The sequence below is a fragment of the Pelobates fuscus genome, chromosome 4 (assembly GCF_036172605.1).
Source record: "Pelobates fuscus isolate aPelFus1 chromosome 4, aPelFus1.pri, whole genome shotgun sequence".
Classification (NCBI taxonomy): Eukaryota; Metazoa; Chordata; class Amphibia; order Anura; family Pelobatidae; genus Pelobates; species Pelobates fuscus.
This window is the reverse complement of record NC_086320.1, coordinates 78,131,798-78,203,886: the sequence shown is the minus strand read 5'-3', so window position 1 is coordinate 78,203,886 and position 72,089 is coordinate 78,131,798. Positions and strand designations below refer to the sequence as shown.

The 72,089-nt window shown below is 44.9% G+C and overlaps 2 protein-coding genes across 2 annotated transcripts; both read left to right on the top strand.

Moving 5' to 3' along the window:
* Positions 1 to 14,452: 14,452 nt before the first annotated feature.
* Positions 14,453 to 15,722, top strand: PDCD2 (programmed cell death 2). Its single transcript, XM_063450380.1, has one exon. The coding sequence runs from the start codon at positions 14,569 to 14,571 to the stop codon at positions 15,649 to 15,651; it is 1,083 nt and encodes a 360-aa protein (XP_063306450.1). The 5' UTR covers positions 14,453 to 14,568; the 3' UTR covers positions 15,652 to 15,722.
* Positions 15,723 to 38,718: 22,996 nt separating this feature from the next.
* Positions 38,719 to 71,087, top strand: LOC134608481 (lymphocyte antigen 96-like). The gene is made up of 5 exons (XM_063451315.1): positions 38,719 to 38,853; positions 41,228 to 41,314; positions 43,666 to 43,794; positions 55,158 to 55,210; positions 70,992 to 71,087. The coding sequence occupies exons 1-5, from the start codon at positions 38,742 to 38,744 to the stop codon at positions 71,085 to 71,087; spliced, it is 477 nt and encodes a 158-aa protein (XP_063307385.1). The 5' UTR covers positions 38,719 to 38,741.
* The last annotated feature ends 1,002 nt before the right edge of the window (positions 71,088 to 72,089 follow it).

Sequence of the window (72,089 nt, the reverse complement as noted above, 5' to 3'; positions counted from 1 at the left end):
GAAGTCTCCCGAGTAGAACAGTACCCCCTATGTACAGGTTTTATGGTGTCTTGGATAGTTACAGGGTCAAATATAGTGCTTGCGAATTAAATTCTCTGCACTTTCTCCCTGTGTTGTCAGGCATGTCAATCAAATTTTAATTAATCAAATGACATAATTATGTTAAAAAATTACTTAAATATATACGTAGAATTTTGATATATATGCATTTATAGGTATTTAAATTCTACGTGTATACTAATGTAATCTTTTATGTAATTATATGTATTTATCTCTATATATATTTGCGGTTATTTGTATTTTATATATAGATAGATATATATATAGAATGTCATTCTAAGTGTATTATGTTACCAATATATATATATTAATAGCAAAATACAGTTAGAATGAAATTACATATGCATATATAATTTATTTTAAATTTTGTTTCAATATTTTATTTATTTATTTTATTATTTTATGTATTTATTATTGTAATTAGATGTATTTATATATAATATATGTGTATATATCTATTATATATATATATATATATATATAATATATATACATATTACCGTATATACTCGAGTATAAGCCGAGTTTTTCAGCACATTTTTTGTGCTGAAAAACCGGAACTCGGCTTATACTCGAGTCAATAGTCTGTATTATGGCAATTTGCATTGCCATAATACAGACTGGGGGAGAGGGGGCTGGCAGAGATCTTACTTACCCGTCCTGCAGCTCCTGTCAGCTCTCTCCTCCTCCGCGCCGTCCGTTCAGCACCTCGGTCAGCTCCCAGTGTAAATCTCGCGAGAGCCGCGGCTCTCGAGAGATTTACACTGTGAGCTGACAGAAGAACTGACCGGACGCCGCGGAGGAGGAGAGAGCTGACAGGAGCTGCAGGACGGGTAAGTAAGATCTCTGCCAGCCCCCTCTCCCCCCCACTGAACTGCCAATGCTGGACCACCAGGGAAGGAGCCCCCCTCCCTGCCATGTATCAAGCAGGGAGGGGGGACGAAAATAAAAATAATAATTAAATAAAAAATAAGAAATAATAATGAAAAAAAATTAAAATAAAATAATAAAATTGCCCACCCCCCCACCACTGCAACACACACACACACACACACACTGCACACATACACACACACTGCACATGCACACACACACACTGCACTCATACACATACACACACACTGCACTCATACACACACACTACATTCATACACACACACACTGCACACACACACTGCACTCATACACACACTGCACACACACACGCTGCACTCATACACACGCTGCACTCATACACACGCTGCATTCATACACACACACTGCATTCATTATACACACACTGCATTCATTATACACACACTGTAAATAAATATTCAATTAATATATTTTTTTTAGGATCTAATTTTATTTAGAAATTTACCAGTAGCTGCTGCATTTCCCACCCTAGTCTTATACTCGAGTCAATAAGTTTTCCCAGTTTTTTTGGGTAAAATTAGGGGCCTCGGCTTATATTCGGGTCGGCTTATACTCGAGTATATACGGTATATATGTAACGTCATTCTAAGTGTATTTTAATATTAATATATACTAATATTAATATTAAAATACACTTTGTATGATGTTACATATATATTATATATATATATAATATATACATATTATATATATGTATAATATATATACATATTATATATATATATATATATATATATATACACTTTTAATTTAATTTTACACATGTTTAATACTTTTTTTTTATTCTTCCTACCAGCAGGGGGACTGTCTGATATTTCAAACAGTCTCCCTGCTGGCAGATCCACAGCCAGCTATAGGGCGCCATGTGATCGCTCTTTGAGAACGATCACATGGCCCTCGGGGGCCTCATTTGCCATGGGGGGGCTGCCTGGGCTGTCAGGCAGCCCCCCAGAAGAGGATCGCGGCGGAGGTGAGTAGCTGCGATCTTCTGGGGGCTTAAGCCGTTACGGCGTTCTATGCCGCCGCAACGGCTTTAAAGCCCTTTAAAGCCGCGACGGCATAGAACGCTGTAACGGCGTTAAGGGGTTAAGATTGCCTTTCTGCTCACCACTAATATGCTACCTTCGCAATTTCTGTGCATGCGCGGAAAGTGCATTTCACCCGCCCCATATTAAATCATTGCTGTAATGCTTTCCTATGGGGAAATAGCTGATGTCCATCATCAGGAGACCAAAAGTTGTCTGTCATGCAGGAAGTGCCTCTAGTGTCTGACAGCCAAGACAAGAGGAAGTCTTTGTCCTGCAAGGTAATTTTAGCAGTTTCTTAAAAATTGCAATGATTACAATTGCAGGACTAAGTAGGACTAGGACACTGCACACAGACCACTTCAATAAACTGAACCACTTCAATAAACCTGTTGTGTTCTATATCAGTGTTTCCCAAACCAGTCCTCAAGACAAAGCAACAGTCCAGGTATTGTCAGTATCTCTATAGTAATAATACAGGGAAATGCATAACTCCTGGACAGTTGGTGGGCAATGAGGACTGGGTTGGGAATCACTGCTGTAGACACATAAAGCACTTTAGCTTGCTTACGTGCTCTATGTGTCTGGAGTCTGTAATATTTGTGACAGTTTATAGAAATGTTGACTCAAATAGTATTTGGCACTTTTGTAACTGGGGCAGAAACACCTACCCGGCTCTCAAACAACCAGGGAGGTTTTCTTCACAAAGCTAATGAAAGCGGTCAGTACACAACACTAATACATGCCTGCCTTCTCTCCTCAGGGACACACTTCTACTTTTCGGTCTACTTAATTACTGAAAGGGACTCTCCATTGCCAGGAAAGCAATCCATTTTCTTGGCACTGCAGGTCCCCTCTCCCTCCCACCTCTCATCCCCGGTTGATCAGTCACCCCATCGGTGACTTACCAGAGGCAACAACGCTGTCCCACGTCGCTGCTTCTTCTTCCGCTCACACTCCTCCCTTTCATCACATCAGCCGGCGGGGGAGACTGATCACGCCCGCCGGTGGGGGAGACCTAATGCGCATGCGTGGCAATGCCGCGCAGGCGCATTAGACCTCTACATAGGAAAGCATTGAGGACATCCGTGAGGACGTCCAGCGACGCTATAGCACAGTAAACCTGTAGACAGCCACTAGAGGAGGAGTTAACCCTGCAAGGTAATTATTGCAGTTTATAAAAACTGCAATAATTACACTTGCAGGGTTAAGGGTAGTGGGAGTTGGCACCCAGACCACTCCAATGGGCAGAAGTAGTCTGGGTGCCTGGAGTGTCCCTTTAAAGGACCACTATAGTGTCAGGAAAACAAACCTTTTTTCCTGGCACTATATAGTCCTTAGGTTCCCTCCCCCCCCACCCTCAGGGCTCCCATCCCGCTGGGCTGAAGGGGTTAAAAACCCTTAAGCCACTTACCTTAATCCAGCGCCAGGCTCCCTCGGTGCTCGTGACCTCTCCTCCCCCTCCGACGCCAAACCGTCCATAGGAAAGCATTACTTAATGCTTTCCTATGGACGTTCTGCGTGCTCAATGCGATTTTTGCATTGAGCATCGCGGAAGCGCCTTTTGCGGCTGTCAGGAAGACAGCCACTAGAGGCTGGATTAACCCTTCAATGTAAACATAGCAGTTTCTCTGAAACTGCTATGTTTACAGCTGCAGGGTTAAAACCTGGGGGACCTGGCACCCCGACCACTTAATTGAGCTGAGGTCTGGGTGACTATAGTGGTCCTTTAATAGTGATTTAAAAAAAAAAAGTGGTGGGGGAAATGGCGTGTTCCTTTTACGTTTCTTGCAGCGTCACATACCAGAAGATGCGGTCTGTAGCAGATGCTGTAGCCCCCTATTTGCCCTAACTCGAGCCATCTCTGCCCTCACTGTGTCCGGTACCAGCCCTGAGCGTTAGTTCACTATTATTATTATGATATTTATTTAGCGCCATCAAATTCCGCAGCGCTTTACAATGAGTGGACGAACAGACATGTAGTTGTAACCAGACAAGTTGCCTCTTTTTCTGTCTCTTCCTCTTTTAGGGCCACTTCAGTGTGAATCTCTGTTATGCACATCATATGCACCAACAATCTGGAGCTCCCATCAAAGGGAAATATTAGTAGAGTAAAGAGGGATGGGAGAAGTATGTACACCTGCAAGGTATTGTGATGTAATTCCAGTAAAATACAAGTTTAGCAGGCTAAGATTGCCACAAGGCATATGTATGTATATGTGTTTGTAGTATCAGTTAGTTAATTACACGTAGCTAAGATACTGTTATCACTGTACTGACCAGGTGCAGGAATGTAAGAACTGGAATTACGCGTCCCTCTCCTTTGTATCAGATGAGCCACGTGGTTAGACCGGATGGATGAGTTTAGACTCTATTTATTAAATAGGTTAAGGGTATGTGTGGGTGTAGTTAATTGTGGGAGGAGCTACAGTGCTATATAAGGAATGTACTCTATGTATTCAGTACTCAGACTTTGCTGTATTTTGGTGACGCTAGTCCCTCTGAGTCCCGATCGGTGATCCAATAAAGAATCTCTTCCTTCCTGAAGAAACCTGTGTCCATCTCTCTGTGCTTGGCTTCCGTCAGTTTCTCCGGTATCATTTGGTGCATTGGCCGGGAAGCTCATCGTTCAACGGTAGCTGAGAGGCAGAGGCGTGAGACGGTCTATCTTTGCCCACGTTCTCTACGGCTGCACCCCTGAACTTCTGCGTGGACCTCCCTTCGTCTCGGCGCCACTGGTCTGTTGTCCAGGAGATCATCGGCCTCTACGTGAGAAGTGCTGGGGTGTCCCCGTCGATGAGTGTGAACTCAGGTTCAGGAACGAGGAGGTAAGACAACTGCTGTTTTAGACGGCAGGACCCACTAGGGGTATACCGATTGTGCGGTAGGCCCAAAGGGGTTTTGAATCTGTGTATCTGCCCCCTCTGTCGGAGGGAAGGAGCGAAGGCGCACCGCTCGATCGAACGCTCTTTAGTCAGACCGTTTGATTTGGTTAGTCAGGCGGGGTCCTGGTGTAAATAGCCCTAGCCGGACACCGGTGTCTTGTCTAGACTAGCGTTCTAGGGTGTATATTACGTTCGCTAGGTCGGAGGGACCGGGAGACTAAGCGGCGCCTGTGTAAATTCGGTTCGCTAGTTCTCATCCTATCTGGGCTAAGTGGGAAGGCGTGTAAATTTGGAACCCACTAGACTTTTGATAGTGCGACTAAGAGGCGCCTGTGTAAATTCGGTTCTCTAGCTCGCTATATATGTGGTGATTGGGCAGTGTGGCTAACCAAAACGGGTGTATATAGTTTTAGGTAGTCCATTCAAGGTACTGGCCAATAGTTTAGTTGGGAATTGTAAATGTGTTAACGATTGTTTTAGTAAAGTGTATATCTTGTTAGATAGCGCGAGCTCAGCCGTCTAGCGAGAGTGTTAATAGTGTGTTGCTGTATTATAGTGCACGGTACCATAACCCTGTATATTTACTGACATTATATAATAAGTACTAATCATTGTCGTCCATTGCATGTTTAACACCATAACCACTAATAATTGTATTGTGACCTTAACTTGTGCTTTGACCTATGCTAACCGTACTGTAACCGCTATTTGTAAAAGACGATGTTACTGGGGTGTGTTATAGACGGGTAATTCGTATATAGAGAATTATAGCGTGGGTGACTGTATAGTTACGCCAAAGGGCATAATATTGATTATATAGTGACTGGTGTAACAGCTGTGTGTGTACGGGAATTCCCTGAGTGTTTATTGTTATTGTGTACGTTTCACTTGGTAACCGTACCACGTGGTGCTGTTGCCAGAGGAAACGGGTGTGACTGTTGAATAGTACGCGTGTATAGTATTCGTTGTCGACGACGTTCCATTGTTAAGTATGGGTGCGTCGCAGTCAACGATTCCGGATCCCTTAGGATGTATGGTTAAGAATTTTAAAAAGGGATTCAAAGTTTGTGATTTTGGGGTAAAGATGTCTCCTGTACGTTTGGTCACTTTGTGTACTAGGGAGTGGCCTACTTTGGTTGCGGCATGGCCGCCACGTGGCAGTTTGGATCCAACTCTGGTACAGCGCTTACACGTGGCTGTATCGGGTAGGCCTGAACTTTACGGCCAGTTTCCTTATATTGACTGTTGGAGACAGGCCGTAAATGACTCGCCAAAATGGCTCCAGACATGCCACGAGGAGCAGTGTCGCCTCATGGTAGCTAGGACTTGCTCGTCCACTAGGACTGGTGTTAGGCCCATTTTGGACACGCCCCCTGAGTCCGAGATCCCTTTGCCGCCCCCTTACTTTCCGTTAAGAAGAAGTGACGCAAACGCAGGAAGTCCTGCACCCCTCCCCTCATTACCCTCATCCACTTCCGCTTCCTCCTCCAGTACAGGATCCACCCCCCCTCGTACTAAATCTCCCCTTCCGGAACCAGAATCCACCCCCATTAGAAACGAATATCCTGATTTGGCGCCACTTCAGACTTCCGGTCAAGCTTCATCTAGCTCGGCTCGAAGTGTTTTATTTACGACCTTTTCCCAAAACCGACCTCCCACATCCCCATACCCTATCTCTCCCCGACCGGAACCCATGACTGACGCCTCTCTACGTAGCCCCATCCAAACCCGACAGTTGACTGGTGCCCAACAATTAAAGCACTATCAGATGCCTCTTCGTCTGAATCCCGGGTCAGCTTATATCGATGCCGCAGGTCAAATGGCACACGCTGACCCAGTCTTCGTATATGTCCCATTTACCACAACCGATCTTTTAAACTGGAAGACCCATAATTCCTCGTATACTGAGAAACCACAAGCTATGACTGATCTGTTCACCTCAATAGTACAGACGCATAATCCGACATGGGCTGATTGCCAGCAGTTACTAATGACTTTATTTAACAATGAGGAAAGGACAAGAATAAATCAAGCAGCCATTAAAGCATTAGAGGATAGAGCCCGTGCTTTGAACCAAGCCAATCCAGCAGCATGGGCCGCGACACACTATCCCAACACCGATCCCGATTGGAACGTAAATGGTGCTGATATGGTTCAACTCAGAGCCTATAGAGACGCTATAATTGCTGGCATGAAAGCCGGAGGAAAGAAAGCCATTAACATGTCGAAGACAGTTGAGGTGATCCAGAAAAGCGATGAAGCGCCCAGTGTCTTTTATGACCGATTATTGGAGGCATACCGCTTGTATACCCCCTTTAATCCGGAAGACGCAGACAATTCCCGAATGGTTAACTCCGCCTTTGTCAGCCAAGCATACGGAGATATTAAGCGCAAGCTACAAAAGTTAGAAGGGTTTGCAGGTATGTCCATCACCCAACTAATGGAGGTAGCAAATAAGGTCTATATGAACAGGGATACAGAAAGTAAGAAAGAGGAAGAGCGCAAGATGCGTAAAAAGGCTGATATGCTAGCGGTAGCGATCGCAGGCGTAGATAAACGGGGCCCAGATAGAGGCAATAATAGATGGAGTAGGGAGCCTTTGAGTAGGGATCAATGCGCGTATTGCAAGGAAGAAGGGCATTGGAGGAACGAATGTCCGCAAAGAGAGCAGTACGAGAGAGACCAACCCAGGGCAGGCTACGGAAACTTTAGAGGTAGAGCGAGAGGTAGAGGAGGCCCCGGAGGGAGTAATGGTTATAGAGGGAGTAATGGGAACAGAGGAAGTGTTAGGGAAGACAGGTATATTCCAGCAGCGCAAAGGTCCCGCGATAGAGAAGGTAGGGACTTTGTAGGATTGGCTGACACTGTCATGGAGGACTATTGATACCGACCGGGCTCCATCCCCCTTGGTCGAGCGGAGCCTATGGTCGATGTATCAATAGGGGGGAAAAGGAGTGCGTTCATGATCGACACTGGTGCTGAACATTCAGTGGTGACTAATCTAGTTGCTCCTCCATCTGGAAGGACTATTACTGTGATAGGAGCAACTGGAAGAAGTGCTGAAAAACCGGTTCTTAAAAGTCGACTCTGTACATTGGGAGGCCACGTAGTAAAACACCAATTCCTTTATATGCCTGAATGTCCAGTCCAATTGCTGGGACGTGATATGCTATCAAAATTACAAGCGCAGATTACGTTCCTACCAAATGGAACAACATCCTTAAAGTTTAATGGACCTTCAGGTATTATGACTTTATCCGTACCAAAGGAAGAAGAGTGGCGACTTTATACAGTGTTGACTAGCCAAAACCCTAGGAGTGATGAGACATTGTTTAACATACCAGGAGTTTGGGCAGAGAACAACCCACCAGGACTGGCCCGCAATATTCCACCAATAAAAATTGAACTGAAACATGGGGTTTATCCAGTGAGCCTAAGACAATATCACATTCCGCAGAAGGCTAAGAAGAACATCCAATCCTATCTGGATAAGTTCATACGGTATGGTATCCTAAAATTCTGTACTTCCCCCTGGAACACCCCATTGCTGCCTGTTCAAAAGCCCGGTACAGATGAGTATCGACCTGTACAGGACTTAAGAGCAGTCAATGATGCGGTTGTTAGCATACATCCAGTTGTACCCAATCCATATAACCTGCTTGCTTTAATTCCGGGCGGGGCTACTTACTTCACAGTCTTAGATCTCAAAGATGCCTTCTTTTGCCTCCGAATTGCCGCAGAAAGCCAATGTATTTTCGCTTTCCAATGGGAGAACGCTGTAACGGGCTCAAAACGCCAAATGACTTGGACAAGACTGCCCCAAGGGTTTAAAAATTCACCTACCCTATTTGGTTCAGCTCTAAGTCAAGATCTACTGGATTTCGAGTCTATCCCAGGAGAATGTGTATTGTTACAATATGTAGATGACTTGTTGATAGCAGCAGTTACAAAAGAAAAATGTCAGCAAGCAACGCACGATCTACTACATATTCTCTGGAAGGCAGGATACAAGGTGTCCAGGAAGAAGGCTCAGTTGTGTTTGCCAACTGTCAAGTATCTGGGATTCCATATCTCTGAAGGTCAAAGGATTATGGGGCCAGAGAGAAAAGAAGCTGTCTGCCAAATACCAATACCCAAGAATAGAAGACAAGTGCGAGAATTCTTGGGGGCAGCAGGCTTCTGTAGGATATGGATTCCCAGCTATGCGATACTGGCAAAACCTCTGTACGCAGCCATCAAAGGTACAGAGCACGACCCCTTCTTATGGACCCAAGAACAGCAAACGGCATTTGAAGATGTGAAGAAGGCTTTGATGAGTGCCCCAGCATTAGGTCTACCTGATCACACACGACCATTCTACTTATATGTACACGAGCAAAGAAGAATGGCTGTGGGAGTATTGACACAGTACTTGGGATCATGGCAAAGACCTGTTGCCTACATGTCTAAGCAACTGGATGCAGTGGCCAGCGGACTTCCACCTTGTCTAAGAGCCGTAGCTGCAGCCGCCCTGCTAGTAGCTGAAGCCGATAAACTCACTCTGGGTCAAGAACTTTATGTACGAGTCCCACATGCAGTACAGACGTTGTTGGATTACAAAGGAAATCATTGGTTTAGTAACAGCCGTATGACCAAGTATCAAGCAATGTTGTGTGAAAACCCAAGAGTGCATTTAGAGACTGTAAACACCTTAAATCCAGCTACCCTTTTGCCGCAACCTACTGAAAGTCAACATGATTGTTTGGAAGTAATGGATGAAGTATTTTCAAGTAGACCAGATCTTCGTGATTTTCCCATCCAGAACCCCGATGTTCAATATTACACCGACGGCAGTAGTTATGTGAAAGAAGGGATCCGCTATGCAGGATATGCAGTGACAACAATAGACAAGGTGATAGAAGCTCGGCCACTGGCGAAAGGAACATCAGCACAAAAGGCAGAATTAATAGCACTAACACGAGCGTTACAATTGGCTGAAGGTTTAAGAGTAAATATCTATACGGACTCTAAGTATGCGTTTTTAACCACTCATGCCCACGGAGCTTTGTATAAAGAAAGAGGACTACTGAATTCAGAAGGCAAAGAAATCAAGTACGCAGCTGAAATCCTACAACTATTGGAAGCAGTGTGGGAGCCGAAAGAAGTCGGTATCATACATTGTCGAGCGCATCTGAGAGGAGATGGTGATGTAACCAAGGGAAATCGGATGGCAGATAGTGCAGCTAAGCGTGCTGCTGAATCAGGAAGACAGGAGTATGTGGGGCATATAGCTGCTCTTATACCAACTCCACTGTCCCAATGGACTCCAGTTTATACAGCTCAAGAAGAGGAGTGGTTAAAGACTGAACCGGGAAAGTATTTGGAGAACAAGTGGTATCAGCTAGAAGATGGAAGAATAGTCATACCAGCATCACTAGCGGTAGAAATTGTCCAAAATTATCACAACGGGACACATTCTGGGAGAGACAGTACTGAAGAATCTCTCAGGAAACATTTCTACATACCAAGATTGTCCAACTTGACTCAGGCCATTGTACGCAGATGTGTAACGTGTGCTAAGAATAATGCAAGACAAGGACCAGTAAAGCCACCAGGAGTCCAGTTTATGGGGGGACTCCCCATGTCCGATCTACAAATAGACTTTACAGTAATGCCTAAATCGGGTGGACATCGTTACCTGTTGGTAATTGTGTGCACCTATTCAGGCTGGGTAGAAGCATGTCCTACTCGTACAGAGAAAGCAGGAGAAGTTGTAAGATTCCTGCTACGAGAAATAATACCCCGATATGGACTACCCTGTTCTATAGGATCGGACAATGGTCCAGCTTTTGTTCATCAGTGCCTACAACAACTGACTCATATGCTTGGTATAAAGTGGAGGCTTCATACTGCATATAGACCCCAGAGTTCTGGTAAGGTAGAGAGAATGAATAGAACTATAAAGAACCAGTTGGCTAAAATGTGTCAGGAAACCCAACTTAAGTGGAACGTTCTCTTACCCATAGCTTTATTGCGAATCCGCAGTACCCCTACCAGAAGGATGGGCCTCTCTCCTTTTGAAATCATGTATGGGCGACCACCTCCCGTACTTGGTAACTTAAGGGGGGACTTGAGTCAGTTGGGAGAAGGAATTACCCGGCAGCAGGTTGTAGAGTTGGGTAAGACTATGGAGGAGGTACAGAAATGGGTACAAGATAGATTACCTGTGAATATTTATCCCCCTGTTCATAGTTATCATCCAGGAGACCAAGTGTGGATTAAAGAGTGGAATAATGTACCGTTAGGGCCCAAGTGGAGAGGTCCTTATGTTGTTCTTTTGTCTACCCCTACAGCGATAAAAGTAGCCGAAGTAACTCCGTGGATACATCACTCCAGGGTTAAACCAGCAGCAGTCGATTCTTGGCAAATTACAGCAGATCCAGAGAATCCCTGCAAGATCCGGTTGAAACGCACTACTCAGTCGGAGTAACGAGGAATTATTGTGGATTACAAATTTTATTGTTACAGGTGTGAGTGAGAAGGCCATAATAAAGCCTGTCCGCTTACCAACACATAGTGTATAAGCCAGGAAAGTCTCGAAGGGACACCTGTGAAGACGAGCAGAACTCCATTCCCTGCAGCCCTCACATCCTGGAAGCTGAGGTTCCATCGCACGGACGAAGACTGAGGATGACGGCGAAAGATGTGCTTTTGATTGTGTTTATTTATATGTGTTTTTATATTCAGGAAGGTAGAGGTACCGACACTCCTAGCTGTGAGGTATGCATTAAGACTACGAGAACAGGTAACCATATTTCCCAAACCCTAATTTGGCATTCACAATACGAATGTAAAGGAGAGGTATCAAGATGTAGATACCTAAATATAGACTATAGTGTGTGCCATTTAGGAGTAGGAGAACCTAAGTGCTTCAGTCCAGAGTATCAACCTCGTACAATTTGGTTGACTCTCAGGAATGGAGATCCTCAGGGGACCCTAATTAATAAGACGGTGTTAGAATCCGTACATTCTTCGGGTGTTCTGCTATTTGATGCATGTAAGGCGATATCAAGTGGTAGAAAACCGTGGAATGTATGTGGGGATCTTAGATGGGAGAGGACGTATGGGTCTAATGATAAATATATTTGTCCCAGTAGTAAAAATAAATATGTGAGTCCTAGATGCCCAAATAAAGACTATAACTTTTGTCCATATTGGTCTTGTGTGGGGTGGGCGACTTGGGGACAGACAGTAGATAAAGACATGATAGTGACTAAGTTGCCGACTAGCCCTTATTGTAAGTCTATGGAATGCAACCCAGTCCATATACTTATTAATAACCCCGACAAGTTCCTAGATAAGTATGGAAATTTATTTGGGTTTCAGATATACGGGACGGGTTTAGATCCTGGGACATTATTGTTTATAGGAATAGAGACTGATACGGTATCCTCCCAGACTCATCAAGTATACCATTCCTTTTATGAAGAGATGAGTATAGATAATAAGATCCCCCATAACGCTAAAAACCTGTTCATTGACCTAGCTGAAAGTATTGCCGGTAGTCTTAATGTTACCAACTGCTATGTGTGTGGAGGTACTAACATGGGAGACCAATGGCCTTGGGAAGCAAAGGAGGTAATGTCCGGTTCTGAGGCAGTTGACCAACTAATATCTACACAAGCCGATTATCATTTGAGTGTTAGAGGTAAATCTGAGTGGAGATTAAAGACCTCCATCATAGGTTATGTTTGCATAGCAAGGAAAGGAATAATGTATAATACTTCTGTAGGAGAATTAACTTGTCTAGGGCAAAAAGCTTATGATGATGATACTAAAAATACAACTTGGTGGTCGGCTTCAAATGTCTCAGAACCATCTAACCCGTTTGCTAGATATGCCAGTTTAAAGGATGTGTGGTTTGATTTATCCATCACATCTACCTGGAGAGCCCCAGCAAATTTGTACTGGATCTGTGGTAAGAAAGCCTATTCGGAGTTGCCACAGGACTGGGAAGGGGCATGTGTGTTGGGTATGCTCAAACCATCCTTCTTCTTGTTACCGATTGAAACAGGTGAGACTTTAGGTGTTAAAGTGTATGATGTGAATCATAGGAAGAAAAGGGGACCCTTAGAGATAGGCACCTGGGAAGATAATGAATGGCCTCCCCAGCGTATCATAGATTATTATGGGCCAGCCACGTGGGCAGAAGATGGTACCTTTGGTTATAGAACCCCAATTTATATGCTCAACCGTATTATAAGATTACAGGCGGTGGTTGAGATTATTACTAATGAGACCTCACAAGCACTCAATCTTCTAGCGAAGCATAATACCAGGATGAGGACAGCAGTGTACCAAAATAGATTAGCCTTGGATTACCTTTTGGCAGTAGAGGGAGGTGTATGTGGGAAGTTTAACCTGAGCAATTGCTGTCTTCAAATAGATGACGAAGGGCAAGCAATAGCTGAGCTTACTAGCCATATGGTTAAACTAGTGCATGTGCCTACTCAGGTATGGAAAGGGTACAATCCAAGTAGTTGGTTTGGTAGCTGGTATGAGTGGTTTGGAGGGCTTAAGGCAGTGGTAGGTGGAGTCCTACTGATTTTACTGTTGTGTCTACTCCTACCGTGTCTTATACCCTTAGTAGTTAGGTCTGTGCAAAGCCTGATAGGAAGTATAGCAGAGAGGAAGGCTGCTGCACAGATAATGGCGATATATAAGTATAAGGCTCTAGATCAAGGAGAACCAATGCAGGAAGATGAGTGTTAAAAGATTCACATCATAAGATAAGTCTGGTCTGGTTCATGGTAACCTGAGGTATATGCAAACCAAGGTTAAGTGATGCCTCAAGTAATTGTGAAATATCAGAGGCATCAAAGGGGGGAATGTGATGTAATTCCAGTAAAATACAAGTTTAGCAGGCTAAGATTGCCACAAGGCATATGTATGTATATGTGTTTGTAGTATCAGTTAGTTAATTACACGTAGCTAAGATACTGTTATCACTGTACTGACCAGGTGCAGGAATGTAAGAACTGGAATTACGCGTCCCTCTCCTTTGTATCAGATGAGCCACGTGGTTAGACCGGATGGATGAGTTTAGACTCTATTTATTAAATAGGTTAAGGGTATGTGTGGGTGTAGTTAATTGTGGGAGGAGCTACAGTGCTATATAAGGAATGTACTCTATGTATTCAGTACTCAGACTTTGCTGTATTTTGGTGACGCTAGTCCCTCTGAGTCCCGATCGGTGATCCAATAAAGAATCTCTTCCTTCCTGAAGAAACCTGTGTCCATCTCTCTGTGCTTGGCTTCCGTCAGTTTCTCCGGTATCAGTATGACTTTAGCAATTGTCACCCCACCCTATTTATTTTAGGAAATCAAGAAAACTATGTTTATTATAACTTGTAAGACATAAAGTAATGCACAGTCAAAGTATAACAAGAATGATGATCACAGGAAAGTTGGGAGTGGAGCTTTCACAAACTCAGTGTGAGTTTTTCTACATAAATACACATGCATGATGAAACATGTTAAGAACACACCCTCCCATGTTTTAATGGTTTTCAAAACAGCCAACTGCCCATAACAAACATGGCGCTGGTTTTTCTAGGGACGTCACACTCTTGCGACACGCGCCCAGCTTTCCTCTGTGCATGTGTCAGGACAGCCCAGGCTACACACACGTGTGAACCGAGTCCATGGCGGCTCCTCCAGTGGTGGAGCTGGGTTTTGTCCAGGAGGCTGAATCCCTGCGGCTCCTCAGTCCCCATTTCCCCAGTAAGGCTGGTGGGCGCCCTGCCTGGCTGGGAGAGGTGGGAGTGCCTGGCCCTGAATCCCTCCAGTGTGGCCTTTGCCAGAAGCCCCTGGCCTTCCTGCTGCAGGTATACGCGCCGTGCCCGGGGAGCTTTCACCGCACCGTGTTTCTGTTTTGCTGTCGGAGCCCCCAGTGTCACAGAGTGGGAGAGACGGGCTGTTTTAAGGTTTTCCGGAACCAGCTCCCTCGAAAGAATGACACCTACTCCTACGACCCTCCTCCAGAAGTGCTCCCTTCTGAGGGCTCAGGCAGCCCAAGCTTTAGACTGAAATGTGGGCTTGGACTCTGCAGGGTCTGCGGCTGTCTGGGGCCCAAGCAGTGCTCAAAATGCCACAAGGTTAGCTATTGCAGCAAGGAGCATCAGCTGTTGGACTGGAAAGCCCAGCATAAAAAGCTCTGCAGTGAGCAGCTGGACCTGTCCAATGCAGCTCTTCCAGATCACAACTTTTTATTCCCTGAATATGAGATTGTTACTGAACCTGAAGAACTGGAGTCTGACTCTGAAAATGATGATGATGAGGAGCAGCCAGGGTTAGATAAGGCTGCAGATGGCATTATGTCTGGTGAAGCCTCCCTGAGTGACAACCTAACATCCGATGACAAAGATCTAGAGGCCATGGCTAGGCATGAGAGCACAGATGATGTGGTATTCAATCTTTTCAAAAAGCGCATTGCTGCAGAGCCAGACCAGGTTCTGAGATACTGCAGAGGAGGTGAACCATTGTGGATGTCAGCCCAAAATGTCCCAGCAGCTAATGATATTCCAGACTGCCAGTGTGGAGCAAAGAGGGTGTTTGAATTTCAGGTTATGCCACAGCTACTGAATCACCTTAAAGTGGACAGCCTTGGAGAAAGTATTGACTGGGGTATTTTGGCAGTGTTTACATGTATCAATAATTGTAACGCAGAAAAGGATTACTTAGTGGAATTCTTATGGAAACAGGATGTGGTGGACAGTGCCCTATAAAATACTTTATTTTTGCATTATTACAGGAGCACTTCATGTTTTGCTAATTTATACAGACATTTTTGGAGATGGCCGCTAACTAAATTTGTCTGATTGTACATATTGTGTGTGTTTTATTTCCTTCTTTCCTCTTCATAAATCATTTAAATTTTAACACAACTTATTCGAGTGTTTTATAAATAGAGGACATGTATTTGTTTTGTTGAAGAGGCACTCTTAGCACTTAATCTTACTGAAGTGCCAGGAACATATATCCGTTTTTTCCTGGCACTGCAGTGCCCTCCTCCCACCCTCGTTCCCATATTGCTGAAGGGGTTAAAACCCTTTCAGCGACTTAGCTGAATCCAGTGCCGCTGTCTCTCAGCGCTGGGTCAGGCTCTGCCCATGCTCCTTCCCCGCCATCAGGAGCGGAAATTCTGGCGATGCTGGAGGTCCTCATGCATAGCATGTGGACGTCCAGCGTAGTTTAAAACACTTTTTGAGTTCTAAGAACACGGAAGTCCCTCTAGTGGCTGTCTAGAGGAGGACTTAACCCTGCAAGGTAATTTTATTAAAATGGAATTAATTACACTTGCAGGGTAATGGTGGGAGTGGTCTGGGTGCCTGGAGTGTCCCTTTAATGTTCAAAAATATTTTCTTCTTGAGATAAAATATTTTTTTCTCCCCTTTTTGTAGGCAGGAATTCTACCTTCCATGCTAGCAATATCTGTTTTGTGCACCATTTGCTGGTAGAGGGACAATGTCACCAAAACAACTTTAGTTTGTTTTGATGTATAGATCAGCCCCCTGCAGTCTCGCTGCTCAATACTCTGTCATTTAGGAGTTAGTCACTTTGTTTATACAACTGTAGTCACAGTGGCCTGCATGTGATTTACACAGCCTTCTTATACACTTCCTGTAAAGAGATCTACAGTTTAATCTTCCTTTATTGCACAATCTGTTTAAAATATAATTTCTTATCTCGTGCTCTGTTAATAGCCTTCTAGACCCTGCAGGATTCTTCTGTGTGAGATTAAAGGGACACTTTAGGCATCCAGGCCACTTCAGCTTATTGAAGTGGTCTGGGTGCTGTGTCCCAGTCCTACTTTGTCACACAATGGTAATAATTGCAGTTTTTAAGAAATCAAGGAGACAGCCACTAGAGGCACTTCCTGCTTGTTATGCCACTTTTGGTTGCCTAACTGATGCTGAACATCCACACGCTCTGCATAAGGACATCCAGCGTCCAATATTTCTTCATAGGAAAGCATAGCAACAATGCTTTCGTAAGGGGAGAGCCTAATGCACCCAGGTGACATCAGAGGAGGCAGAGTGCTGTGAGAGGTCGGTGCTGGAATTGGGTATAATAAGGTATGATGGACCGCCTGGAACCCCGACCGGGTACCTCAGTTAATCGCTGCTTCCTAGTACTTGTGAGCAACATAAGCACTGCACTGGAACACCATAACCACCGTAAACCCCCAAAATTGCCGCAGCTTGGATGGGGTCTCGCTGTCCTCCATCCACCCTGGACCCAAAATCAGGATCCAGCTTCTAGTGGGTAGACCTCTCCTAGTCCAGAGAGCGAAGCAGGTTGCTCTCACAAGAGCAAGTGTTGTGATCCAAGGGAGTATAGTGATTATAACAATCCCCAGAGTGGATATAGCTCTCCAATTCCCCAAACATCAGCCTAGACTTCATGAAGGCTAAAACAAATCTCTTTAACCCATTAAGGACCAAACTTCTGGAATAAAAGGGAATCATGACATGTCATACATGTCATGTGTCCTTAAGGGGTTAATGGCAGCCACAACTGGCCTTATATGCAGGTCCCTATGCAAGAGGCACTCCACCCTGGACCTGAGAGTAGACTACAGTAAAAACATATACACGATTACATTGGCTCTCAGTTCCAGGACACGCTCATATAAAATAGGTCAAACCGTCCCCAATTCCTGGGAGATAATTGAGTCAAGCACTGTATTAAACGCAATTAGCTCCAGGCACAAAAAACACATTCTTGCAACCCCCCCCCCCTTAAAACACACAAAATCCCCACAAAAGTTACATCCTCTAATAGCCCTGATCTGGGTGACCAACATATACAAAAATCACCCAGATCAGTTCAGGGGTTCAGGACTTTCCTGGAAGTCACAATTTGACCAACCGCTTGCATGGTCACGTGCCCAAAACATTTCCAGAGAATCAGGACTTGCGTTCGTTCTAGTTCGGTAGTTTTAAAAAACAAAAAAACTACCGAACAGAGTCAATAGTCTTACCCTGGATTTTGATCCCCTTGTTTGTGGGAACGTGTCCACCGAACAGCGCCTTTCATGTGTTGTAGAACCGAACACAGGCGATGCTGGAAGTCCAGCGGTGTTCGGGAGTTTCTGTGTCCTTTTTCAGAGATTCATGCCCAAACACTGCTGCCTGCGTTTGCGGGAACAAGATGGCCGCCACCTTGTGGTCGTCTATAGGAATTGCGGCCACCCAGACAAACATAGTCTTTTGGTAAGAGGCTGGCCAGCAGGCCCTCAAAGAACATGTGACGAGGCTCAGTTCGTCGCATAAGGTTTAGTGAACAAAGACCTAATGAGGGAAGTATCCTATCTAGAAAAGAAGTATTGAAAAAAAGAGATACAGATAACAGGGGTATAGAGAGGGATTAGATATATTTATTTAAGGATGCACAGAGCCAATATAAAATGTGATTATAACTGGTGAGTGAACAAGGGCTATTTTAAGCTGCCATTAAATAGCCAAGTAAGAGTTGGACAAAAGTGTGCCTGTTGTTATTGTAAAATTATTGTGCAAATAAAACATTCACCAAAGGAACATACACATCCCTTGTTAGGTAGTGGATGGTAGATCTTTCATAGAAGCATATTATAGAACTAATAGCCTAGCCAACCACAATTATGGCGCCTTTCACTTAGCAGGGAAGCGCCACTCTGTGGAGTTGTCCCAATGTGGTTAAAGAGAGAATATTAAGCCACTTATTAGAACCCTATCCAATCACACCCTATGAGGTAATAGCTACAATTAGTTATTAGTTAGAAAGCGCTGACAGACAAATCCTTGAGTTAACTATATTAATAGTTAGACTAATAAGATTGACTCCAAAATCGCATCTACCTTATGTATAAAAGGCATCAAAGCGGGCACAAAGAAATGGTATACAATATAAGGAAAGGGGATACAGCTGAAAGAGAGTTGTCACTTCAGTGTAAGGACAAAATCATCCCCTATTCTATCTAAAACTCGCCCAGCCTGCTGCTTCGAGGCAGCCCCCTAGTCCAAACTTTTTACTAATGTCTCAATAAATATCATATGTAAAAGGATTCACCTTAGACCAAATTTCCCTATTCTAGGCAGTGACAATAAAATCAAATAGAGTGCATCAGCATAGAGATTCTATAGAAACATAGAGTGCCATTTTAAATAGGGGGGCTAATAGTAATGTGAAGAGAGATTCCATGAACCCACAGGTTCGAAATAGTCAATGAGTTGGCACAAAGCAACAGAGCACAGTGGGAGTACACACCTTTGATAAGAATAAAACGATCCTCATACATACATTATTATGGATGTGCATGGATTAAAAATGTTAATTTTCAAATATTGGTTTGTCTGAAATAAGGAAAATATCAGTTTCGGATGAACCGTAAATTCTGAAATTTGAAAAGGTATTTTTGCTCTTCTATTTCATTGGTTTAGTAGATAGCTCCCTAATTTTGTATCCTTACGTTGACTGCCATTAACATCTGGAAACACCTCTATGGCCACTAGAGGTGTTACTTACTAGTCAGTAAGGTAAACACTTACTTTTCTCTGAAAAGGCAGTATTTACATTAAGAAGCCTGCAAGGACGGGCAGTAGACACCAGAACTACTACATTAAGTTGTAGTTGTTCTGGTGATTATAGTGTCCCTTATGTCTAATAAAAGTGGCTGTGGGTAACACGAAAGAGAAAGGAAAGACATTAGAAAAGTCACAATGGATGACCTAGTATCATATCTCCAGATCCCCCCCCCCCCCCACGATGAAGAAGCCAGACACCAAATGTATCGCCTTGATAAAGAGGAGGTGCTAAAATCCTAACCCAACCCTAACCCTACTCTTAACCCTACTCTTACTCCTAACCCTACTCCTAACCCAACCCTACCCTAACCCTACTCTTAACCCCAACCCTACTCCTAATCCAACCCTAACCCACCCTAACCCTATTCCTAACCCTGACCCTACTCCTAACCCAACCCTAACCCTACTCCTAACCCTGAACCTACTCCTAACCCAACACTAACCCTACTCTTAACCCTACTCATAACTCATCCCTAACCATACTCTTAACCCTATCCCTACTCCTAACCCATCCCCAACCCTACTCCTAACCCAACCCTACTCCTAAGCTACTCCTACTCCTAAGCCAACCCTAACCCTACTCCTAACCAAACTCTAACCCTACTCCTAACTCAACCCTACCCCTACTCCTAACCCAACACTACTCCTAACCCTACTCCTAAACCAACCCTACTCCTAAGCCAACCCTTAACCCTACTCCCTACCCATACCCCTAACCCTACACTTACCCTAAGTCCTGAAGTGCCAAATTCCCGAATTTCAGAAGTGCCGAACCGAAGTCCCGAATTTCGGAATGCTGAACCAAATTTTTTGCCCATGCACATCCCTAAATTCTAATGATCCCAGCCAAGGAGGTGGGTCTGGGGGCAAAGCCAAACACGGCCCTGGCCAATCCGCATCTCCTCATTGAGATACATTGAATTGCATTGCTATGTCAGGGGTTTCGTCTGGAAGGGGTGCTGAGCAGTGCAGCAACCTCTATAGGGTGGAACCCAGAATGCAAAGAAACCAATATACACACAAATTAAGGCAAAAAATAAGTGTATTGATATTTAAGTAAGGCAGTTAAATAAAATACAAAAACAACAGATAACTGAGTGTAGCAGGAGGGCCTCTGGAAACAGGATAGGCAGGGTAGGCCTCTCTGGAAACAGGGCAGGCCTCTGGATACAGGACAACCAGCTCAGGAACACAGGGGGACAGCCAGCTCAGCAACACATGTGGACAGCCAGCTCAGGAACACGGGGACAGCCAGCCCAGGAACACATGTGGACAGCCAGACAGCACAGGAAATCAGGAAAAAAGGACCAGACCACCAATAAACATTAATAAACTGGTAAACAATAAAGGGTGAGGCTCAACTAAAAAGGGAGAAGTTATTTAGAAAGTAAGGCCAGCTAGAAACAGAAACATCTCAGTCTGGCTGCAGCAGCCTGGAATAGCACCACAGACAGGTAGTGGCACTGTGAGTTTTGCACCATACTGAGAATAAACCGAATCGTGACACTCTATGAGGAAAGTTCAGTGTCTCCATGCAGAGGGTGGAGATACTGAATGTCAGTCCTGTGCAGCACTGACCCAGGAAACACCTCTAGTAGGACAGCAAAAAGCCTGCAGAGACTGACTATACTCACTAGAACAACTACTTTAAGCTGTAGTTGTTCTGGTGACTACAGTGCCCCCTTAAGGGAAAAAAGCAAAGTCAAAACATCTGCTACAAATCATGTTAAGTCTACAATTAATTTCCTGAAATATCACGGTTGGATCATTAATCGAAGAAAGCCACAGCTCCATCTTTCTACAGTGGGCAATATCTAGGTTTCCTTACAGATTCAAACACTATCTCCCTCCATCTTACTCCAGAGAAAAGTAGAAAGTTAAGGAAGTATCATTTTTGCAACAAGCACCGATGTGTTCCATTAGGAGGGAAATGAGTGTCCTGGGTATCCTAACATTCTCCATCCTAGCTGTAAAAAAGTGAAAAAAGTAAGAGGATTTGGATATGGAGCTAGTACTCTCCAATCTATTCCGAAGTCAGCTTACATGGTGGAAAGAAGCAAGAGTCCTTCTTTCAAGTAATAATAGTAGCTTATTTTAACCACAGACACTTCACAGCTAGGTTGGGGAGCGCATCTACAGTCTCATATTGTTAGGACATTACAGAGGCCCAACACGCAGAATTAAGTGAAACATTGAAAAATAATAAACTAAGGAAAAACATGTTACCGGACCTTAGAATGGTATTGGTATGCAGGGATCATGTGGTTTAAAAACGTGCGTGTGCGCCTATGACGTGGCGACACATGTACATCCGAAAGACCCCTAACTCCGCTGCAGGTGGGGATACAAATGACTGTGGTATCGCAGCGACTGGCCGGCCATAGGAATGCCGCTATCGCTGTGGAAGGATGCTCTGGCGAATCAGGCCGTGATCCACCGCGTCTTAGGTGAGTATTTGGACCCAGCTGAGTGAACGCACCCATCAGGTGCAGTCATGTACGTTCCCGCATCGGGAGCCATGACAGTACTACCCACCTGAAGACAGCCCACTGAGCGGGGAGAACCCGCTTTACCAGAAAAGAGCGCATGCACGTCCGCAGCGGGGACCCAGGAGCATTCCTCGGGGCCTTAACCCTTCCAATCCACCAAATACTGTAAAGAACCACTAGACAACATGGAATCCAATACAGAACGAATCTCATATTCCTCCTGACCCTCTACCATCAAAGGTGGAGGAGGGACAGAAGGAGTGTTATACCTATTACAGACGAGTGGTTTGAGCAAAGAAACATGGAAAGTATGAGGAATACAGAGACTAGCAGGAAGGTGAAGTATATAAAACACAGGGTTGACCCTACATAATACATGGAAGGGACCAATATATCTTTGGGCGAATTTCTTAAAGGGTTTGATGTACCTCGTGGACAGCCATACCTTGTCACCCACTTGATACAAAGGCGTAGCACCATACCGTTCATCAGCATGCAGCTTGAAACGAGAAGCTGCACTTACTAAGGCGGTATATACCTGATCCCATGACCTTTTCATGGTGGCTAGGTCCTCATCCAAGGCAGGAATAGCGGTACCAGAGAACTCAGAAGACAAGACAGCAGGATGGAGACCATAAGTAACATAGAACAGAGTAGACTACGGCCAGACAAGTCATGCGTAGCGTTATTCCTGACAAATTCAGCCCAGGGTAACAGGTCAGATCAGTTATCTTGGGTATCATTAATAAAACATCTCAGGTTTGTTTCCAGAGATTGGTTAGCCCTCTAAGCAGCATTATTAGTTTGGTGATGATAACATGATGAAATGGACAAATCTATACACAGCTGCTTAAAAAAAGGACCTTCAGTGACAGGCAAACGAGGAGGCACTGACTGCCATACACACAGGCTAAGGGCGCGCCCGGCGAGTTCCCCCCCCCCGGGGCGCGTTGCCATCCCGCCCCTCCCAGATACCTAATATAACCTCGCCCTCCTCTTTCTCTGACCTTCACACACAAAGGAGGGATACAATACCCACCCCAAAAAATAGAGGGGAAATAACAAAAACGGCACACTAGAGAGCGTACATCACGCAAATCTAGGGTCCTAGGACAAACCAGGGAACAGGGGGGCTTACAAGAGCAAAATAATAGAACTTCATCACGCTATACAAAAGGAGGACACACAGCCACGAAAAGGGGTAGATGTAAGTGAGGACAGCGGTGGGGAAGAAGGCACAAGGGCCCAAATATAATGAGTAAAAAAGGGCACAGGAGTAAACAACGAACAGGCGGCATGTAGAAGGCCCACACTAGAAAAGCAAAGCCCCACTCGGGAGTGCGCTGGTGGGGGGGGGGGGGGGGGGAGGAGGAGAGACAAAATAACTACCAGACGAAAAGAATAACAGGTTATGATATCAAGTTTACAACTTTAGTGTTATTTGAAGGAAAACACCAATTAGGGTGTTTCCAAGGTTTGAAGTTTTTTAGGTTTACAAAAATTGGAAAAACATTGATGGACGGCGGCATCAGAAAACAGCGCAAAAAGTAGCGCCCGAAATGCAACTGTAGGTCTAACAAAACTATTGTTTTTTTTCTTTCTGTATGGCTGTAATACCACTGTATAATGTTAAATGTATCAAGGCACCAACGCACAAATTCCAATACGGTTTAAGAGCTGTACTGTCCGTCAATGCAAAAATAAAGAATGATTGATCTTGAAAATCAAATCTCGCCTTAATCCTGACGATCGCTGCAAACCCCACCAACATATATCCCGAACCGGGTCCGCACTCTGCATCGATAGATGCCCTTCTTTGCCGCAAAGTCACTCCCGAAGCGGAAGCGCCGAAACGGGGCCTACTCCGCGCATACACTGCCCGACCTGGAGGCACTCTTTGACGGAGCTTACCAGGGCCTCCTAAATAACACTGCTGCTGGACCCTCTACCGACCCAGGGACCCATATGCCTGCCATGGGGCGACGGTCCCAGAAAGCCGGAACCCAGTGGGAAGGGAGAGACATCGGGGCCATGCTCCAACGGCCTTCTAGGCCCAAACAGGCCTCAGAGGAAAGCCAGCCCTCCCCAGCCGGAACCCAGACGGAAGGGAGAGATATCGGGTTCCCGCTCCAGCGGCCTACTGGACCCCAACAGGCCTCAGAGGTACTCCAACCGCTCCCTACCCAGACAAGCCCGGCCAAACCAATGGGGGGACACAGCCTCCATATACTAACACCAGCACCCCCAGAGGGATCGCCACCAGCAACAAAGAATGACCTGCAAATCCTGTTACACGACTTTCACAAGATTTTAACACAAGAACTAGCGGGAATCAAGGCAGACCTACAAAGTACAAAGGACAGAGTACAGGTCACTGAGAATGACATAGCTGAGGTCTCAACTAACCTAACAAATGTCCAAGATCTGGTACATAAACTCCAGAAATCCCACCATAACATGGCACTACATATGAATGCCCTAGAAAACAGCCACAGACGCAACAACATCAAAGTCAGGGGCATCCCCACCAATGTCACAGATGAGGAGCTGCCGCACTACACGAGAAGATTACTGGCGACTATCCTACCCCCAGCGACGGCCCGAAAACTGGTAATAGACGGCATATATAGAGTCGCAGGCCCCCCAAGGGTTTCATCACAATCCGCGAGAGATGCCATAATAAGATGCACGTCCTCCTCGGAAAAAGGACAAATAATGACAGCACTGCGGGGCAAAACCCCACTAACATTCGAGGACACTAGCCTTACTTTTTATCAGGATCTAACCAGAGCCACCCTTCAGTGGCGCCGATCATTTCACCCAGTAACCCAACAACTACGAGCAGCCAACATAACATACAGATGGGGAGCACCGGGCACGCTACTAACCACTCATAATGGGACCACCCACACATTATCCTCGATGGCAGAAGCCTCATCCTTCCTTGAACCACTAGGACTGACAACCGCAGACATCCAAACACCGGAGAGACGGGAGGAACCGGACGGCTGACTCTCAGTGGCATCCAGATAAAAGAAGTGACTGTTTCACTTTGTATTGTATTGTTTGCTTGTTAATACCCTTAATGTTATAATTTACACCTGCTGCGCACCACAGAACAGGTCAGATCCCCAACTGGGACGACAAGGTACACCGCATACACCCCCCCCACACACTAAATGGGAACCCCCATAAGGGCGCTCGGTTGCGCCACAGACAGTACCCACTGAACCGACAACCAATCGCGAGACTACAACCCCTCCCTCCCCCCCCCGCAGCCCCCTTGGTTAGGGGCACAATCAACCAACACATAGACCATTGAGAACGGTGACCTGAACCAGCGATCACATAGCAATGCTAATTCACCCTACTACCGAACCTAGCCTCAGGCCCACGACCAGAAGTCTCACTACCTACCATGAGCACAGACATACCCGACTCACCCTGAGAGACACCTACTCAATCTTTGATATGTCCTATCCAACGCTACAGACACACAAAAAAAAACGTGCAACGCTGCCAATACAATCTATTAATGTTTTACCATACAAATATCCTTGTCACAGTGGCAGATGAGGCACAAATGTTATATTTACGCACGACTAAATAAAGAATTTAAAAAAAAATTTAAAAAAATAAAGAATGATAAAAAAAAAAAAGGGCCTTAAGCACTTAGAGACAAACTGCGAACCTCTGTCAGAGACAATGTTTCGAGGTATATCATACAACCTGACTATTTGTCTGATGAATACAAAGGCTAGATTCTGTGAGGAAGGTAACTTCTGAAGTGGAATGAAATGGGCCATTTTCGAAAAACAGTCAACAACCATGAGTATAGTTTTATATCCCTTAAAGACAGGTAACTCAACTGTGAAATCCATGGCTATATGAGACCACGGAATAAGTGGTACAGGTAGAGGTTGTAATAACCCACGTTTCAATTGGCAAGTGTTTACGTATGTAGTGATGTCGTGAACATAAAATTTTCCGTTCGCAAACAGCGAACTTCCGCAAATGTTTGCGAACGGGCGAACCGGGCGAACCGCCATAGACTTCAATAGGCAGGCGAATTTTAAAACCCACAGGGACTCTTTCTGGCCACAATAGTGATGGAAAAGTTGTTTCAAGGGGACTAACACCTGGACTGTGGCATGCCGGAGGGGGATCCATGATAAAACTCCCATGGAAAATTACATAGTTGATGCAGAGTCTGGTTTTAATCCATAAAGGGCATAAATCACCTAACATTCCTAAATTGTTTGGAATAACGTGCTTTAAAACATCAGGTATGATGTTGTATCGATCAGGTAGTGTAAGGGTTACGCCCGCTTCACAGTGACAGACCAAACTCCCCGTTTAACGCACCGCAAACAACCGCAAACAGTCCATTTGCACAACCTCAAACTCCCCATTTGCACAAGGTTGGATACCAAGCTAGCCATGTCCCGTTCCTTGTCCTCACTGATGTCATTGAAGGTCTCTTCCTCCACCCAGCCATGTACAACACCAAGGGTCCCCGAAAGGTGACAACAAGCCCCCTGTATTTTTTTTTTTTCTTAAATGTACACTACTGTTACACCAGATATGAGTTGCACTGGTGTGACACTGTGCCCTGGCAGGCCCTGACACGCACACATGTGAAGAAAACTGACTGCTATTATTTCACAGTTAAATTTCTATTTTTTTTTTAATGTACACTACTGTTACACCAGATATGAGTTGCACTGGTGTGACACTGTGCCCTGGCAGGCCCTGAAACGCACACGTGTGAAGGAAACTGACTGCTATTATATTACAGTCAAAAAAGGTTGTTTTTTTTTAAATGTAAGCTATTGTGACACCAGATATGAGTGGTGGCACTGGGCAAGTGGGCACAGTATACGCTGTGAGCCTGACACACACGCTGGCAGGCAGGCAACTGCAATTAGATTACACAGGAAAAAAAAGCAGACTGATGTTCTAGCCCTAAAAAGGGCTTTTTGGTGCTGTCCTTACAGCAGAGATCAGATTAGTCCTTCAGGACTGTAGTGGACACTGAATACACTAGCCTAGCTATCGATTTCCCTATTAAATCAGCAGCAGCTACACTGTCCCTCCTCTCACTAAGAATGCAGATTCCGGGGGGCGGGGCCTAGCTGTCATGGAGGAAAGACACACTTCGTGTGAGCTCCCTCAATATCTCACTTTAAGCAGCTATCAACAAGCGAATTTCACCCCAGAAGGGGATGACCCAGCAATGTTGCTCCTACCTGACCGACCCGACATGCTTAATAGCGGTCAGCAACTCGACAGAGTCTTACTTACCTCCGCGTGGCAAGTGTGGCCTGGTGCTCACTGGGCGGGAGAGGCGGCCGATCTCCCGATCCTGGGATGCCCAGCAGCAGCTACTTCCCGGCAGGAGCTCCGTTACTCCCCCCCCCCTCGGACCGGTGGGGGTTATCCCGGTCCACCCCTGAGAGGCTGTCTGGAGCTAATGGACGCACAGAGCATAGCCGCCCAGGCTGACATACTCATCTGCGACTCTCCCAATATGGCGGCAGCCGCGTGTCCTCCTGGTACCAGCAAAGCATGGCAGGATATTGAGTCTAAGCTGGACAGACTCTTTAATCAATTTTGGAAGCAAATAACAAGCAGGAAGCCCCAACAAGCTCCACCACAGCCCCAACAAGCTCCACCACAGCTAAGCGAAGCAGTCCCCATTAAAATCCACCAACGCAAAAGGCGTCAAAGACGGGACCGGAGGCACAAACAGAAATGCAGAGCCTGCCCCACGTAAAGCGCTCGCCACCAACTTAAGCCACCACAATCCCGCACCGGACGTGAAGCACCACCGGGACAGATCCGACCACCCGACAAAACAAGCTTCCACCACCTCAAGCCACGAACCCCGCACTCAGCCAGAGACTTGCCTTTGTTGTTCCAGGTATCAGGGACTCCCAGGGTCTGCACCTGGCACCCAGAAGGGATCGGATGAGCACAAGCAGTAAACAGCAGCCTGCCAAGCATGTCCCACTATAGCCGATCCTCCACACCATGCCTTTGATCACATGAACTGCTCTTTGCACATTAACTAATCGTAAAGTAGCAAGCATTTAAACATGTCATTATTTCACCTCGTAAAGAGTTTATTGTCGTAGTTCCTTAAATGCCTTTACCTTTACCTTAACCGTTCATGTATTCTGTTATTCACTAGTCTCATCTCATGGGGCGACTCACACTTGATTTATAACTAGTGGTGGAGCTGCTGATATAAATACACAGTTGATAACGTGCAACAGAGGCGGCTCTAGACTTTATGAGGCCTTAGGCGAAACTCAAACATGAGGCCCCACTAACAAAAAAATGTCACATATACACATTGATGCACAGTTTACCTGTGTATGTGCCTGAGAGTGTGTCTGACAGAGAGTATCCTTGTGTGTGAGAATGAATGTCTCTGTGAGCATGTTTGCGTTTTTGTCTGAGACTTACGGTAAGTGTGTTGTGTGTATGGCGGGTGATGGTGTGAGGGGGTGATGGTGAGAGGGAAAGGGGGTGATGGTGAGAGGGAGAGCGGGGTGATGGTGAGAGGGAGAGCGGGGTGATGGTGAGAGTAAGCGGGGGTGATGTGAGAAGGAGGGGGGGGTTGATGTGAGAGTGAGGGGGGTGATGTGAGAGTGAGGGGGTGATGTGAGAGTGAGGGGGGGTGATGTGATGTGAGAAGGAGGGGGGTGATGTGAGAAGGAGGGGGGTTGATGGTGAGGGTGGTGAGGGGGTGAGGCTGAGGGTGGTGAGGGGGTGAGTCTGAGGGCGTTGAGGCTGAGGGGTGGTGGGGGGTGAGGCTGAGGGGGGTGGGGGGTGATGCTGAGGATGGTGAGGGGGTGATGCTGCAGGTGGTTGGGGTGGAGGGGTGTTGCTGAGGGTGGTGAGGATGGTGAGGGGGGTTATGCTGAGGGTGGTGAGGGTGGTGATGCTGAGGGTGGTGAGGGAGGGTGATGCTGAGGGTGGTGAGGGAGGGTGATGCTGAGGGTGGTGGGGTGGTGATGCTGAGGGTGGTGGGATGGTGAGGCTGAGGGTGGTGGGGGTGGTGAGGCTGAGGTTGGTGGTGAGGCTGAGGGTGCTGAGGCTTAGGGTTGTGGGGGTGCTGAGGCTGAGGGTGGTGGGGGGTGCTGAGGCTTGTGGGGTGGTGACGCTGAGGGTGGTGAGGGGGTGAGGCTGAGGGTGGTGGTGAGGCTGAGGGTATTGGGGAGGGTGGGGAGGCTGAGGGTGGTGGGGGTGGTGAGGCTGAGGGTGGTGTGGGTGCTGAGGCTGAGGGTGGTGGGGGGTGCTGAGGCTGAGGGTTGTGGGGTGCTGAGGGTGGTGGGGGTGGTGGGGAGGGTGGTGAGGCTGAGGGTGGTGGGGAGGGTGGTGAGGCTGAAGGTGGTGGGGAGGGTGGTGAGGCTGAAGGTGGTAGAGAGGCTGAGGGTGGTGAGGCTGAGGGTGGTGTGGAGGGTGGTACGGAGGCTGAGGGTGGTGAGGCTGAGGGTGGTAGGGAGGGTGAGGAGGCTGAGGGTGGTAGGGAGGGTGATGAGGCTGAGGGTGGTGGGGAGGGTGGTGAGGCTGGCTGAGGGTGGTAGGGAGGGCAATGAGGCTGAGGGTGGTGGGGAGGGTGGTAGGGAGGCTGAGTGTGGTGTGGGGGTGAGAGAGCCTACCTTTAGTCCCTGGTGTTCCAGAGGGCTCCCTGGTGGTCCGGTGGCCACTGCTCCCGGTCTGCAGCTCCGCAGAGCTGCAGACCATGTAATCTCGCGAGACCATCAGAGCGCTGCCGTGGTAATACAAAAAAAAAAAAAGTATACAGCTTCAGAATTCAAATTGTATGCTGTCTAGGAGGTGGGAGGGTCTGGGAGCAGGGGCGGACTGACCGGTCGGGCACTTCGGACATGGTCCGAGGGCCCGGCCGGGAGGGGGGCCCGCCATCAGGGGGCCCGGCCGCCCCTTTAAATGCTGCAGCGCCTGAGCGCTCTCTTAAGAGCCTCAGGCGGCTGCAGCTTCTCACCTCCCCTCCTCTGTAGCTGTGCGGTCCGCGGTGCCCGGCCGGAGTGAAAGGAAGGTGCACAGTGGGAAGGTGCACACACTGTGCACCTTCCTGTCAGTCCGACCGGGTACAGGAAACAGAAACTCCTGTTCCACGCGGAACAGGAGTTTCTGTTTCCTGTACCCGGCCGGACTAACAGGAAGGTGCACACTCAGTGTGCACCTTCCTATCACTCCGGCCGGGCGCTGCGGACCGGAGAGCAGCTCGGCCACGCTACAGGGGAGGGGGTAAAAAGAGAGTGGGAGGGGGGGGGTGTTAAAAAAGAGAGTGGGTGTGTGTGGGGGGGTTGTTAAAAAGAGAGTGGGGGGGGGGTTAAAAAGAGAGTGGGAGGGGGGGTTAAAAAGAGAGTGGGAGGGGGGTTAAAAAGAGAGTGGGGGCGGGGGTAAAAAGAGAGTGGGGGCGGGGGTAAAAAGAGAGTGGGAGGGGGGGTTAAAAAGAGAGTGGGAGGGGGGGTTTAAAAGAGAATGGGGAGGGGGGGTTAAAAAGAGAATGGGAAGGGGGGGTTAAAAAGAGAGTGGGAGGGGGGTTAAAAAGAGAGTGGGGGGGTTAAAAAGAGAGTGGGGGGTTAAAAAGAGAGTGGGAGGGGGGGCTAAAAAGAGAGTGGGAGGGGGGGTTTAAAAAGAGAGTGGGAGGGGGGGTTAAAAAGAGAGTGGGGGAGTAAGAAGGGGGTAAGAAGAGGAGGAGGGGGGAGTAAGAAGAGGGGGAGGGGGGTTAAAAAGAGAGTGGGAGGGGGGTTAAAAAGAGAGTGGGGGTGGGTAAAAAGAGAGTGGGAGGGGGGGTTAAAAAGAGAGTGGGAAGGGGGGGTTAAAAAGAGTGGGAGGGGGGTTAAAAAAGAGAGTGGGGGGGTTAAAAAGAGAGTGGGGGTTAAAAAGAGAGGGGGGGCTAAAAAGAGAGTGGGAGAGGGGGGGCTAGAAAGAGAGTGGGAGGGGGGGGGGTTAAAAAGAGAGTGGGAGGGGGGGTTAAAAAGAGAGTGGGGGAGTAAGAAGGGGGTAAGAAGAGGAGGAGGGGGGAGTAAGAAGAGGGGGTGGGGGGTTAAAGAGAGGGGGGTTAAAAAGAGTGGGAGGGGGGGTTAAAAAGAGAGTGGGGGTGGGTAAAAAGAGAGTGGGAGGGGGGGTTAAAAAGAGAGTGGGGGGGTTAAAAAGAGAGTGGGAAGGGGGGGTTAAAAAGAGAGTGGGAGGGGGGTTAAAAAGAGAGTGGGGGGTTAAAAAAGAGGGGGGGCTAAAAAGAGAGTGGGAGGGGGGGTTTAAAAAGAGAGTGGGAGGGGGGTTAAAAAGAGAGTGGGGGAGTAAGAAGGGGGTAAGAAGAGGAGGAGGGGGGAGTAAGAAGAGGAGGAGGGGGGAGTAAGAAGAGGAGGAGGGGGAGTAAGAAGAGGAGGAGGGGGGAGTAAGAAGAGGAGGAGGGGGGAGTAAGAAGAGGGGGAGGGGGGGTTAAAAAGAGAGGGGGGGTTAAAAGAGAGTGGGAGGGGGGGGTAAAAAGAGAGTGGGAGGGGGGGTTAAAAAGAGAGTGGGAGGGGGGGTTAAAAAGAGAGTGGGGGTGGGTAAAAAGAGAGTGGGAGGGGGGGTGGTGTTAAAAAAGAGAGTGGGTGTGGGGGGGTTGTTAAAAAGAGAGTGGGGGGTTAAAAAGAGAGTGGGGGGTTAAAAAGAGAGTGGGAGGGGGGGTTAAAAAGAGAGTGGGGGCGGGGGTAAAAAGTGAGTGGGAGGGGGGGTTAAAAAGAGAGTGGCGGTGGGTAAAACGAGAGTGGGAGGGGGTTGGTGTTAAAAAAGAGTGGGTGTGGGGGGGTTGTTAAAAAGAGAGTGGGGGGTTAAAAAGAGAGTGGGGGGTTAAAAAGAGAGTGGGGGGTTAAAAAGAGAGTGGGAGGGGGGGTTAAAAAGAGAGTGGGGGCGGGGGTAAAAAGTGAGTGGGAGGGGGGGTTAAAAAGAGAGTGGGAAGGGGGGGTTAAAAAGAGAGTGGGGGAGTAAGAAGGGGGTAAGAAGAGGAGGAGGGGGGAGTAAGAAGAGGGGGAGGGGGGTAAAAAGAGAGTGGGAGGGGGGGTTAAAAAGAGAGTGGGGGTGGGTAAAAAGAGAGTGGGAGGGGGGTTAAAAAGAGAGTGGGGGGTTAAAAAGAGAGTGGGAAGGGGGGGTTAAAAAGAGAGTGGGAGGGGGGTTAAAAAGAGAGTGGGGGGTTAAAAAGAGAGGGGGCTAAAAAGAGAGTGGGAGGGGAGGTTTAAAAGAGAGTGGGGGAGTAAGAAGGGGGTAAGAAGAGGAGGAGGGGGGAGTAAGAAGAGGGGGAGGGGGGTTAAAAAGAGAGGGGGGGTTAAAAGAGAGGGGGGGTTAAAAAGAGAGTGGGGGGGTAAAAAGAGAGTGGGGGGGTAAAAAGAGAGTGGGAGGGGGGGTTAAAAAGAGAGTGGGAGGGGGGTTAAAAAGAGAGTGGGGGTGGGTAAAAAGAGAGTGGGAGGGGGGGTTAAAAAGAGAGTGGGAAGGGGGGTTAAAAAGAGAGTGGGAGGGGGGTTAAAAAGAGAGGGGGGTTAAAAGAGAGGGGGGTTAAAAAGAGAGGGGGGGGCTAAAAAGAGTGGGAGGGGGGGTTTAAAAAGAGAGTGGGGGGGGTTAAAAATAGAGTGGGGGAGTAAGAAGGGGGTAAGAAGAGGAGGAGGGGGGAGTAAGAAGAGGGGGAGGGGTGAGTAAAAAGAGGAAGGGGGGAGTAAGAAGAGTGGGGAGCGGGGTAAGAAGAGGGGGGTAAGAAGAGGGGGAGGGAGAGTAAGTAGAGGGGGGAGGGGGAGTAAGTAGAGGGGGGAGGGAGGTAAGAAGAGGGGGGAGGGGGTAAGAAGAGGGGGGAGTAAGAAGAGGGAGGAGTTAGAAGAGTTGGGAGTAAGAAGAGGGGGAGGGGGGAGTAAGAAGAGGGTGGGAGTAAGAAGGGGGGTAAGAAGAGGGGGAGGGGGGTAAGAAGAGGGGGAGGGGGCAGTAAGAGGAGGGCAATTGCCCCCTCCCCTGTCCGCAGGCACCGCGCGGGCAGCCGGCAGGGGAGGGAGGAAGAGAGGACCCGGGAGCTCAGCCTGCAGCTCCTCTGGGTCCTTCTTGCGCGAGCACAGATCGTTGCCGCGGTTACCACGGCAACGTTACGGCTCTTGCGAGAGTAAACTCTAGCCCTGGAGCTACGGGCTAGAGTTCACTCTCAACACTGTGACAACCAGGGATTCCTGGTGGTCGCAGTGGTGAGAGTGAACTCTAGCCCCATACACATTCACACACTGTCCCCCATACACACACACACTGCCCCCACACACACACCGCCCCCACACACACACCGCCCCCACACACACACCGCCCCCACACACACACCATACACATTTACACACATTGCCTCACACACACATACACTGCCCACCCATACACACACAGCCCCCTCATACACACATTGCCCCACACACCCTACACATTCACACACTACACCCACTCACACACACTGAACCTTTCACACACACTGCACCCCTTACACATTGCACCACTGCTCCTATACCCTACTACAGCCTCATATCCCAGCAGACCCCAGGTAAGTTGTCAAACTGTTCTTAAACGGTTTGACTACTTACTCTGGGAGGGGGGCCCGGCCCTCCTGGCACCATAACGACTACACAGAGCAGTAGTGGTTATTGTGCATGGATTATTTCTTTAAATAATCTACAAGTGCCCCAGTAGCCAGCAAGCCAGCCAGCCCACAGGCCGGCCAGCCAGCCAGCCAGCCCACAGGCCGGCCAGCCAGCCAGCCAGCCCACAGGCTGGCCAGTAGCCAGCCAGCCAGCCAGCCCACAGGTCACCAGTTAGGCTTACAGCCAGCAAGCCCACAGCCTGCCAACCGCAGCCAGCAAGCCACAGCCAGCAAGCCACAGCCTGCCAGCCGCAGCCAGCAAGCCCACAGCCTGCCAGTCGCAGCCAGCAAGCCCACAGCCTGCCAGTCGCAGCCAGCAAGCCCACAGCCTGCCGGCAGTAGCCAGCAAGCCCACAGCCTGCCGGCAGTAGCCAGCAAGCCCACAGCCTGCCAGCCGCAGCCAGTAAGCCCACAGCCTTCCAGCAAGCCCACAGACTGCCACCCAGCAACAGTAATTAAGGTAAGAGGAGCCAACTTGGCCTAGGTATCAGCGAGCTATGTTGTGTTGCTATATTGTGAATAGGAACCAAAGTGTTGGAGACCCCCCTCCAGGCCCCATTAGACTCCATTGTAGTCTCTAATGGCACCTGGAGGAAATTCTTTCTAACACACTCTCTAAAGGACACTGAGATAGCCTCTGCTAGAATGCTCCCCCCCTCCATGGCCCATTAGCCCTCAATTGTAGTCTCTACTGGGGCCTGGAGGCGACTGTTTCCAGCAGGGACACTGAGATGGCCTCTGTTAGAAAGACCCCCTTCCAAGCTTATTAGACTCCATTGTAGTCTCTAATAGGGCCTGGAGGGGATTCTTTCTAACACACTCTCTAAAGGACACTGAGATAGCCTCTGCTAGAAAGACCCCCTCCATGGCCCATTAGCCCTCAATTGTAGTCTCTACTGGGGCCTTGAAGGGATTATTGCACTTTTGTTCCTTGTGTCTAAAGATTGTGTAAGGTGTGGCTGGAGGCGGGACATGGGTGGCGCTTGCTGCGGAGTATGGGTGGGGCCTGTAAGGGGGCCCTTGATTTATTTTGCCCGGGGGCCCTGAGGGTTCTCAGTCCGCCCCTGTCTGGGAGGGAGGGTCTGCTGCTGATTGGCTGGAATGTGTCTGCTGACTGTGAGGTACAGGGTCAAAGTTTACTCAATGATGACGAATAGGGGGCGGACCGAGCATCGCATATGTTCGCCAGCCGTGGCGAACGCGAACAAGCTATGTTCGCCAGGAACTATTCGCCATCGAACCGTTCGGGACATCACTATACGTATGCGATAACATCGCTTCTGACAGAGGTTCACCAGAACTGTCTAGTAACCCCTGCAATGTTTTTGTGTATACCTGGATGATCAGCCGTCACATTTTTATTTAACATACTGAATGTAGCATTTTTTTCATATACAGGAACAGATAGGGTTCCTGACGGTTTAGTACTTGGTAATAAAGAAAATAATCTATTGCCCCCTGGGTGAGAATATCACAGCAGGGGGGGGGGGGGGAGTCAGTACATGTGGCACCCTGTAACTCTGGGCATTAACCCTGGAAACATTAATATAAAAAGCAAAATGAGGAAATCCTTATCAAGGAAATTCCTCTTGGGTACTGGTGTATGAGAAGCTGAAGTAAATAAGTGCAATAGTTAAAACAAAACTAGGAAAGTATCTATCACGTATATCAAGGCACAGAATATCATTAAAGTGGATAAACTAATAGGCTTTATTATAATTGGCAAAAATTTATTAGCCACAAATTATCCCAACTATATAAATAAGAAGTGCAAACTGATATAGCGGAGGCAGATAGAAAAACTTGGGAGAAAAACAACAAAAAGTAAAAAAAGAAAATGAACCAAACATTTCCAGCATGTATCTCTTAATATAAGGAGAAATTGCAGATATTGTTCCAAGATGAAAAAACATATCTCCGATTGAGAAAGTAGTACCAATTAGTACCAAGGTTAAAACTTAACTTTTAATGTTAATTAAGATAAAGTAATAAAGAAAATAAGGAAAACAATAATAATAATAAGTAAGATAAAACAAGCTGTTTAGTCCCTATTGTATCAAATATGAGATACTCTTATAGTAAGGTATTTGTATCAAATTAAAGATACTGTTATAGTTAGGTCACAGTGAATCTATGTGGGTTGTCAATAAGCAGGAAAATATGCTATTATTGAGATACTGTAACGCATATTATAGAGTCACAGCTGAGGCAGAGGGAGAAAGGAGGTGTAGATTGGGTAGCTCTTATATCTGTAGGTATCTAGTGTGCCTTAGTGGGCACCCCTTTAAAAAAGCCTGCTCTAACTCTAAAACCACCCGCTATTCTTATCGATAGAAAGATCAAGGTACCAAAATAATAATAAGGACTTGAACACCCATGACAGGAAGTATAAAAATGGAATGAAAGTTCTGTTGCTGTGAGATAACGGCGGTGAGTATTAACACCATGGATATGCCGGGTAGGCTCAGGACTATTTTATACTACCATCCGGAGTCCTGATTTCTTGCCATTCTGCGGGCAGCGGAGGGAGATTTTCAGCCCCCCAATTACATCGGGGGAGGCACCCTTGAGCGCATTATACGTCTATATCTTGTGAGTGCACCTTTACAGCGTATATAATCTGTTAAAATTGTATTGCACATGTTCTATTTATATTTTTTATTTTTATTTTGCAGCCGTATTCCATTTGTGTTTTGCTTGTATCTTGGTTTTAAAGATCACTATCTGGGAAGTGATCCTTGGGTGGCTGCTTACCTGATTTATCGGATAAGTATATTACATACTTATTTCACACTATTCACATGTGATTGTGGTGATAGTATTGTTTTTGTCTTATACAGTGAAATGAAGGCTGTTCTCAACGCCCCGCAACATTTCAGGCCATGAATTTCAGGAAAAGCTATATCCAGTCAGACAACACAACTGTCTCATATATAAAAGCCAAGGCGGAATGAGAATCCATCTCCTCTGTTTGGAATTTATGACATGGGTTCAGAGAGAATTAGAAGATTTGGCAGCTGTACACATAAAGGGAACAGAAAATACAGTAGCAAACGAACTCCGCAAGTGGATTCTTCACCCAGACCTATTTGCAGTTCACATCAGAGGATTCGGATTGCCAGTGGTAAATCTTATGGCCATAATGGAAAATTGGACAGTGCCAATGGAATGTCCATCAAGTGGGATTTCATGCTGGCGTACGTGTTCCTCCAGTAGCCCTAATTCCCAGGGTCATCCAGAAAATCAGGACAGAAAAAGACCTAGTGCTTGCAATCATTTCTAAGTGGCCTAACAGAAGTTGGTTCTTGGAATTAAGGGTGGTGGCAATAACATTCTCTGCTAGAGAACAAACATCTTCCTTTCAAAACCATTTAAATGGTCAGAATGACAGCATGGCTGTTGCAAGGTTGATTCTTAAACATCATGGTATCCAAGTAATCAGATTTGATCTACTCCTGGGTTCCACTAGAAAGTCGATATCAAAAATCTATTTAAGAACCTGAAAAAGATATGTTCACTGGTGTGATTATAATAACTGCTTAAAGGTTTCGCCATCCACGGATACTATTCTTCATTTCCTTCAAGATGTTTTTTTAACAGGCCTTAGTACCTCCACTCTGCAAGTGCATTTATCAGCGTTGAGCCATTTCCTCATCCAAGATTTGGCTTCTGATTTATTGATAAGCCATTTTTTCAAATCCATTTTACTCCTGAAGCCTCCTTGCAAATCCCATTGTTCCATCCTGGGATTTAGCTTTAGTTCCGAAGGCGCTATGCGAGCCACCGTTTGAACTTCTAGAAGACATCCCAGTGAAATTTCTGTACTTAAAAACTGTGTTTTTAGTGGTCATTACTTCAGCAAAAAGAGTTGGAGAAATCCAAGCCCTTTCTTCATCAGAGGAGTTTACAATTTTCCATTCGGATAGTCATCTTACATCCTAAACCTTCCTTTTTTCCAATCAGCCTATAATTTTACCATCATTTTGCAGTTCTGCATCTTCTCCTCAAGAACAAAAATGACATATGTTGGATGTCAGGAGACATTTGCAGATATACCTTCACAGATCTGATGCTTTCAGGAAATCAGACCATCTGTTCATTAGTTTCCAGGGTAAAGAAGTCTCTAAAAACACAATTGCCAGGTGGCTGACAGAAACTGTCAAGTTATCATATAATACTAGCTGTCTTCAGTCTCCTGTCTCAATTAATCCTTCAAATGAAGATATCTGCAGGACAGCGGCGTGGTCAACATTTAACACCTTCATAAAACATTACAGGATAGACATATTCTCATCCTCACAAGCTGCTTTTGGGCGTAGGGTGCTCCAAGCGCAGTTTCTTGAAATCTTACCCTTTACTGGGTTCCTGCGATCTTTCTTTCTTTTTTTTTTTTTTTTGTAAATATGTTTTTATTGAAAGCATATCATCATTTTAGGTATTTTCCACAATGAACAATGTGAGACTCGCAGGTCTCTCGAATCACCTGAAATTGCATGGACGCGCCTGCGATCTATCTATACCCCATTTGTGCACTGCCACCATATGATAGGGAAAACTGAATTTTTACTTACCTTAAATATTTTTTTCCTTAATATGGTGGTATTACAATATCCCTCCCTGTTTATATTTTGGCATTTAATCAGAGTCCATATGTCTTTCTTGCAATTAACTGATCTTTCTTCTAGTGAAATCTATACAGTAAGTAGGATTAACAATCTTAAACTTTTCATTTCTTTTAGATTACTTGTCCCAGCATAGGAAGCACAGCCCACTTGTGTACTGTCACTATATTAAGAAAAAAATATTTATGGTAAGAAAGAATTTCTGTTTTATTTTTGGTTGAGCGAGGGATTGTTGTTAGTGTGGGGTAGTGAAGGAGTTAAGTAATAGTTTCACAACATTTTCCAGAAATGTTAATTTCTTATGATTTAAAAATATCATGACCTGTTACCCACCCTACTTAGCGAAATAACACAGATTGAAAGAGGAACTTCCTACTGCAGCACTGTACATGTTTCCTGTTCTAGAAATATATATTGATCAATTTTTACAAAACAGTTTATTTGTAGTAATCTGATTTTGCAGATATGTTTGTATACTTGCTATGGCTGTCTCTGATCAGTTTTGTGGATCTCCAAAAAAATAAAATGTACACACTCTGCCATTCACCAACTATGGACATATATTACACACTATGTGGTGAGTACTAAACTACTTTCTCTTTCTATTATTGACAGTGAGAACCACCAAGGCACTTTCTATGTATTTTAGAAACCCAGTCGTATTTATTTATAGCCCGAGCGACCTACCCCAGAATTTCCTGGAAATGTTTTCTTATTGTAGCAAGTAAAATTGACACATAAGTTAGTACAAACACTCTTATTTGACACTGTTACAGGGGAATTGTCACTTTTTTGGAGTTTACACCATTTATTATAACATTGCAAATCAACTATAAGTAGCGTTAGCTTTTTTCATGAGATGCTCTGTTTTATTTTATTTAACAACTTAGCAAATGGCATCATAATCCAGTTAGGACAAGGCAAAGAAAGGGCAAATACTGCAAATGAAGAAGAAACATAGAAATATTGTTTTATTTCTCCTCTTCTCTCTGTACCTTCTTCATGCTGACCAGTGACTACTAGTTGCAAAGGGTAAAGTTTATAACAATTATTAAAATGTGAGCCATGATCTAGGTGCCCAGTTTCAGGATAAATAGGTACGATTTCTACATTTAAGTTTTAATTTTCACATCTCACAAATACATTTGTTTTTTTTTAAATCTTTATTTTTGTTGTGCAGGTGATAATAGGGAAGCTTGTCATGCCACGACAGCAATAACAAACACAGCAAAATTCTACAGTATGAAACAATAGCATGACATTCAGCAAGTCAGCACTCTTTATATTAATAACGACAGGATAGCAATATATGTCAGTAGTTAGGGAGGACAGGATTGTAGACAAATTAAGTTATACGAACTGACTATTTTAGTATTAGTAAGCTGCACAATGGTTCTGTAAACTTCAAAACAGGTTTAGAACAGGAGGTTAATGCCACCGGAGTTAAGCACTAAATAAAATATTATGTATTGCCATGTTCTCATTTAGCATTTCTAAATGCTGATAATGGGTGGAGTGTGGCACAGGGTATTGAGTATATTTGTAATGGCGCCCTGTTTGGGTCTTGTGGCCCAACGAGCCCTGAGTCATAGGTGATATTTAGCCTATGCCCATTAGCCAGTGTAGCCTGCCCAGGGGTTGCAGCCTCCAGTTCCCTGCAGATCCACCCCACCAGCCCCAGGCTCTTTCACAGTCCAGCACTCGTTTCTTATGGGTCCGGTCGCCTCCATTGGTATGGACGGGAACTCCTCTCAGCTGGTGGACGTCTCTCCTGTTTACATGCATCCCAGCCATGCTTAGGTGGAATACCCCTTGTAGACTGAGGCCCAGGTAAGTGACGACAGCTTGTAGGGTGGCTGCCCTGGAGTTGTGAGGCCCTCCGTGTGTTCACCCTCTGCCTCTGTATTTTCAGTGCAAGGGCATGTCCAACTGTGGGATGCTTTTCTTCAAGTGTTTCTGCTTATTCCTGCCTCCTTGCAATCATTTTGGCCCAGAATTATAACCACAATTGGTCAAAGGCACTCTTTATGTGTTCCACATGGTAGGCCCCAAGCTCAGAGGTCTGTACAGTGACCATCTTTACTGTAATCAGTTCTTTAGGCTGCGACACCCGGAGCAGCTCTCCATCTCTCATTAAGTTGTGTGGTGCTCACAGTGCAGACCGGGATGGTCCAAAGGGGTGTGACAGGGCAGTGATCTGTCTGCTTTGAGATACGCAGCCAGCGTCCGGAGATCGGTCACCGCAGACCCGTTGTTTTGCAGGATAGGATGGGATAAATCCGGCCCACCTGTCAGCTCAGAATAGATTGCCGAGGCCGAGGGATCAATAAGGCACAAAGCCGTCTTTATTAGAGAGCTGAAATTAGGCTTTAACAGTGCACATATGAGGAGATCTCCAAAAATGCGACCATCTGTCATGAGGGTTAGGCTCCGCCCCCTCGCAAATAAATTTTTGTTAACCTGGATAGGTCCCCTTAAATGCCCCTAAAGTGGGTGGCCAGGCTGACTAGCAACTTATGGTTCTAGTGCTCTGTCCTCTCCTTCATCATAAAACCTGCCCCACAAATTTACATTACTGTCCCAGCAAAGTCTGTTGGCATCTATGGGCTACTTACTTATTAGGCTGGAAGGGTTTGCAAATATTGGGCTTGGAAAGTAGATCAAATACCATGAAGGGTACTAAGATTAGACTAACATTTGGTCTGGTCACACCTACTAACTCACATCAACACAAAAATAGATTGCATGTTAAAAAAGGATACAACGCATGGTGCATACTGTGTATATTACACATTAAAATGCAATATATAAAAACAGACAGAGAGAGTAGGGTTGTCCAGCCTTTACCTTTATTTAAGCTAGGTCCTTCAATCACTAACAATATACGAAAGGGGAGTTGTACACCACAATGCGTTCTTGAAACAATACTTCACCTTTCATTTTTCTTTTAGATGAAAGGAGATCACCCACTGTTTATCTTGAGCCTTGTCCCATAAGCCTTAAAGACAAATTCAATATTTCCTTAACTTGGATTCCAAGTAAGTGTTTCCTGCATTTTACTTGCTTCTTGTAAATTATTATTGTAATGTAGTGTTCACTAAGTCACAATTTAGTGACAGGTTCTGATGTTCTGATGTTGCAGCTATTGTTCTAGTAGACTGCATAGAAACATAGAATGTGACGGCAGATAAGAACCATTCGGCCCATCTAGTCTGCCCATTTTTCTAAATACTTTCATTAGTCCCTGGCCTTATTTTATAGTTAGGATAGCCTTATGCCTATCCCACACATGCTTAAACTCATTCACTGTGTTAACATCTACCACTTCAGCTGGAAGGCTATTCAATGCATCCACTACCCTCTCAGTAAAGTAATACTTCCTGATATTATTTTAAACCTTTGCCCCTCTAATTCACTGACAAGAAATTGTAGCCTTGGACGCCAGAGATTGCTGCCTGTTGCGAGTACACAGTACATACTATCACTATTGACCAATTAACATACAATTTTATATTACTGGGAATATAAGCACTAACTATTTTTGTTAGTCACAGATTGCATGTTTAATTTTTTCTTTTCTTTATACTAAACAAAACCTAATTTCAGTCTATGTCCTCTTGTTGTGGTAGTTTTTCTTCTTTTAAAAATATTCTCCTCCTTTACTGTGTTGATTCCCATTATGTATTTAAATATTTATATCATATCCCCCCGTCTCGTCTTTCCTCCAAGCTATACATGTTAAGATTCTTTAACCTTTCCTTGTAAGTTTTATCCTGCAATCCATGAACCAGTTTAGTAGCCCTTCTCTGATCTCTCTCCAAATATCAATATGCTTCTGGAGATACAGTCTCCAGTACTGCATACAATAGTCTCACCAGTGAGGTCTCACCAGTGGTCTGTACAATGGCATGAGCACTTGTCTCTTTCTACTGATGCATGATTCATCCTTTGGTTTTCGAGTAGTTTGACCAAAACCAGGTATCCTTGAGGCACCCATGATCCCAGCCCCTTCTTCATCTTTGCTAATGTGAAAGTTATATCAAATTTTATAATTTTTTAAATCCATTTTTGGATGGGATCAATTAGCTAAGCAGGTTTGCTAACTGTTTAGTATAAAGAAAAGAAAAAAACATGCAATCTGTGACTAACAAAAATAGTTAGTGCTTATATTAGCAGTAATATGAAATTGTATGTTAATTGGGCGATAGTTATAGTATGTACTGTGTATTCGCAACAGGCAGCAATCTCTAGTGTCCAAGGCTACAATTTCTTGTCAGTAAAATAATTTTAAAAATGAACTGGTCCAAATTATTGTTGTATGGGGATAGTACAGCTTTATGCCTGCAACATCTGATCTTTAGTAAAAGCTCTACACTTGTGAGTGTAACTCCCATTACTTAGCACTATAGTCACTTTATGTTATGTATACTGCACTATTGGATATCATTCTTGCCTTTACTTTTATTTCATTGTAACCTATGGGAGAGAACATGCCTTCACCCATACCCATTAGTGGGGATTGCACACTACGCTGTCACTACCAGAGCTTGTATGATAGATCTATTACATGTGAGTGTTTGTTATCCACTCAGTGTATTAAATACTACATCATCAGTATCCCCTTCTATTTCTTTTTTATTTTTCCAATTGCACCTTATGAGGACAGATTCAACTGCATACAATTTGAGGTCATCAGAAGAACACTGGGGCTATATATACATGTTTTTATTTATATTTTAATTCCAGTCTGCCTGTTTTCATATCTTAATGATTTGTCTATTACGCTTTGATACTTATATAGGCACAACCTGTTTTCCTGTTTCTTTTCATGCTGTTTCATTTTGTTGCTGCCTTTGGTATATCGGCTTTAGTACTTTTCAGTATTTATCCATAGCCTGTATACCAAGTATTAAACTATGTAGTAATATTTTTGGGGGCAGATCGGTAAACTGGCAATCAAACACTAGTTTGTGGTGAATTTAGTTGCACATAAATATCCTACCTAGCTATTCTGATATCCGAAATTATTTAATTCAATTCAAACTAGCCAATACATTTAAATTTTAAGCAAGATTAGCTAAGTTAGATAAATAGTTGAGTTAAAGAATTGTTCTTACTTAGCTATTTTAACCTATAATAAATGTAATGTGTATTGTGTGTAGATCCCCATTGTAAATCAAAGACAGAATAAGTTAGCACCATACAATTCTTTATAATACTAATAATGCCAAGTGTTGCCCACTGCCCAAAGTCCTGGAGGGAACCCGTCTTCCACAGGAAAAGGGCTGTACAATTGTATTAACCCTAGGTTTAACTGTCTAGTGGTTAAAAAATAATATAGATCACATCAAGGTGTTATGTGTTCATACATGTACATTTTAAATTACAGCAATGGATTTACACAGATTTTCAGTTGATTTTAATATCTGGCATCAATCAATGAAAGTTTCTGAGACAACAATAGTCTTTTGCTCTGGAGATCATGATGAGTATGATTTTTGTGGACAATTAAAAGGAGGTAGGTAGACTGTACACATAAACATGTGTTGTTTTGAGTCTGTTGTTTGGGCTATTTATCTAATAACAAACCATAGAAAGAGTTATTCTATAATATAAAGTACGTTCAAAACTATATAACAAGTGAATGCACTGCTTTCAATGAATCCACTTTTTATTTTAGGAATGCAGATTCAAAATACAATGCCATCAGAATTTGAAAACCTTAGGACCGAACCTATCAACATTGGGAGTTGGGTTGGGTGGACGGTCCTTCATTGGGGTGTTGCCAGTGATGAAAGTTGTACACTGGTAGGAAGTAGGTGTGACGACCCACTGAAAGAAGCTTGAGCCTCTATGATCAGGATGAACAGACGGTTTTACCAGGATAGTTCAGTTTTTGTCAATGTGTCCCATCCCAGCATCGCAAACCTTTTTTTAGGATGCATAAATATCCCAGTTTTTGGTTGATATACAGCATAGGACCTGTTTGATCGTTGGAGGGGTGCACACTGCACAGTGCTCCCCTCCTGTTGGTGACAGCATGTAGAGTGCTTGAGTCATTGACTGCGGTAGTGGAGCTTCTGTAACCTCTATCCATTCTGATATGAAGTGCTCACAGAGAGCGCTGAATTGCTTCATGTTAGACCGGGGAGAGACTACAGAAGCTTCTCTACCATGGTCTGTGTGGTTCAAGAGGGAGGTGAGCGTGCACCAGTGGGGGAGAGACCTTAAAGCTGAGTTAGGGGGGCAAAATAAATGAGAGGGGCTGGGGACAAAAGAGAAAGACAGATGCTTGAGGGGACACAAAGAGACACAGATGGGATGGGAAGGGGAGAAGGAGATACATAGAGGCTGGTAAGGGGAGAATGATACACACAAAATGGGCTGGTATTAGAAATAGACATACAGAGTGGCTGGTGGGACAAAGACACAGAGTCTGGGGAAGGGGCAAAAAAGATGGACAGGGGCTATGGAAGAGGCATAAGACAGGGGCTGGGGGATGCAATGAGAAACAGAGGGGCTGGGGGGAGAAAGAGACAATGTCCTGGAGACACAGACAGAGGGGCTGGGAAGGGGAGAAAGAGACACACAAAAGTGGCAGGGAGGGCAAAGACATAGTGGGGCGGGGGAGACACTGAACTTTCTTTATAGAAATACATTGATTCAATGCATCTCTATGAGGAGATTCTGGTTGTCCAGGGCAATGTTTGGCTCCACCTCTGGCCCACCTCCTTGACTGAGATAATCAGAATTGGGATGAAATACATCTAGTAGAATGCACAATCACACACTATTGTTTACTTACTTTTTGCAAGCAAGCATGAATGGTAAGTACTATTTGCCCACTGCCATCAAAAAAACCCAACCCCTTAGTGGTGTGAGGGTTAAGTTCTGTGGTGGAAGGCCAGCTATTGCTAGCGAGTCACCATACTAAATGATAAAAAAACAGAAAAAGAGCCTATGGGGGAAAAATTATTTTTAGGTGTGGGCATTACTACTAAAGTGAGCAGCCAGCTTTTGCTGTTCAGTCTCTAAAAAGGGGATAAACTCCCACTGCCACCACCCCCTCCCCAGTTAGAGCTTTCACATTTCAATTTAAATTAAACATTTTTAGAAAAAAGGAGGACACACTCTTCACACACATAAAGCTTTTCAGCAAGCTAAAGTGCTTCAGGGGTCTGGAGTGTCCCTTGAAGTAAACAGAGTATTAAAATTTGAGAGAAGTTACATGTCCCCCACACAGATTGTACGTGCTCTCGTAGACAGGAACTCTATTGTTAATGGTTAATTCCATGTAACCCAGTGAAGCACATCCTAAGAATTTTATTGGGATCCCTATTACAAGGTTGGACAAAAGGTACAACCCTATCTTTCGTGCAAATCCAACAATGCTTTGATGGCTGTTTTCCAATTTCCTATGTTTGCAGGGTTGTATTTAGCACTGAGCTGTGTTTGTGTGTTTGAACGTAAGCATGTTTTGCATGTAGTTTGTTTGTATGGAGTTTGTTGTGCGAATGTGTTTGCATGTGGTGTTGGAGTTTGAATGCAAGCATGCATTTATGTGTAGTGTTTGTTTTTGAATGTAGGGGTGTGTTTATATATAATTTTGTTTAACACAGAGGTGTGTTTGTAGAGGTGTGTTTGTTTTGTGTGTGCTTGTTGCAAAATTGTGCTTCAAACTGGGTTTTTGCCTTCTTTCGGATCAACAGCAAAAAACAAATGTGAGGAAGGCTGAACTTGATGGACGCAAGTCTCTTTTCAGCTATGTAACTATGTAACTATGAGTTTAAAGGGACACTGTAGGCACCCAGACCACTTCTGCTCATTGGAGTGGTCTGGGTGCCAACTCCCACTACTCCTAACCCTGTAAGTGTAATTATTGCAGTTTTTTGTAAACTGCAATAATTACCTTGCAGGGTTAACTCCACCTCTAGTGGCTGTCTACTAGACAGCCACTAGAGGTCTCTTCCTGGTCCATAGCACAGGAAACCTGTGCTAGAGCGTTGCTGGATGTCCTCACGCTGTGTGAGAACCTCCAGCGTCGCTCAAATCCCCATAGGAAAGCATTGAAATTTGTTTTCAATGCTTTCCTATGGGGAGACCTAATGCGCATGCGCGGAATTGCCGAGCATGCGCATTAGGTCTCCTCTGCCGGTGGGCGGGATCAGTCTCGCCCGACGGAGCCAGTAGGAGGAGTGGCGCGGAGGAGGAGACAGCGGCGAGGGACATCGCCGCTGCCTCAGGTAAGTGACTGAAGGGGTTTTCACCCCTTCAGTAACTGGGGATTGGTGGGTGGGAGGGAGAGGGACCCTCCAGTGCCAGGAAAACGGATTGTTTCCTGGCACTGGAGTTTCCCTTTAACTCTTTCAAAGCATGAGTATCTTGTATTAACCCCTTAAGGACCAAACTTCTGGAATAAAAGGGAATCATGACATGTCACACATGTCATGTGTCCTTAAGGGGTTAAAACCAGGCCTACTGAACATTTGGGCTTTCAAGCTATGTATACAGTAATACTTTATTCCATAATAAGAAATACAGAAGTATAAAATAGGACATGCGACTGATGCCCTGTAACATAATATATATAGCTCTGTGTGTCAAGGGGAATATTCACTAAGCATTGCATAGGTAAAACTATTTTTTTCCAAGACATACTTGCACACACACACACACACACACACACACACATGCACATATACAGACATAATGACACACACAGACACATACACTGATAGATATATTGTCACACACAAAGGCACATACACTGACAGACATACTGACACACCGAGATAATTACACTGACAGACAAAGCCACACAGACACATAAACTGATAGACGTACTGGCACACACTGACAGACATACTGACACACACACAGGGACATATACAGACATACTGACACACACACAGACACATACACAGATAGACATACTTGACAGACATACTGAAACACTTAGACACATACACTGAGAGACATTCTAACAGACATACTGACACACAAACACACACAAGCACATATACAGAAATACTGACACACACAGAGGCACATACACTGACAGACATACTGACATGCACAGACACATGCACGATAGATATGCTGACACACACACTGACAGACATACTGACACACACAGGCACATACAACAACAGACATACTGACACACACATACATTCACTTACACTGACAGAAATACTGACACACACACAGGCACATACACTGAAAGACATACTGACACACAAACAGACATACTGACACAGATGCATACACTGACAGACATACTGACATACACACAGAAACACACACAGACAGACATACTGACACACAGACAGATATACTGACACACGTAAAACTTACATCTTAAAACCCACCCTCCCGTTTCCTACCTTTTGCTTATCTGGAGTCCAGTGTGGTCCAGTGGGGCCTGATGCTAATGGGAGAGAGGAGCCCTATCCTCACTGCCTCCTCCTTCCTCGCGACTCCTCCTGCCCCCTCCCACACAACTCTGCCACAGCGCCCAACCGGCCCCTTCTGATACAAGCCCACCGGGTGGCCCTAAGTGCATAGGCCACCCGGTGGGACTCCTTAGAGTGCAGGGCCCCTGCTGCATTGGCAGGAAAAAAAATTATTAGGGCAACGGGGCCCATGGGGCAGCTGCCTTGGGCCCTTCATGAGTAAATGCCCCACGTTAAAGACGGCCCTGACACCATGACAGTATAATTTAGAGTGCACAATGAGTGAACAGACAAAAATGTAAAAGTCATGGGGCACTCATTCTAGTTCCCACTGCTACACAACCCACAATACAATTAGGGAAATAAACAACAGTGAATAGAAATCTACTTTTGTATAAAGAAAGACTCCCTTAGTTGTAGGTAAATACGCATAGCATACCATAATTTGCAATAGTATACATGTGGATCCATAAAGTTTTTTTTACAGCTGTATTAGATTTCCAGCTCTGTTGAAGGATTATTATTAATGGATTGATTAAGTGCACTTGGTCCGTTGTCAAGGGATGACTAGTTTTTTTTTTTAACTATGGTGAGAAAACAAACTAAAGGGTTCATTAGGGACATACATATTATCACTTTCTGTTAGATGTTATTACACTCATTTAACAACCATAATAGAAATGTAAAATAGAAGATAAAAATAAATGAAATGATCCCCAAAAATTCTATTGAGTCTTAGTTCAGTGAGCCCAGAGGTGGCAGAAAATGTTTTGTGTGGTAGAAAAGTTTTTCCATAAAGTCTAGTTTATTGAAACATTATCAAAATATCCTATTGAGGTTCATTTTAATGGTCTGAGAGGATCTGCATTGGTGTTTGAAAGGAGAATGTTTTATGATGTTGCTGATATGGAAGTAGTGTTTTCAGATGAACAGTAGCTTTTCATATTTATAAATAAAAAGATAGTTTACCGGCCTTACAAGTTAAAAAAAACCTGTTCTAATTAAATTAGAAAATTACTACATGTCCCACAAAGCTCAGCAAAATGTTATAATTGAGATAGAAGATTGTTTACTTTCTGGCTTCCCTGTAAATCTAGAGAGCTTGAGGTCAGTCAGGCAATATTTTGATTGTCTCTAATTAATCTTGAAGAATCCCAGCATAATGAGTGTAGTGTGAACAGAATTTTATGCAGGTGATTTTTTGGATAGTTCTACTGTGATTTTATATGATGTTTAAAGTCTATTGTCATCTTGTCATCTGTTTATATTCATCTATAGTGATGTCGCGAACATAACATTTTCCGTTGGCGAACAGCGAACGCGAACTTCCGCTAATGTTCGCGAACGGGCGAACCGGGCGAACCGGGCGAACCGCCATAGACTTCAATAGGCAGGCGAATTTTAAAACCCACAGGGACTCTTTCTGGCCACAATAGTGATGGAAAAGTTGTTTCAAGGGGGCTAACACCTGGACTGTGGCATGCCGGAGGGGGTTCCATGGCAAAACTCCCATGGAAAATTACATTGTTGATGCAGAGTCTGGTTTTAATCCATAAAGGGCATAAATCACCTAACATTCCTAAATTGTTTGGAATAACGTGCTTTAAAACATCAGGTATGATGTTGTATCGATCAGGTAGTGTAAGGGTTACGCCCGCTTCACAGTGACAGACCAAACTCCCCGTTTAACGCACCGCAAATAACCGCAAACAGTCCATTTGCACCACCGCAAACTCCCCATTTGCACAAGGTTGGATACCAAGCTATCCATGTCCCGTTCCTTGTCCTCACTGATGTCATTGAAGGTCTCTCCCTCCACCCAGCCACGTACAACACCAAGGGTCCCCGAAAGGTGACAACAAGCCCCCTGTATTTTTTTTTTTAAATGTACACTACTGTTACACCAGATATGAGTTGCACTGGTGTGACACTGTGCCCTGGCAGGCCCTGAAACGCACACGTGTGAAGGAAACTGACTGCTATTATATTACAGTCCAAAAAGTTTTATTTTTTTTAAATGCAAGCTATTGTGACACCAGATATGAGTGGTGGCACTGGGCAAGTGGGCACAGTATACGCTGTGAGCCTGACACACACGCTGGCAGGCAGGCAACTGCAATTAGATTACACAGAAAAAAAAAAAAAAAAAGCAGACTGATGTTCTAGCCCTAAAAAGGGCTTTTTGGGGTGCTGTCCTTACAGCAGAGATCAGATGAGTCCTTCAGGACTGTAGTGGACACTGAATACACTAGCCTAGCTATCGATTTCCTTATTAAATCAGCAGCAGCTACACTGTCCCTCCTCTCACTAAGAATGCAGCTTCCGGGGGGCGGGGCCTAACTGTCATGGAGGAAAGACGCATTTCGTGTGTGCTCCCTCAATATCTCACTTTAAGCAGCTATCAACAAGCGAATTTAACCCCAGAAGGGGATGACCCAGCAATGTTGCTCCTACCTGACCGACCCGACATGCTTAATAGCGGTCAGCAATTCGACAGAGTCTTACTTACCTCCGCGTGGCAAGTGTGGCCTGGCGCTCACCGGGCGGGAGAGGCGGCCGATCTCCCGATCCTGGGATGCCCGGGAGCAGCTACTTCCCGGCAGGAGCTCCGTTACCCCCTCCCCCTCGGACCGGTGGGTGTTATCCCGGTCCACCCCTGAGAGGCTGTCTGGAGCTAATGGACACACAGAGCACAGCCGCCCAGGCTGACATACTCATCTGCGACTCTCCCAATATGGCGGCAGCCGCGTGTCCTCCTGGTACCAGCAAAGAATGGCAGGATATTGAGTCTAAGCTGGACAGACTCTTTAATCAATTTTGGAAGCAAATAACAAGCAGGAAGCCCCAACAAGCTCCACCACAGCCCCAACAAGCTCCACCACAGCTAAGCGAAGCAGTCCCCATTAAAATCCACCAACGCAAAAGGCGTCGAAGACGGAACTGGAGGCACAAACAGAAATGCAGAGCCTGCCACACGTCAAGCACTCGCCTCCACCCTAAGCCACCACAATCCCGCACCGGACGTGAAGAACCACCGGGACAGATCCGACCACCCGACAAAACAAGCTTCCACCACCTCAAGCCGCGAACCCGGCACTCAGCCAGAGACTTGCCTTTGTTGTTCCAGGTATCAGGGACTCCCAGGGTCTGCACCTGGCGCCCAGAAGGGATCGGATGAGCACAAGCAGTAAACAGCAGCCTGCCAAGCATGTCCCACTATAGCCAATCCTCCACACCATGCCTTTGATCACATGAACTGCTCTCTGCACATTAACTAATCGTAAAGTAGCAAGCGTTTAAACATGTCATTATTTCACCTCCTAAAGAGTTTATTGTCGTAGTTCCTTACATGCCTTTACCTTAACCGTTCATGTATTATGTTATTCACTAGTCTCATCTCATGGGGCGACTCACACTTGATTTATAACTAGTGGTGGAGCTGCTGATATAAATACACAGTTGATAACAGAGGCGGCTCTAGACTTTATGAGGCCTTAGGCGAAACATGAGGCCCCACTAACAAAAAAGTGTCACATATACACATTGATGCACAGTTTACCTGTGTATGTGCCTGAGAGTGTGTCTGACAGAGAGTATCCTTGTGTGTGAGAATGTATGTCTCTGTGAGCATGTTTGTGTTTTTGTTTGAGATGGTGTGATGGTGTGAGGGGGTGATGGTGAGAGGGAAAGGGGGGTGATGGTGAGAGGGAGAGCAGGGTGATGGTGAGAGTGAGTGGGGGGTGATGTGAGAAGGGGGGTGATGTGAGAAGGAGGGGGTTGATGTGAGAGTGAGGGGGGGGGTTGGTGTGAGAGTGAGGGGGGGTTGATGTGAGAGTGAGGGGGGTGATGTGAGAGTGAGGGGGTGATGTGAGAGTGAGGGGGGTGATGTGAGAGTGAGGGGGGGTGATGTGAGAGTGAGGGGGGTAATGTGATGTGAGAAGGAGAGGGGTGATGTGAGAAGGAGGGGGGGTTGATGGCGAGGGTGGTGAGGGGGTGAGGCTGAGGGTGGTGAGGGGGTGAGGCTGAGGGGGGTGAGGATGAGGGGGTGGGAGGTGAAGCTGAGGGTGGTGAGGAGTGAGGCTGAGGGGGGTGGGGGGTGATGTTGAGGATGATGAGAGGGTGATGCTGCGGGTGGTTGGGGTGGGGGGATGATGCTGAGGGTGGTGAGGATGGTGAGGGGGGTTATGCTGAGGGTGGTGAGGGTGGTGATGCTGAGGGTGGTGAGGGAGGGTGATGCTGAGGGTGGTGAGGGAGGGTGATGCTGAGTATGGTGGGGTGGTGAGGCTGAGGGTGGTGGGGGGTGGTGAGGCTGAGGGTGGTGGGGAGGGTGGTGAGGCTGAGGGTATTGGGGAGGGTGGTGGGGTGGTGAGGCTGAGGGTGGTGGGGGGTGCTGAGGCAACGCTCTGATTGGCCGGTTTTCGCGAGACACATGGTCTGCATCTCTGCTCACTGCGGAGCTGCAGACTTGTGTCTGCGGTGGCTGGCCGGGCACCCAGGAGGGGCCTCGCACCCGGCGGCATACCAGGCAAGCGACCGAGGACCTGACACAGTCTGCCCACAGGCGGTTTAGGCGGCCGCAAGGCGCCAGCCAGCGCGAGACCTTAGGCGGACACCTAAACCGCCTAATTAGAGAGCCGCCTCTGACGTGCAAGCTACACCCTAAACATGACAGCCATCTTTCACAACAATGTACTGCTATATACAATGTACTGCTATATACTCATACCCTCAGTGCAACTAGCCATGATATACGCACGTTCAGCCTAGCATGCTCAAATATAACACACTTCTGTCAAAAAAAAAAAGGCAAGGTGCATCAGGCTTAATAATGCGAAATAAGGTAAGATTGTGAGTAGGCATGCTATGTTAACCGGGAGTATACTATCGAGCAAGAGTTGCCTCAGTGACTTGTGCCCACCGACAGAACACGTTACATGGTAAGCGCAACTAAGGCAGTCGTCTTGTGTGGGTTGGAGTGCCCGAAGGGGTATGACGCCCAGGCCCCAACTCTAGCAGGGTGTGCAGGGAGTAGCAGGCAAGGCCAGAGCACCCGCACAAGTCACCCCCTCCCCCATCATTGCACGCCTTCAGCCTATACCCAGAGTGTCTATGAGAGTCTCATTGTGAGGCAGGGCCCCTGCACTCCAGCGCTGGTCCTCAGCGAGTGTCCTTTTACAGTTCCCTCTGCGCTGGTTACTCTCTGCTCCCTGATCACTGTAATGAGTTCGGTGTGGATCCGTCCAAGAATGTGGAAAGGGTGTCGGGGTTATCCCCCTCCGGGCCCCCAGCTTAGGAAGGTAGTAGCCGGTGTTGGGTAATTTGGGGGGTGAGTGATCACGCTGGAAATGGGTTATCATCCCCTTATGCTTCTTACCAGCAGGAGATTTCCGTAGCCTCTGTTTATTTCCAACTCTTGGGCATTCAGCGCTAGGAGGCAAGCTCAGCCGCCTGCCGTGGCTCCGTGGCTCCTCCGCCTCCTGGCGGGGTTGTTGTGCCCTCCAGTCTTTGCCGGGCTGTTGGTCTTGCTCCTTAGCCCGGTTCTCCGGTGGGGCGGTTGTAGCAGGGATACGGATCTGGCTTTCAATGCGAGGCCAAAACTCCTGGCGGATCCGGTCAAAATGAGGGTTGAAGCGTGCCTGCCAGCATTGGCTTCCTGAGCCCTCAGGAGACATTGTGACCCGCGTCTCTGCCGCCATCTTAGGTTCGCCCCGCGGCGTGTTCAGGTCGCGGGGAGACTCTGCTTGTGTAAGGTGGGTAGTTCCCTCAACGAGGACCGGGATAACCCCCGCCGGTCCATAGGGGGGAGGTGCAGGGCTGTGTGTTTGATGCGGGCCCGACGGGGGGAGACCGGCCGCATCCCCCCCGCCGGGCTGTCAGGCTTGGTAGGCTGCATGGTCGGACATTGCATGTACTCGGCAGTGCCTGTATGATTCGGTGTGTTCAATGTGGTCCCTCTTGCAGTTCCCTTTTGCCGCTCGTTTAAGGTTGTATTTTTCCTGGTATTGGGCATTAATAGCCTATATTTAGTTTAGTTAGGCAGGAGCTGATGTGAAACACGTCCGGCCATCTTGGCTGTCAGGCCCCACCCCCGAATAAGTTCTATTTTTAAGTAATATAGTTGTGTGTTCTATTGTGTTGGATTATAAAATTAGGTTTAACCCCAAACGCATGCTTTGAAGCATTTTAGAGAGATATTTAAATTCGGGGGTGTGGGTAGGAGGTGTGGCTCGGGGCTGCATTGTTTTGAGAACATTCTAGTGATTGATTAATAATATGTAAGGCATCTAAATGTAATTTAGAACAAGAATATAGTATTTTATATTTACAAACTAATTTCTAAGTAGTTTAGGGTCACCTAACTGTGAGTGCTATTGCTGTGGAGGTCTTTTATTCACTCCCATGAACAAACAATATTGAGCTCCTACAAATGAGTGACAAAGGGAGCTGGAACTAAAATACAGACTGTGCCTACTAATAGGGGAATTTTGGAAGTGTCAGAGTGTAAGGTTTAGTTATGGTAGCCATGGTGATTTTAGTGTAATATTAAAATGGTTTAAGAAGTATTCTGGATTAAGTAAAATTTTTAATTAATAATTTTATCATTTAATGTGGTCTAGCTGAAATTGTTAAATGGTCATTTTCAGTTGATATGTTAAGGCTTTGTGCTTTGTTCACCCCCATGTTGATTTTAATTTGTATTACCTCTGCTGGACATTCATCCAGTGCAACTACCACTTCTTTAGTTGTCTGTCCAGCATAATACAAGTATGAGTCATATGAGAAGGGAATATTCTATTATGCTGTTTATTATGATTGATAAATAATATGTAGTTATGACCCAAACCAAGTAAACAGGTGTGTTGTGCGTTTCCGTGATTGAATGGTTTGTTGTGTGGCAGTGGGAACTAGAACGAGTGCTAAATGACTTTTACGCGTTTGGCTGTTCGCTGATTGTACACTCTATATTATATAGTCATGGTGCATTGATGTGCCATAATAAGACGTATTAATCACATACCCCATTTATATCCAACATTATATTATCCTAATGACTTAAATCCTTCGCACCACGTTTCAGAACAAAATAATCTTAATACACAATGCATAATTATCCACCATAAATATCGTGGTGGTCAATCTAGACTATAAACTCAGTTTAGATTAAAACTGTTTAATTGATTGGTTGTGAAGTTCATCACTTTCTAAGGTGGCATACACATCTATAAATGGCTAGTTAAATCATTTCTATTTTGTATTTAACAATAAATTAGACTGTGCCAGTGGGCTCTGCATTATTCGTTTGTGCCTTCAACGTATTCTTCTATTCTTACTTTCCAAGGAGGCAGAGATATAAATATAAGAATGTTTGTCTTATTGCTATATTTACTTCTGTTCTGAAAATATTTTTTCATCATTTTCCCCCTAGAAACCATGTACATTACGATGGAAAAAAGCTTGGCTAAATTTCCTTATATAAAGGTATTGTGAAATTTACTGGTCAGGAATATTGCTGAACTCTTAAAGGACAACTGTCATCTCAAAACAGTTTTTTTGTTAATTATATGTACATCCCTACCTTTAGTATATTATAGGATCCTTCAGCCATATACATGCACCTTGGGCCAGACAGTGTTTGACAGTGTCTGTGGTTTTCCCTGCTTCACTCCCTGCAAAGTGCAATGACATCATCAGACCAACTAACTGTCTAATTCTGTCTAGAACTGTCCAACTAACTGTCTAATAACACTGTCTGACCCAAGGTGCATGTCTTGGCTGAAAAATCCTGTCGTATACTAAAGGTTTGGATGAATGTTTCTAACCTCTTTTATACAGTGTTGGACAAAATTCAAAGTAGGTTTTGAGGAGTCAATAACTTTTTATTAATTAACCAATTTCAATGATATGACATACAATGAATGCTTAATGTATAGACATTTGTTTGACTAGGCACGGAAGATTACATATTTTAAATGAGCTCCAGATGAAGTAATCGCAAGCGAACGTGGTGGCCAATTAATCTGGGAATTTTCTTAAAATCATCTGCTCACCGAACAGTTGTCTGAGGAAGTCCTCCTCAGACAACTGTTCGGTGAGCGGATAATTTCAATAGGATGCAGTAGCCTCATCCTGTTGAAACTAAATTTTGAGGATGATTTTCTTCTTTGCGTCATAATAATGGACTTGCCACAAGTTATTTACCTGTCAAATTCTACCCTAAATTTTGGCCAACCCTGTACATACTATTTAAAAAAAAAATAAAAAAAATACTGTTCTATTTAAACACTTGATGATAGAGTTATTGTATTAAAATAGCTTTTAAGTAACCATTATTAAAACATTTGAATACTTACCATGGGAGGGTGTCAGTGCACTCCTGGTACCATAACCACTAATCTTGCTTGGATTGTTACTGTGACAAACTCCTCTTCTCCTGTGAGTTTGCCACAGGTTTTTGAAGGGTCCTGTTTGCCAGCCTCCTACCCTGTGACTATGGCCCCTGCAATAGACCTGGCTAAAATACTTTAAAAAGGCTCTGTTCATGTAAAGTATGTACTTTTGTACTCCAGACAGAGAGACTGACCGTTAGCACTGATTTCCCTGGAACTGTTTTGGGCATAGGACCATGTGCACGGTCGGTCAAAACTATGACTTCCAGGAAATTCCTGATCCCCTGAACCGATCTGGGTGATTTTTTGGATATGTTGTTCACCCAGATCGGGGCTATCAGGGTATTTTAGGGTACTTATGAGACTTTATAAAAAAATTTTTTATAAAATGTTTTTTCTACCTGGAGACAAGAGTTACATACTGTACTTTACTGAATCATCTCCCATGCAGAGGGGAGAGATTGTTTGCTGTGTGTGGGAGTGTCGTACATTTAATTACTGTTCTGATTGGTTTGTAAGCTTTGTGTCCCTGTCCCCCACAAGGTCCATGTGGGCATATACCTTGCTTGGGGACTTGCATAAAAGGACAACTGTGTCATTGATTAAACACACTTGTTTTACCCTTCATAAAGTCTAGGCTCAGGTTTGGGGGATTGAAGAGCTACATTCACTGTGGGGATTGCTATAATCACTAAACTCCCCTGAGTATAATCACTAAGCTCTTAAAAGAGCTGTTCCTGCTGCGCTCTTCGGACTAGGAGAGGTCTACCTACTGGAAGCTGGATCCTGGGGTCCAAGGTTGGTGGAGTACGGCGAGACCCCAACCAAGCTGCGGTGGTTCATGGGGTTTAGCTGGTTATTGTTTTCCAATGCAGTGCTTATGGTACTCGCCAGTACTAGGAAGCAGCGATTGACGGAGGTACCCGGTAGGGGTTCCAGGTGGTCCGTCACAGTTAGTTTAACTAGATTTCTGCTTTGTTACTAATTGGAAATGCTTTTTTTTTGTAATTATGGGCTGTTTGTCCAGGGCCGGACTGGCCCACTGGGACACCGGGAAATTTCCCGGTGGGCCGGCACACTAGGTGGCCGGTGCGCGGCCGCCTAGTGTGCACCAGCCCGGGCCGCAATTACAGGGTGACCGGCAGGAGGGGATGCGCTCCCCTCCTGCCGGTCACAGAATGTAGCATGGCCGGGCTGGCAGACCGGGTTGGGGCAGTGGCACTGGGCCAGCCTCTTCTCCTGGGGGGCCAGCCTCTTCTCCTGGGGGGCCCCCCGAGGCTGGCCCTGCTTACACCCGGCGGGCAGGCAGGCTGGCCGGTGCACGAGGGAGCACTCTCCCCTGAGTGCTTCCTCTTCAGCTCCCTCGCGCACCGCACTGATACCGGAGCCGGAAGATGACGTCATCTTCCGGCGCCGGTATCAGTACGCGGCGCGCGAGGGAGCTGAAGAAGAAGCACTCAGGGGAGAGTGCTCCCTCGCGCACCGGCCAGCCTGCCTGCCCGCCGGGTGACCGGCCCCCCAGGAGCCCAGCAGCACCACTGGACCCCAGGGAATCCCCTCAGCACTCCAAAAGGTAAGGAGGCTGGGGGGATTACATTAAAAAAAAATGTGTTAGTGTGTGTGTGTGTGTTCGTGTTACTGTGAGTGTTAGTGTGTGTGTGTGTGTGTGTGTTAGTGTCACTGTGAGTGTTAGTGTTACTGTGAGTGTTAGTGTTACTGTGAGTGTTAGTGTGTGTGTGTGTGTGTGTGTGTTAGTGTTACTGTGAGTGTTAGTGTGTGTGTGTGTTAGTGTTACTCTGAATGTTAGTGTGTGTGTGTGTGTTACTGTGAGTGTTAGTGTGTTAGTGTTACTGTGAGTGTTAGTGTGTTAGTGTTACTGTGAGTGTTAGTGTGTGTGTTACTGTGTGTGTGAGTGTTACTATGAGTGTTAGTGTTAGTGTCAGTGAGTGTGTGTCTGCTAGTGAGTGTCAGTGAGTCTGTTACTGAGTGTGTTTGTGTTAGTGAGTCTGTTTGATGTCTGTTAGTGAGTGTGTGTTTGTCAGTGAGAGTGTATGTTTTGTAAGTGAGTGTGTATGTTTGCCTGTCGCTGAGTGTGTCTCTGTCAGTAAATGTGTGTGTCTGTTAGCTAGTGTGTATGCGTCTGTTCGTGAGAGTGTGTGTGTGTGTCTTCAGCACTTACCTTTCTCCAGCGCCGGACTCCCTTGGCGCTGGGGATCCCTCCGCCGCTCAGCTCCGAATGCGCATGCACGGCAAGAGCCGTGCGCGCATTCAAACCGCCCATAGGAAAGCATTACTCAATGCTTTCCTATGGACGTTCAGTGTCTTAGAATCGCGGAAGCTCCTCTAGCGGCTGTCAGTGAGACAGCCGCTAGAGGCTGGATTAACCCTCAGTGCAGGGTTAAAACTAGAGGGACCTGACACCTAGACCACTTCATTGAGCTGATGTGATCTGGGTGTCTGTAGTGGTCCTTTAACCCCTTAAGGACATGTCATGATTCCCTTTTATTACAGAAGTTTGGTCCTTAAGGGGTTAAGTGTGTGTGCATCTGCATGCACTGGTGTACATACCGCGGTCGCAGGGGTCGCAACCCCTGGACCAGCTGCCCGCCGCCATGTTTTGCGGCCCCGGCCTGCGCAGAGTAAGCGTGCAGGGGGGGGGGGGGGCCCAGGGAACAATTTTCGCACCGGGGCCCCATAGGTCATGTGTATGCCACTGGGTAGGGGAGCTTCTGTTTCCCTACCCGGTCTGACAGGAACCTGCAAGCGAGAACGCTCCTCCCGCGAGCAGGCAGGTTGGAGCGTTGCCGTGCGTTACGATGGCAACGCTCCGACCTGCCTGCCGTTCTCGCGGGAGAAGAGCGAAGTCAGCCTGCAGCCAGAGGAGCTGCAGGCTGAACAGCACGCACCACCACTGGACCACCAGGGATTGAAATGTTCCCCCTCTCCCCTGGGCCCTGACCAAAGGTAAAGGGGGAGGGGATTAAAAAAAGGTTTTTTTATATAAATATATCAATGCTATAACCCCCCCATACACACACTACACTCCTCCCCCCCACCAACAGCACCCCTCCACACACACAGAACCCCCCCCCACACACAGAACACCTTCACACCTTCACGCACACAGAACTCCTTCATGCACGCAGAACCCCTCCACACATAAAAAGCACCCCTTCACGCACACAGCACCTCTTTACGCACACAGCACCCCTTAACGCACACAGCACCCCTTAACGCACACAGCACCCCTTAACGCACACAGCACCCCTCCATGCACAAACTATTTATTTCATGTTTGAGTGCTAGTTTTCAGTTTTTTTCCCGCTTCCATATCTGCGCACTATGCTGGCGCGATGCATTACGGGGCTGGTATGGAATTTTTTTCCAGGGCTGATTTTCATTCCCAGTCCGACCCTGTGTTTGTCTATGAGTAGAGGAGTATTTTTTATCTGCAAAACTTGGGAACTATTAGTTGGTTTGATAAAGCTTTATTTCAGAGCTGAAAAAAAATGACCCCAGTTGTGTTATGTCAACTGTCTTTGGCGTCTTTCTCCAAACAACACTTAATATAACCTTTTGTAGTTGCTATACTGTTCCTTTTGTATACATACTATACCTTTTATATATATATATATATATATATATATATATATATATATATATATAAAATATTCCTGTCCGCCCGCACTGCCCACACCTCACCCTTCTGTCAGTCCCTACATTGGCTTCCTGTAAGATATAGGGCTTAATTTAAAATTCTGGTTCTTGCTTTTAAATCTCTACATAATGCTGCTCCCACCTATCTATCCTTCCTAATACACAAGTATGTCCCGTCTAGGCCCTTATGCTTTGCTGCAGACTTACGTCTATCTTCTGTCCGTACTCCCACCTCTGATGCTCGCCTTCAAGACTTTTCGAGGGCTGCACCGTTCCTGTGAAACTCACTTCCCTCCTCCGTAAGATGCTCACCCAGTCTCCTCTCCTTTAAAACATCATTAAAAACCCACTTCTTCATAAAAGCGTATCAATGAAACAGTTAATAGCAGATTCCTCTTATGCAACTGTCATTAGTCTAATACTATCCTTACCTTTTGTGTCACTTTAGCCCACTCCCTCTAGCATGTAAGCTCATTGAGCAGGGCCCTCAACCCCTCTGTTCCTGTGTGTCCAACTTGTCTGGTTACAACTACATGTCTGTTCATCCACCCACTGTTAAGCGCTGCGGAATTTGTTGTCGTTATATAAATAATAACATAATAATAATAATAAATTATATATATATAGGCTCTAAAAAATGTGAGTGTATTCATACTTACAACTCACAAAACAAAATAATCATTTCTGGTCCTTTTTTGATATACTGCACAATCATTTGTATATTTTCCCTTTTTTTCTCTTTATGCAATAAATACAAGTGTGATATAGAGGGAAAGTGCCTTTAAAGCACTATATATATTTATTCACTTATTCTTTAGACTTACACCCAGCGCTACACTCGAGAAAACTGAGGGTTTAAAGGTTATAAACACCTGCTAATCAAAAGTTTCTCTCTTGTTTTTGGTGCTCTTTTATGTGTGGTGGGTTAATAGGAGTACCCACGGAGTGTATTTAGCAGCTGATTTTCATTTTCATAATAATTCATAATATTCATAATAATTCCTAATAATTATATAGCGCCACCTTTTCCACATCCTGTGTGTGCATATATTCAAACCTCCCCGCTTTTATCAGTCCCTTAGGAAAGGAATTAGTGGCTGTCAGTGAAATAGATGTCATATTTAGCTTTCTAAAGGCCTTCTACACCTTATACTAGTGGTCCCGCGAGGCTAACGCCCATCCTCATACTCAGAGGTATTCGGCCTTCGGTCCAACGCATAGCTAGCCGACTCGCAAGTTACATAGAGAGGGCCTCACCGGTCACCAACATTTCTATTTTCTTTTAAACGTCACAGAGAGGCCAATATCCCACCACTACGTTCCGTGGTATATAGGCGCTCAGCCCAACGCATAGATAGAGCCTCTCAAGCCACTTGGCATTCGTAGGGTCTCATCTAGAACAAACAGATAGAAAACAGGGGGTAACACCCGTATCGTTATATAAATCTAATAGCGTCCGGGTGTATCCAACTATTTTCGGTACCAAATCGAGACTCCAGGGGTCTCTAGGGGCTTTACCACAATATACAAAAAGAAAGGAAAAAAGATAGATACATGTGATCACAACACAATGTTAATGAATCACTGTATCACCTGGAAATATAAAAAGTCATAATGATATAGTTAATGTATATACAGAAGTGTATAAGATACCCAATGTCAGGTGGATAATTATAAACGAGATCTGGTATATGTTATATAAATATAGAGTGCCTCAGAGGATAGACACTGCCAGATAGTCAATAGGGAGAGGGGAAAACGTGAAAAATCAAAAACCAGCTAAAACAAAAAGCTGGCTGTTATTATTTAATCCACTGGTAAACTAACTAGACAATTATAGGAGCAAGGAAATAGGAACAAAAGAAAAACTTATAATAACATCTTAATCAAGAAGTGATAGGCAAACATTGCTGTGTCCAGTGCCCATAAACCCAAAAGAACGCCTGATGCGCGTTTCGGTGCTTAGTGAGATGCACCTTTGTCAGGGGAAAATCATCTACTAACCCAGAACTCGCTTAAGTACCTTGCTTCCCAATGGTGTGTGTCCACAGACAGCCAATACGATATCCAGGCAAAGTGGGATGGAATATAACACACACGAGATCAATTCCCTTTGAGTTCGAGCATTAGAAAAAATCATGCTCTCTTATTATTGGCTAGTAGATCTCTGGAGGGGAGAAAATCCTAGTGCCGCTCAACGTGGTGTAAGAGGGTTGGAGTTCTTTTCGTGTTTCCCAGTGTGTAGTAGGTGGGCAGGTAGATAAATGACCCGTTTCAATGTGTATCAATGGAAGGAGCTTGCACACTGAGAGATCACTCCTAACACCTTAAGGCATCCACTACTAGAATAAAAGGTGTACAATACATTATAAATAGTTGGTTCACTTTGTTTATGAACCCTAGTCACACCTCCCTGCATGTGACTTGCACAGCCTTCCATAAACACTTCCTGTAAAGAGAGCCCTATTTAGGCTTTCTTTATTGCAAGTTCTGTTTAATTAAGATTTTCTTATCCCCATCTATGTTAATAGCTTGCTAGACCCTGCAAGAGCCTCCTGTATGTGATTAAAGTTCAATTTAGAGATTGAGATACAATTATTTAAGGTAAATTACATCTGTTTGAAAGTGAAACCAGTTTTTTTTTTCATGCAGGCTCTGTCAATCATAGCCAGGGGAGGTGTGGCTAGGGCTGCATAAACAGAAACAACGTGATTTAACTCCTAAATGACAGCGAATTGAGCAGTGAAATTGCAGGGGAATGATCTATACACTAAAACTGCTTTATTTAGCCAAAGTAATTCAGGTGACTATAGTGTTCCTTTAACCCCTTAAGGACACATGACATGTGTGACATGTCATGATTCCCTTTTATTCCAGAAGTTTGGTCCTTAAGGGGTTAAGCGAGTTCTGGGTTAGTAGATGATTTTCCCTGATGAAGGTGCATCTCACTAAGCACCGAAATGCACGTCAGGCGTTCTTTTGGGTTTATGGGCACCGGACACAGCAATTTTTGCCTATCACTTCTTGATGTTATTATAAGTTTTTCTTTTTTTTTTATTTCTTTGCTCCTATAATTGTCTAGTTAGCTTACCAGGGAGAGAGGCTATTTAATAATAACAGCCAGCTTTTTGTTTTAGCTAGTTTTTGATTTTTCACCTTTTCCCCTCTCCCTATTGACTATCTGACAGTGTCTATCCTCTGAGGCACTCTATATTTATATAACATACAGACAGACACATGGGTTGTACCCTATGATGAGGACTTTGTTTAGTATATTCCACAAAATAGACTTCCAGGGTTATGTTCTCATATACTAGGAGCCAAATTTAAATAAAATTCATACTATTTATCTCACATTACCTATATCTCAAGATTCTGGATTGCAATATACTATTTATTTGTATATATGTGCATACCTTATTAGGTGGTTATTTAACTATTATTATTTATTATTTTTTATTCTCTTTTTCGTCTCTACCAGATCTCGTTTTTTAATTATCTACCTGACATTGGGTCACTTATACACTTCTGTATATGAATTAAGTATATCAGTATAACTATTTATATATCCCGGTGATATAGGGTCTCATCTATCATCACTTAGCGAATGTCTTCACCACTTGGCACTATTTTAGCATCCAGTACCCTGGAGGTAACATCATAAATTTCAAAATTCTCCTTTTTAGCATGTCACAAGCTCCGGAAGGGGGCCGATGAGCTTTCACTCCTTAGCACTCAGCTAGGTCTGGTTCACCATCTAGGAGACAAGAGTTTACCAGTCCTTCATATATAAGGTCCTGGACTATACCACGCATACAAGCAGAACTAAGGAGAAGAAGCATTCCATTCCCGGCTACTGCCAGGAAAGCAGAGTTGTTCAGACTGATGCAAAGACACACCGACAACTTTGAAGAAGGGGAGGGACTAGCGGAAACATCAACATGCCCGATTTACAGACCATGATGAACTCTCTCCTATCTTCCATGGGCCAAATCAGAGACAGAATTGACAGATTAGAATCTGGCCATTTGGCGACCAACCCACCGTTATCCAATGCTACTTCCCTAGCAGCTGCTACAGCTATTCTACAGGGTAATATAGCGGTCCCAGTATCACAAAATAGATACACCCATGATCACACCTGCCCATATGGTGTCTCCTAAGATCCATAAAGATATCCTGGAGGGTAAGGATGTGAATCTGGTCTCACTCCTTATTTCTTCCCAGGATATCATGGAGAATAAAACCTACGCTTATGGAGACTTATCAGTAGTCCTCAAAGCCAGAGATCCCAGACTCAGTAAGAAACTTACCATCTCCGAATTCGTACTGGCGTTTGGGATCTATAGATATGTAGTGTGTACCAATTTGCCACAAAGGAGAGAAGAATTAGATACATACATGTACAAGCTGGTTGACCTGGGGCATAAATACGGTGGATATGCCTTCTATGCTTACCATAGGTCATTTTCAGCTAAGGCGGCAGCAACTCTGGACCAGTTTAATACTGTCATTAACTGGAGTAAGCTGGATACAGTTGTTTTGTAGGCATTTTACTAGCCTCAGGACTCCAGCTTGTGCTTTGTGTTCTTCAACCTCCCACAGTACTAATCTCTGTCCCACCGACACCTCAGTCTCAGTCCAACAAAACCCCGGGTTGTCAGCCAGGCCTGAGAAAGTTATAAAGGATAAGCTTGGCAGCCTTTTGTGTTCCTTGGCAAATCCCAAGTTTGCAATTATTTTAGTGCCTGTAGACGATTGCATATATGTACCCTATGTTTCCGTGCGCATTCAAAGACAATGTGCCCTAATACACTGCATTCCAAACAGTACTTCACATTTGTAAACGTCATTCAGTTGTCTCAACTATTAGCAACACACCCATCTCCACAGTTCGTTGATTTTTTGGTTTCAGGGTTTTCTGATGGCTTCCACACAGGTTTCATAGCATTACCTACCGGTATCGTGGAAAGAAACATTTTACAGTCAGCTATCAATGACCCAGGATCAGTTGATACACTGTTAATACAGTAACTAAATCAAGGCTTTATCATAGGCCCCTTTTCCCCACACCCCTTTTCTAATTGGCGAACAAACCTGATAGGCATTGTCATGGGAAAACACTCCTTAGAAAAGAGGCTAATTATAGATTATAGATCAGTCAGCACGTCACTCCTCCACCATTCCCAGTTTAAATTCTTTGATTCCATCTGAAGAATTCTCCTTACAATATACCACCATAGATAATGCTGTTCAAACTATCATATCGGCGGGTATGGGGGCATGGTTAAGCAAAACTGATATTGTGAATGCCTTTAAGCTGCTCCCAATTCACCCTTCTTTATGGCATCTACATTAAGAATTTATTATTTTTTCAACAGGCTAACATTTGGGTCAAAATGTAGCCCAAAAATATTTGACAATTTTGCCGAGGCCTTATGCTTTTTGCTCCTTAACTTATGTAGATGTCCATCGGTACTGCACTATCTGGATGATTTTCTCTTCATAGAGAGTAATCATAACCCACCAGCCTTCAAGATGCCAGACAACTGTTTGGGAGGTTGGGTATCCCGATTTCCCCCTCCAAAAAAGAAGGTCCCGACACCGTAGTCAATTTTCTGGGCATTGAACTTGACTCTGATTATAGAAGCCAGCTTACCACATGACAAAAGTGAGTGTATCCTAGCAAGTATTAGTGATTACTTGCGACTGGTTTACTGTAGTCGTAAGGAGTTGCAGTCATTGCTGGGGTCGTTAAATTTTGCTATGAGATCATCCCGCAGGGCAATTCTTTCGTTTCTAGGCTTCTATGTCTATTACCTAGTCTTCCCTCCGAGGACCGTCAGGCTTCTCTTGATTCTCAGGCCACAGCAGATTTGCACATGTGGCAAAATTTCTTATGTCAGTGGAATGGGAAATCCATGTTCATACCTCCACTGTCCACCAATTCCCCAATGCAGTGGCTTCTACTGGTTTTGTGGCCATCTGTGGTGACCAGAACATTAGAGGCCTTTGATCAGACTTCAGCATTGTTGGAAATTTACCCTATTTTGGCAGCGGCAGCAACCTGGGGACACTCCTGTTCAGGACACACGGTACATTGTGTTTCAGACAATCAAGCAACTTCTCATATCAAGAACAAAGGTCGGTCCCCCTCTCTAGTTATCATGAGTTTCGTTAGACGGTTAACTTGGGTTGCTGTGACTCATCGGTTCTTTATATGTTGTACACACGTGCCCGGTGTTCACAACACAGCAGCTGACCATTTGTCCCGCTTCCATTTTCAGGAAATCCTCCAGCTACACCCCAATGCCTCAACGACTCCGGACCCTCAGTTTCAAGAGCTCATCTTGGATTAGGCCAACTCCTAGCTCACGGCAGAATGCTGTCGCAATGCGCTTTATCTGGAAACACCAGACGGGCATACAAAAAAAACTTTCAATATTTTTATGAAATTCACTAGGGACTTCCAGGTGGTAGATGTATTCACAATGGAATCTTTGGTGGCTTTCTCTTCCTTTTGCCACCTCAATTTACATCTGTCCTACAGCACAATCAAACTTTACCTCAGAGGGTTACAACACCACATGCTGACACTATTCCCAAACAAACAGACCTTCATATAATCTTTCAAATCAAGACCTTATTAAAAGGAATCCAGAGGTGCAGTACAACACAAACACCACAGAGATTACCTATTAATGGGAGCTTGTTCAGGTCACTGTCAGACCTTTTGGATAACTCACCATTTGAACCCAGGACCAATCAAACTTTAAAAGCCGCAATATTTTTTAGCCTTTTACGAACTCATTAGGCCCAGGGAATTCACTACCATAAATACTACAGAATTAAGGTCATGTATCAAAACTCCTCATATCATCAAACATGAAGACCATTATTTACTCTCACTACTACATACCAAAACAAGTCAACCTACTCAAACCATCATAATTCCCTATTAATACAAAAAAACAAGTCCTGCGCTCACTCTTATCACTCCTGGGTGGCAGCAACGACGACAGTACACATCAGCCCCAATACATACAGTAAAAATAAAGAAAAAATTACCTGCGCTCTCTCCTAAATCCCTATGTATATTTAAACAAATGGAGGTCATTTAGTTACTCCAATGGCCATTGGAGGGAATGCCCGCCTGCCAACGTCAAGGCAGACCCCCTCAGGTGGGTCCTACACTGACCTTTCACCTTGCTTCCTTGAGCTTCTGGCAAAGACATCTCCAATGAGACAGAGAGGGGTATTCTTTTATATACACCCCTATATACTTATTAACCCTTAATTGTACTGTGGTCGTTGCTGCCGCCCAGGAGTGATGGGAGTGAGTGCAGGACTTTTTGTATTTGTATACACTTTTTGTATCACACCGCTATGTTACAATGCTGCCGCCCATCCCATGTGTTCCCTATTAAGGGTTAATAAGTATATAGGGGTGTATCTAAAAAATACCCCTCTCTGTCTCATTGGAATTATTTAAATTATTCCCTACTACCTCACATTTAATAAAGGGTGTCCAGTAAAGACACTAGATGTCTATCTAAATAACGTGCAGGCACCAGCAAATCACCCTTGACTTACCTTACAAGGCACCATCCTCACTACAAGCAAATTCATGCTTTACGTTAGAATTATGTTGATGAGACTAGGCCTCAACCCCTCACACTGCTCCGGACATTCTTTCAGGATTGGAGCGGCCTCAGCAGCCTCCTACAGGTACATCCCTACCCATTAAATCATTGGGGCGCTGGAAATCGACAGCCTACTGTAGATACATTCCACAACCCGAGAAGGAAATTAGACAGCCATTCCAACATTTAGCATTGTGATATTATGTTGTAATAAGGTATTGCTGATTGAATAAATTATTTTGGCATACATCTTTTGCCCACTTTATTTACAGGTCTACCCATATGTCGGTTTCGGTACACCTCAACCGAATTTTATATACCTCTACAAGTATGATAAGGTATCAATACACATACGGTTTTATTGTCCTAAGTACAAATGTAAAGACAAATGTAAAGACGGAGCCTGGAGTTGTGGGAGGGGCTAGTGCTGATATAAATACTCCCCATCGGCACTAGACTCCTTCTAGGCATCGTTCCGTTCTGAGTCCCTCCCATCACTCCACCTTTTAAATTAATTATTTTACTTTAATTACCTTCCTTGATGGGCCCACTTTATTTACAGGTCTACCGATACATCGGTTTCGGCACACCTCAACCAAATTTTATATACCTCTACAAGTATGATAAGGTATCAATACACATATGGCTTTATTTTCCTGAGCACAAATATATATTATATATATATATATATATATATATATAGATATATATACAAAATACAGAATCCAGCGCACTCGCTTATTAACTAAACAGTGATTTCAAATCTTAGAGATTGCAATAGTTTTCTTTAAAAACACCTCACCTAGGCAAAAAATAATGGGGGTTTAGTTACATTATATGATCATACATTGCATAAGACTGCCAACTACGTCAAAGTACCCCATATTCGGCAGGTCCTATCCTAATAGCAGCCTAATGCTTGCTCTTATGAGATTAATCCACTTACTTGGGAAATACTTCCTTACTGGGACTCTCTGCAAGTCAAGGCTAAATAGGGTCCTGGAATGAGGCACCTGTAACAGGGAGGGGTGCAAAACCAAGGAGTTGGCCTGGGACTCCCAAATATATAAAAGAAACCGAGAGGGCTGCACTCACCTAAACATGCATACATTATAGGGTGCTGCTGGGGCCAAAATATACAAAATACAGAATCCAGCGCACTCGCTTATTAACTAAACAGTGATTTCAGAGATTGTAATAGTTTTATTTAAAAACACCTCACCTAGGCAAAAAATGATGGGGGGTTAGTTACATTATATGATCATACATTGCATAAGACTGCCAACTACGTCAAAGTACCCCATATTCGGCAGGTCCTATCCTAATAGCAGCCTAATGCTTGCTCTTATGAGATTAATCCACTTACTTGGGAAATACTTCCTTACTGGGACTCTCTGCAAGTCAAGGCTAAATAGGGTCCTGGAATGAGGCACCTGTAACAGGGAGGGGTGCAACACCAAGGAGTTGGCCTGGGACTCCCAAATATATAAAAGAAACCGAGAGGGCTGCACTCACCTAAACATGCATACATTATAGGGTGCTGCTGGGGCCAAAATATACAAAATACAGAATCCAGCGCACTCGCTTATTAACTAAACAGTGATTTCAGAGATTGTAATAGTTTTATTTAAAAACACCTCACCTAGGCAAAAAATGATGGGGGTTTAGTTACATTATATGATCATACATTGCATAAGCCTGCCAACTACGTCAAAGTACCCCATATTCGGCAGGTCCTATCCTAATAGCAGCCTATATAATATATATTTTACTATCACTGTTTTGTTGTTCTTATCATGTGTTGCAATCCATAGTTGGCATTTGTGTATCTTTTGATTTAATATATAGATACATTGTGAAGAACTTCCCTATTGAACTTTTTTAGTTTTACCGAACCCAATATGTTTCCCCTTGGTTCGGTACTTCCAAACTACCAAACACCACCACTCCCCTGGCTCGTTAACTTCAAAGAAACCACAAACTTAAGTGTTCTCTCTGAATGGCCGCCATAGTGTGACCGAACACACGTGCTCTAGTAAATGGCGGCCGTTTTGTCTCCCGAACGCAGGCAGGGGTACTTGGTCGACGAGTGCGTGGAACTCTATTTCGGATGCTGTGCAATCCCTGGGAAAATCATACCGTGGCCTGCTCCGTTCCCAGACAAGACAGGAGAGCGCTTTTCGGGGAAAAGACACCCTGAACGAGGAGAACATTTGCTCCCTACGAGCCAAGGGGAGCCTTCATTTATATTCGTATAGGAACTCCCAAAAGTTCACCGGCTGCTACTTCTTTTCCTCTGGAACCATTGTGGTCAGTCAAAACTTTACCCTGGTGGCGATTTTGCTACACTACATGGATCTGAGCGCTATTTGGACAACTTGGGCACTCAGATCCGGGCTATCCAGTTATATAATACGTGTGGAGGTGGAGGCAATTTGGGGTGTTTTATGTGTGTGTATTGTACCTCGAGTGCCTGGGAGATAATTAGTTTAAGGAAAAGCAAACTCACTTATCTCCTAGACCCAGAGACGCCTGGGCAGGCTTACCTATGTTTTTGCTGGATTCCCCATGCTGGAGGTCTGTGTATATAAGCTGGCAACTTGGCCATAATAAAACATTTATTTTGCACCCTTCATGAAGTCTCACCTGATTCTTCGGTATGCGATAGAGAGAGCACTATATTCCCACGAACCTTGTGGGAATTCAGGAAGCTTCAGACGAACGTACCACTCTGGGTACAGGCGGTTCGTCACATACATTTTGTAGCTTATATTCTATGCACGCATTTTAATGTGTTTTGGTATTTGTATTTCTATTGGTATACATAATACCAATAGAATTACAAATATAGTAATAGATTCATGTATTTTATACTGTATTTTACAAGTGTGATCTTCTATTCTTAATTTGAACTCTAAAATCCTCCTGACCTGTCCTGTCTTGATTTCTTGCTGAGCATCTTATTTTTTCCATTTTTATTTCATTGCTTATTTAGATATAGATTAAATTAGTCACTGTTATACAGCAGAAGCAAGAACATAATGCGTTATTATGATATAATACATAAAGGCATGGCTTACCGTACTACATTCTGGTTTTCTTTGGTCTTCAGCTATGCAACTATTGTGGTGTTTAAAGGAACACTGCCCCATAACAACTTAAATTAATTTAACACACTATGGCTTTCTATGGGCACCCAATGATAGGCAGAGAGCAAGGAAACCAAGAGGCAGAGGTTCTGGGAGAGGAAGCCACAACTTTGGGGTTAAACCATTGCCAATGCCAAATGCTCTAACCCCTGTAGGTAAGATGGTACCTGGACACTCTTGCCCCCATAACAACTTAAATGAGCCCAAGTTATTATGGGGATAGGAATATTCCTTTAAATAATTTTAGAATGTTTAGAATGGCTTAGTTTCCAATTCAGCAATGAAAAACTTGGCTTATTGGCCCCATTCCAGTGGACCTATCCTTTAAGTTAAATATTTAAGCAAATGTAAGTTTTATCTCTGTTTTACAAATATCCAAGTTTCTCTATTATAGTTTTTCTAATATTTTTTTTTTATTTTTCAGGGCACTTTCCTGGCAAATTTCAACTTTTATGCTGGTGAACTATTAGAGCTTGCGGCGTGTGGAACAGCTACTCTTGTATTAAAGAATAATATTTAATAACAAGCTTTTCACAACTTTTCCAGTTTTTTGCATGTTGTTCTGTAATCATTGAAAAGGTTTTACAATTGGTGTGCGTCTCATGATCTAATCTGAGCATGTTGTAAATGGACCTTTGACGTATAACAAACTTTGCAGTGGTTGGACATACCATTAGTAGTATTTCAGAAGCAAAAACTCTCTTCCTGACCCAATATTAATGCAATCTGCATCACATTTGCAACCAGAAACACATTAAATTAATTTAAAATAATTACCCCATGTTTTTTTTTTTTTTTGGGGGGGGGGGGGGGGGGGGGGAAGAATGCACAACTCATGAAAGACTTTAGTCTGTTTCATTATTGAACAGCCATTCGCTTGTGGGATTATGGAAACTTCAAAAAGCCAATACCAGGTTTTACTTCTTAAGCATTTTAAATGGTTTGATGAGGTAAGCTGCTGTGTAATCCATCAGCATTTATGTGTCTTGGCAGGGAATTTTTTTAAAACCCTAGACTTGACAAAATTTTGTAGGGTGGACAATGGCATGTACAACCCCTCTTCGCTATTTAATTATAGCCCCCACTTGCCACCAATGGGTGGTGGCTTTGGGGGCGGGACATTGTGCCCCAATGATTAATATTATTAATAGTACCTACACACCACCATAGATGGACACTAGTGGGGAATATTAGGTCACCCCTAGGTAATATTATTAATATTTCCCACGTGCTACCTATGGGTTAGGGCTGTCGAGGGAAATTAGATCCCTTACTTGGTTATATTATTAATAGCCCCCACCCTCTGCTTATGGGTGGGGCTGTGGGAGACAATAAATCTCCCCATTGAGCCCCTTCCTGCTGGCCATGAGTAGTAGCATGTGGGAAAGACAATGTGTCCTCTGCTTATTATTTAATTTTAGCCCCACTGTGGGTATACAGGGGATGGACAGTGATCTATTTATGTATGTTACAGATTCCCTCAATGCCTATGAGTAGGGGCTTAGCAAGGGCTAGTATTTTG

Coding starts and splice junctions, on each gene's coding strand:
- PDCD2 (XM_063450380.1), top strand. CDS start 14,569: ATGGCGGCTCCTCCAGTGGTGGAGCTGGGTTTTGTCCAGGAGGCTGAA.
- LOC134608481 (XM_063451315.1), top strand. CDS start 38,742: ATGTTTGTATACTTGCTATGGCTGTCTCTGATCAGTTTTGTGGATCTC. Junction 38,854..41,227: donor CATATATTACACACTATGTG/GTGAGTACTAAA, acceptor TTTTTCTTTTAG/ATGAAAGGAGATCACCCACT. Junction 55,211..70,991: donor CTAAATTTCCTTATATAAAG/GTATTGTGAAAT, acceptor TTTATTTTTCAG/GGCACTTTCCTGGCAAATTT.